We start from the raw sequence: 72,089 nt of genomic DNA on the forward strand, positions 1-72,089 counted from the left end.
GTTAATTGCCACCTAGATATTTTTTCTACGCAAGGTTTATGCGGTCCTTAAGAGACAGTGATTCAAGAAGTCGGTACGTATAATAAATAATGTCTACATTGACATTGGTTAACAAAGGCAGACAACTGCTCGTTTCGATTTCTTAAAATAGTTTGTCTGTTTTCATGCGAAGTCGGCTACTAAACCTAGAAATTGTCTCGTAAGGTACAATATCTATCCTTGCTTTAAATATAAATATATAACATCACAAAAAGTATGTCGGAGTAATGGCGCTGGTTTCGGCTGCCATTATTATTATATGTCATAGGGCTTCCGGAATTTTTTATTTAGATTTAATATTTTTATTGATACATCATTGCTCCGACAATTATAATAATGACTATGTAATTACTATAAACTATCAAAATGTCGTTAATTAGCTTTGACTTTGACGGTTCCACCAGGCTAGTGACATATTGTGACAGTAGCAAACGAAACCAGCGCCATTACTCCGACGTGTATTTGTTTTACTTATATTAGGTATTAGTTATGTATTAAATACATAAATAAATAAAATCGGACGAAATTTATCCGCAATCCGTTATTGCAATCAAAATATTTTAACATAATTAGTTTTATATTATTAAATATATACAACCTAGTATTAGATAGGTACAGTAAAGCATGACATTTTCGCTTAATTAGCTACAATATCCATTTGATCTCTATTAATTAGGAACACATTATCTGACATAATTACAAGGCCAATTAGTATGGACCCATTTAATCTAGAAATAGTTATGCTGTTCTCTATATACAATAGTTGTCTACTTAAATTGTCAAAAAAATTGAGCCCAGACAAACCTCTCAACACACTGTGGTACTAGACGTTCTGTTTGGAACTAGACACTAGACAACTAGTTTAATATATAGTGTTCAAAGTAAGAGCAAGTGAATTGCAAATTTGGTGAAAAAATCGAGGTGCAAAGCCAGGGTTAGAACGCACGGCTCCAATAAGCAACTTGCTCTTTTCTCGCATATTGTGACTGTGGAAATTTTGGCCAGCCCTGGCGTGGTGGCACTACAAAAAGCCAAGGATCACTTAATACCATGTAAACGTTTGTCACAGTCCATAAGCCGAGTTTAGGTGTGGCATTGTTCAGCCAGGTGTCATAAATTTCAGGCTAATCCTAGACGCCGGCGGTTAGGTCATAAAGATTAGGTGGACATGAATTATAGGACTGTGGGTAACTTTTTAACGCATTTTGATGAATTTATAATAAATTGTTGGATTAGCGTGATTTATTACCTATGTATATTGAATGCGGCTGTTATTTTAAATTTTCTTTACATTTTTTTATACGAGGAAATGCGCTGGCTTATAAAACCACTGGTACTGATGCGTTGCCCGAGATTAAAATATTGGGAGCATATTTATCATTAAAGTATGTCCACTAAAGTATTTCTGAACCAATTCAACTTAGGGTCCTTCAAGAAAAGAGCATACTAATTCTTGCCGGCAGTGCACTTGCGAACCGTCTGGTAGTGCGAGTGCCTCCTGCCCGTTTGCATACTGTAACATAAAAAAGGATGCTACTTTGGATTGATATTTATAAGAAATAATAATGATAATAAAGCCCATTTATTTCGTTATTTTTCTCTTATAACTATTCATCTAAAACTATGTTATTAGAACCGTATGTAGTGTAAAGGCCTCCTCTAGTAGAACTTCTATGTTTCTCTTTTTTTTGGGTTCGTTTGTTAGAGTAAAATCCACCACATTTTTTTTGTTTAAACATCTTGTGATAGCCAGGTCCATGTACGGTTTTAAGTTTTTTCTTGATGAGAAAGCCTACCGCGTACAAGCCAGGCGTTTCTCCTTTATAACATTTATAAGAAATACAAACATAAATAATGAAATACCCTCCAAATTTTGTATTAAAATTAAACAGAAAATATGTATATGACACGACAGTCATATTGAAAGAAACAACAACACATAAAGAAATATCATTCTAAATATGTTTTATTTCTCATTTCTTGAGCTTTTGTAAAAGGAAATTGCAATGCACGGATATACTGTGGTTTCAAAGTTCATAAATAATATTTCTACCCTTATCATCAAATAATTCAATTCTTTATTAAATAATAACTATATTGCGAAACTTAAAATGCAGCCAGCATTAAAGTTACACTGCTTTTCTTTCTTTCTGCACATCATCCATGTTTAAGTATTATAGTATGTAGTTTCAGAATATTGTAAATGTCTATATTTGTTATAATACACACACAATAAATAAATAAGTTAATACTTAATGAACATTGTTGTGCCAAATTACCTCATTTATATAATATGATATGATCATATTCATAATGATATCACACAGGAGATACATCCTAATTTTAAACAAATTTGAGTCCTTCCAAATAGTAAAATGTTTCACTTAAAGTTAAAACATTATCAACAGATAAAATATTAGACAATAATCAATCGGGATATGAATTGACGGGAAGATCTTAAAACAATACAATTTCTTCAGATAATAATTACGAGAAATATCTTCTAGTCTTACCCCTAACTCATAAAGCAAGATAGAAACATTAAAAAAAGGGAGTAAACATTAATAATGAAAACCTTTTCGCTTTTCCAGTATTTGTAAAGCAAAAATAATATTCAAAATGTCGGCTTGGTAACGTAAGTCCCGCACTCCGACCTATATAATCTCTTCGAAAGTTACCTAACAGTAAGATCGAAATGCAAATTTTATGTAAAGAGAGTGTTGGGGCAAACGGGCCCGATTGGAGTCGTGAATCTTAATAATGTGTATAGAATGTCTTATTTTAAAGAAAATTATTGTTACCGTACTGAGTTTCTAGTTACCTGTCCTGTTCCTAACATGCTCAAAATAAAATAAGGATCTTTTGCTAAATATGCAAATATTGTTATATCCAACATAATATACAGTATTTACAATATTCTTAACCTATATACATAGAATAAGAATAAAAAATTGGATCAGAAGATAATGAAAAATAAAAGGTTTGATCTCTGTGGCAGTGTACCTGTAAAACTTGGCAGCATTTCCTCGCTTTATTGCGACACTTATTCGTTAAGCGAGGAAAGCACCAGCTCTGGGATCACAAGTACTATCTACCAGGCTTTAATTAGTGCGTGTGCACTCGAACCACATGTATATGACGGCGGTGGTAGGTAGTTGGTACAAAAAAGACAGCGATATCGAGCGCTAGCGGCATGTGCACCTGACGTCATCGCCACCCTACGTTCGAATGGCCGCTGTATCGGGACGCATTTCTCTGGTTGCGTCGAGGTGCACGGACCGCAGTCTTAACCGACTGTCACCTCTCTCCGTCACTGCTATTATTTTTATTGATTAAATTATTAATTAAATTATATTTCGTGCTTTACTTCTGATGTCTGAGCCAATTCCGTCACATATATTATGTAAATGTTTAATAAGTATTGAACTCATAACGTAAACACAATCAATAACACTAAACAGTTAACTTTGATTATCACAGACTATCACACAGCGTGCTGATCCTTGCTGTAAACCTCGTAAAACTTCAGTACACAACTCACAATTAACTGTTATAATTAAATCAAATTACCAGTAAGAGTGTATTTTCTGTGAGCTATATAGCCCATACTACTAATATAACAAAAACATTCTACAAAATCGGTCTACACTCATAAAAAGTATTTTCAAAAGAACCAAACCCTTGCTTAGCAAACTAGCATTCTATGTGCGATTCCAAAACCCAATCCTATCAAATAAAATAATTAATCAAAATGAATTATCGAAATGTCCGTTGTTAACGCACTGTTCATTCGAAAGTAAATGATACAATTGGCTATGGATTGGCTATACGTTATACTGACAGGCCGTTTGGAGCATGGATGAAACGCCAAATGGACGGTGTTATGCGGAGAGCGCCAAGAGCTTTATTTATGAGGATGCATTGAAAATCGAACATTATGGAAGCTTAGCTTTAGCCAACTGAAGATAGGCGAAATAAAATGTTGAGATGGAAAACAAAAGATTATGTAACTAACAATTAAATATATTTGGAGAAACAACTGTTTGTTTGTTTCATCTGTATGAAATGTATGTTTCTAAAACATTAGAAGTTACAAGATATTTAAAAGCTTTCAAATTATTTGTTTGTTATGCGTTAAATAAATTTAATCTAGTAGTGACCAAAAAACAAAAATATTCTGCGTTCCGGTACGGAAAACGAGTAATGGGAAAAAACTACATCATGACATAATAATGAAATGTTTGCTTAATATCATAATTATACGAGTACTCGTTGTGTTGTTACTTACTGTAAAATGACGTTTAAAGAAATTTCCTCTCACTAAAAACAAAAACATACTTTTCAGTTGTCACTTACATGAAAAAAATATAATATTCTTTTCTTCGAACATATACATATTTGTGTGTCTCATGTTATAATAGTTATGGTATAAGCAGTGCTCTGTTGGTTTAGTGGCTTCAGCGTGTGACTCTCATCCGTGAGGTCGTAGGTTCGATCCCCGGGTGTGCACCAATGGATTTTCTTTATATGTGCGCATTAAACATTAGCTCGAACGGTGAAAGAAAACATTGCGAGGAAACCGGTTTGTCTTAGACCCAAAAGTGCGTCAGGCACAGAAGGCTGATCACCTACTTGCCTATTCGATTAACAAATGATCATGAAACAGATACAGAAATCTGAGGCCCAGACCTAAAAAGGTTGTAGCGCTGAAAACCGTTTAACTTTTTTAAAACATCTTATGAGTTTGACCTCATGACTACTTAAAACACAACTGTAATTCTTGCTATTTAGAAAATTTACACGAATGTCGCTTTAATTAAGTATGTATTTCTAACTCACAAACAACAAAGGCCCGACATTATGTTCCGAAGATTATAATTCAACTTCACAAACATTTAATATTTGCATAAAATATCAAAAGCTTTGTTATACTTGGCATAAAATGATGTAAATAACATTTTCTTTACTAACATCGTAGAGCGTGCTGAGTAAATATGAATATAGTTTCATATTCCATGATAAAATAATAGGTAAAAGTTATTCATGTAACACACGAGCCTGCTTCAGCTTATTCGTGTAATTCGAGTTGTGTTTATGATCTAGGTTAAGTTGTGGGTGATATATTATCCTTACTGGCATTCGTTAACGTTAAAATGTTTAAGCCTTATTCTTTTATTTTCGACTGTGAATTTAGGTTCTAAATTGTAAGTAAGCTTTTGACTACGTTTTAGCACATTTTCGACGTGAAAGTAATTAAATTGTTAAAAATAAACATACTTTGCGCATTAAAGTGTTCCCCTCAACCACTGTGCTATGAATGACAAAGTCAAAATTGAAAATTGTCGTCATTTTGACTAGCAGAACAGACTGAAATGGGAGTATGTTTTATTTTAGTTGTTACTAGAAGTGTGAAACTGATTAAAAATTAGGGTTTTTAAAACAGTCTCGTTAAAGATTGAGATGGTGAAGATCGACTATGGACGATTTGAGAATAATAAGTATTTCTTTATATAAACTTCGTGGAATTGACTTTTGAACTACGTCTTAGCGAATACTGTAACATCGTACCAATTAAGCGATGGAGTTATAACGTTCTTGGTTAGTTCCATTACTATAACTTTAAGAATCTGTATAAATTACGTAATTATAATGCTTGATAATCGATTGAACATATATATTACGTGAGCAACGTTGACTTAGTTAAGCGATTGACGGCTGACTTTTTGCGTACAAATCCAGGCTCAGTTCTACACAGATTGTTTAAAATGTGGGCAATTAACATCTATTCGTACTATGGTAGTAGATATCGTACGAAACCAGCAACCAGCCAGATTTAGATGCAAAAACCGACAAAAGACGACACCCGAAGCTGCTCACAATTGTGTATAAATAAATATTAAGGAACAGCTGCCCTCTGAGGTTTTACTAATATGAGATTGTCACGGAGCTTACTGGGATCTCTCAAATCATGCACTTTTTTCAAAACGTCCTCCATTTTTGTCTATCCTCTCGACAACACTGTTTCAAAATGGATCCAGGGATATTATACTATTAATTCAAATAATTAAAGTTAATCGAGATATAGTTAAATACAACCGCGTAACGCCGTCCACTTTAGCCGATAAAACTAAGCTTAGTCTGTTAGTCCTCTATAATTGAACCCTATTTGGTATTAAACAGAGGTTAAAATGGATTAACAATAATTCTAAATAGAAATGGATTTAGGGACAGGGTTAATTAACTCACGATCTAACAGTATAATTCGATCACTGTTTATCGTTAGGATTATTGCTAATTACAATATAGCAATAAAATACATTGTATATATTTTAATCTTTACTGTTTTATATAGCTTTTATTCTTATAGTTTGATAACACGATGTACACAACTACCTACCTTATATATAAATTTTGTAATTAATTAGGAAATAAAATTTGAACCGTAATAGACAACTGTCACGCGGTGTACATTATATAATAGGTTCAATGTATGATGATACTTCATTAATAAAAGTCAACGTTTACTACGGTAGATAGCGTCAAAGTTTTTGAAATCGACATTCTGCGGTATTGATTTTAATGAACCATCAACACTTTCATCGCTTCAATTCTACCTTACGTACGCGTTGATACACTAGTAAAGATACCAACAAACACGATGGGGTTGATTAAAATTTTGGTTGGAATCGGTGCAAGACAGTAGTCGCTGTTAAAGGACTTCCCTCACGCGGATGATCATTGAGATTGCTACGTCCACGCTTAAACTAGTTAAACCAATTGTAAATAGTGGCACGAGATGGGGCTTCATTAAGAAATGCTAATCGCAGCCTATCATCGTTGAGAAGGCTCACAATGAAAGTCTTAATAAATCACTGACCGAACGTTTTCTCGCGTTAGGTTCATTTTCACGTGTAACAAGAGTTTAGATTTTCCGCCAATTCACAAAAACAAATGACAAATGAATGCAATATACACACTGATATAAAATCTGGTTTTCTCTGAACAAATATCAATTAATTTAGTTTTATATTTACATAATTGATTGTTAAGTAAATACCCAATAAGCGAATAATCATTACTGCTAGCGAACTAAATTTGTATTTGCTTTTATTAATGAGATAGGGTTTGACGTGTCATTGCATATTCGACGACAAATATTGTATGAAAGTTTAGAGTATCATACAAGCGTGACTCTCAACGTGGAGGTTAAACGTTCGAACTCCGGCTAAGCAAGCTAAGCTTTCCATTCGTTTGGTTTCCTATAGCTTACTTGCTGTTACAGCGAAGGAAGGATCTCGGAAGATCCATATATTAAGTCGTCATTAAAAAACCTTTAAAAAACTGAGTAAGTAATTGCAAGCTTAGAATAAACATATGACTTAAAGTTTTATGACCCCAGGTGGTTCAAAGGGCATCCAGCGTAGAAAACCAGCTTGATCGGATCTGGGCAGCTCTCTTAATTTCACTCAATGTCATTCCAGCCTCCTTCGCTTTTGCAATGATGTTTCGTTACTAAGCCTGTTTTATGCGGCCACATTTCCTTTTGCCTTAAGGATTCCAGTCTAGAGCTTGCTTGAAGGGTGGGGCGTATGGCCCACCCATTTCCACTTTCGACATTTTAATGTCAATTAAGCTATGACACCTCATTGCATAGCTGCCATAGCTGATGATTAGAGATTATCTCAGACCAGAATATTCCAAGGATTTGACGAAGGAAGCGATTCACAAAGACCTGGAGTTGTTGTGTGGTGCTTTTTAGACCTTTTCACGTTTCGAATCCATACAGTCACACGGTTTAATACATATACAATAGAATAAACATATACATTTATTGAATAATACGTTGCATATCATAAACAAATGGTAAAATTAAAATGCTGGTATAATATCCTAGATTTAGCTGTTTGGAAAATTACTAAAACTCGCGAAATTAAAATTCCTAAAAGTTGACGGTGCAAAATAGATTTAAAAAACAGTTTTCATTTTAAATGCTCTTTTTAAATCTCAGAACAGCCTGCATCTAGCCAGCATCACATACAAGTTGTATAGATATGTCCTAACATAGTTAATTAAGCGTGACAAAGAAAGTGCGTGCGTACAAAGTGAAATGACAGAACTGAAACTTCTTTGGCAAACTAATTCTAAGCCTTGTTCATATTTATACAAATCTAAAAGGGAAGATATGTTATGAATTTAATGAATTTCTTTAAAATATTAAAACTGTCGAAAATTAATACAAATTATATATATATATATTTTTTTTTAATTTATATCTTTGATATTTACATTATTCGACGCGATTTCTATTGGTATTGTTGTGACTAAAGCATTATGATAAGTAAAATATGCAATTAAGTTCGTGTTTCAACATCGTCTAAATATGTTGTAAAAATAACATCTTTTGTCGTTCTACTCTCGCTCCATGGATGGCTATTTGCTTCATGCCACGACAAAACGATGCACATTTTCGCGACGCTAATATTATTATTATCGCGTTTCATCCGTAAAAATTTTACTCTCATGCGCCTAAAGAAGTTGACTTCAAAAAATAGGCTTTCTAAAATATATACGTAGTGTGAAATGTAATTGAAGTGAAATAAGAAATATTTTTAATTTCCTACCGTGTACGTGTGTGAAGAAGTGGTAAGTACGATTATAGTAAATCTTACTTACCACTTTTGTGACTTAGATGGCCATCTGACAAGCACGAGAACACACCGCATTATGCAACTCAGAGAGCTGGGTAAGCTATACTTATTAAACCATGTTCTAACAACTAATAACCAGAGAGAAATTAACGAAAGATGCAAGTCAAAACGTTGCGATTATTTGTAATTGGCTGTAATCATAATACATCAAGTCAATGCGCATTGGACTAAAGATTTTGTTTAAAAATCGGAAGTGAAAAGAGTGTACGATAATTTTGTCTTTTGTTTTACATTCATACATTTTGAGTCTTTGACATGTTACTTGTACAAGAGTTGTACACCCAGGCATATAAACTAAATTACGTTTTGCGGTGGGAATCACAATTTTTTAAGAAACTCAATAAAGAGAAGTGTAATATTAAAGTGTGTTATTATATTATTATTTTAAATCAGTTTTAAATAAACGCGACGTTGACGCGACGACGTACTTGAATTAAATTTCTTACTTTAAAACTTCCGTCACAACTTTTTAGGTATGTAAAGTACGTTATACTTTTTGGTTACCTAGCCTTAAACGTATGTGTAAGACCCCTTCTGCGCCTACAATGTAATCACTACCGCAGTTAAGTTATGCAAATTGGATCACTGACGTTACTCTGTCGCAAATGAGTGCTAAGTGATTACTCAGTTAAGTTAGTTCTGGGTACACCTTAGTGATTCCAGGTTGAAAAGAGCGCAATGTAACAACGTGGAATTAACATAAAACCTTTTATGTAACAGTAATTTTTTTTGATACTCTGTGACAAAGTTTCAGATAATCTGTGGCTTTTTCGAGAGGCCTATCGTCAAAAAATAATTTTATCAATTTGTTTTGTTAAATTAATGGACTGTACTAAGTAATAATTTTATAATTTCTACATTTAAGCGTTCGGCATGTAGAACTGGACCAAACGACCTATTTGAAAAAATTACCTAATTATACAAAGAAAATATTTTAAAAGATTTAAAAAATTCATTCCACACAGTATGTACTAGGTATACATAATATGGTAGCTAGTATGGCCTGACTATCATTTTCTATTTACGAATGCATTTATTATCAATAGCCATATATTATTTGACACAAACTTTTAGTGGTATAACGAGACTTCAAACACACGAACGAACCTAATTTATTTAAACAGCAAAGAGAAATTCAAAATATATTTACAACTAAAAAGCGGCGCGAATAGCCATTCCTATTCACAATTTGTTCTGTGGAAGGCAACACCCGCGGGTAAACTGTACTAAATTAAATAAACACAGATCTGACGTTTTAAGCTCATTATATACTGTAAGCGAATTTATATATTTCGAATTAAAAGTTGTTAAAATATGTTTAGTGTAACAATACCAATACTCATTTTTTTGGAATCAAAAAACAAACGAAATACTCTTCTGATTTTATGACTTAAAACTCCCGTGGACATTATTAATGCCTTATTGAAACTGTCTTATTGAAAGGAACGCAAGTCATATTGTTTTGGAATTACCTCAATTTGCAGAAGCGGAACGGAAGAAGGACGGCCATCGAAATGATTAGGATGGAATTCCGTTTGTATAACTCGAAGTCAAAAGTAGACTCGAAGTAGTGTCTATTTAAACTCAAAAGTATTCATACTTCATACAAATGCATGTTTTCTATTTATTTCCAACATACAAATGTACAATATTCTTAAACTACATAGTAATAATAATAATTAAAAATGGATAATTAACTGTTAAAACAAATTTTAAAAGTTTGGTCCCTGTGGCAGTGTATAAGACTGTTCGGCTCCAACAATATCAGAGTCTCTCCTGCTACTTTAATTTTGTTCCCTTTAGAGTATTCCCGTGAGGTTCAATTGCACAGGTGCTAAATAAAGATTTAAGTTGGCGCCTATTAATAGTACTGGAAACCCCAGAGCAGGTGCTTTCCTCGCTTAACGAATAAATATCGCAAGAAGCAGTGCTGCAAGTCTATTTATCCATTTTTGAACATTTAATTAAAAATCAAATTCACTAAATATATTATTATCGATAGTACCCGGTGAAAACACAAATAACGATCAAACAACAATTCCAATTAGACTATCCCGACCGTAACAAATTACTGATAATGATACTCTATCTACATTCTTTAATTCAGGAAAGATAAGTAAAACTACTAAATTAAGTTTCTTACATTAGAGCTTCAAACAATTACTAAGCAACGTTACAGTTGCAGCGGTTTAGCAAATTAATATAATAATTTAATTTAAGTTAATATAATATTTTTTTCTAATAAGTATCGAGATGATTACTGTCTACAATGATTTAATATTGTCTTGATAACAATAAACTGTAAAAGTAAATCAATAAAAAGTAAATTGCTACTGATGCGAACTAAAATACTATATTGATTCTTTTTCCACTCACAGTCTATGAGAGAGCGTGAACCATATATTATTAGTTAAGAATAGTGTCTCGACGTAAAAGGATAATAAAGCATCTTGTACAGGCGAAGTCAATAAGCCATACCTCCAGCATAAGATATAAAATTCCACGCAATAATTACTCTATACATACTCATATATTATGTTGCTATCATTTCGGTTGCAGAAAAACGACCACAGAATGACGACAGATTTTTCAATTAAACACACAAAATTCAAAAGTACAGAATACAATGACGATTTCAAGTTATTAATTTAATAATGGCCTAAGCATGTTTCATCTGTGGCAAAATTGACAGTTATAGGTACTTATAAATAATTTGTTTACTATGATCACTATCAGTCCTGCCTCCTTCTCTTTCTCCCATGATACGCTATGATTACGCACTTAACGGTTTGGCTTCAGTTAATTCCTATGAAATGTCTCATATCTTAAACGGGTTGTTAGAAATATTATACAATGTTTGTTATAGCTATTATGATATAAAGCTATTTTGTTCGGTGGGAGAAAATCTTAAGAATATCTCACGAGATCCTAATGAAGATAATATCCCTAACCTAGTTTCACCTTTTGTCAAACACATAATAGACTGATATGTAACCTACTTATAGGTTGGCATTGTTTAGCTTAATAGACGTCATATGTATCACTGTGTATTAAGATTTACAATTCTGACAAGATTTGGTAAAATATATTAATTAATGGGTTGTTAATAGTTTCTGCAAAATCTTTTCTAAAAAATGGTTAAACTATAGTTGACGGTGTCTTTGTAGTACACAAGTAATGCATCGTAATAAAAACATTAATTTATTACATATAAGTATTTACAAATGACATAAAAAGTTTACCAAATTGTCTTAAACATCATCATGTCAACGTGATCACTTTATTTCTTACTGGCCTCACAATTTTCGTGTAATTTGTTCTTACGCTTCTTATTATCGGCTTGTATTTCCCGGCGGAAGGTGACTTTGTCGTCAACAAAATCTTTTGTTTTTGCGTTGTAGGATCACTTTCCGCTCTTTGCTGTTGCTGTCCCATCTCTCCTATTCTCTTTCTTAAGATCATCTCAAAGTTCGATAGTTTCATATTCTGCTTTTTCAATGGAACGTTGTATTTCTTTGAACTCTTCTTTTTAAGTGACTTCTTCTTGTTGTTATGCTGTTTTTTTGGTGAATTAATGTCAACTTTGACTTTGTATATCACTGTCAGGTTGTCTCTTTTTGCTATGTCTTGAATAGTTGCTAAATACTTACTAAATTCAGCAACAGCGTTATCACCTTTCACTTCAAAACTTTTTGGTATTTTGTTTAGGGGAATCTGCGCTCTGTATTGATATTTATGCCGTTCTGAAATAGGGAAACGAGAATTGGAGCCATTTTTCTTATCTTAATTACCTTCACCTTATCTCATTCGTATTTCTTTTACGTTTTTCGTTCCTTGTGTAACCGTTAATCAAGGTTTATTATGTTTCTTTTTAATGTTACAATGGAGCCTATTATTGGACGAGTTTAGGTTTATGAGGAAGTGAAAGATTATTTTATATTCATAAATATTTTTACGAAAATAATGAGACTTGTAAAACATCGATTTAAACTGCAAAACATAAATTTTATAAACAAATATGGCAAATGAAAGAAGATTGTGCCGTTGAATCGATAATAAACTCTTCGAAATGACAAAGGAAGTTCATTTTGTTCGTGTACATTATATACTTTTATTTACTACGCTAAACGAACCGAACCTCAAGATTTAGAAGTTTTATCAAGATTAAACTTTTTTTATGAATGAAAAATACTCTTTATGAGATAGCAAAATATATTCTTAACAGTTCAACATTCTATTATCTACATAAGTTTTTGAACATAACAATAACAATATAAACATCATACCTTCATAAAAGTCCTGTCCAAAAGCGTATACAAAGAGAGATATAACAAGTATATTTCTAAACATGATTAGTGAGAGCGCAATCAATCTTGTGACATTGATTTATCGGACAGGTGGCTTATATTGGCTGAATAAAAAACCTATAAAACCTAAACAATGTCGTTTGTCCATTAAACTGATATTAACCCTCCAACGCAGAGTATTCTCGCTCGGAAATTGGAGTTTCATATTGGTTTATTCATATTTGTATGTGCGACAAAGGTTAGGCCTCGAAAGTCAGCATGTTTATTATGTTCGCGTCATTGTAGGTGAGTGTTACGTAATGTCGCAACGTAAATATTACAACGTCTTGTAAATTACGGAATTAAATTATATTTTTGTGTCTAGATTGTTTCCAAATCACACAATTTTTTAAAATAATAATGTAATAAATGTGAAGAACTGAACAAGCCATAATTAGCTAAAGTAATAAAACTTGTGAATATCTAGACCCTGTTCTTTACTAGGATAATATTATAAGCATGAGTTTCGAGTTACAAGAAATAATATTAAACAGAAAAACGCAACAGATATGCATATATATATGCAATGAGTTATAGTAAATATGTTTGTATTGGCATTAAGCTGTGGGCGTGTAATTCCATTATCCTGATAAAAACTCTAAAAGCCTCATTAAAACTGTAAATGTTGAAAGACGTTGAAATTGTAATCAAATATGTTAATAAAATTAACTGTACCGATTTACGATTCAACATTAATATGTAGCCACTAAATGAATGAAATAATCCTACGTGAAACAGAAATAATCATTGATTTCTGTTCTGCACGTAATTGCGTACGATACTAATGAACCAGCATTGTATGGTTCTGCGATAATGGTTCGATAGATCATCGCCAGGTGTAGGTAGATATTTTTTAGTCGAATTACCATTGTTAAGTATAACGCATGATTTGGAAACACCTGATAATCTTTTCGTTTAATAAGCAATAAGGCCGGTTGTACTCAAGATTTATGTTCGTGAATTGTGTTTATTGTCTACATGTGTGCAAAGATTTGTATTTAAACAAAGAACGTATAATAATTGGTTAAAAAATATTATTGTAAGTAACTATCTTGTTAAAAATTATTTTATTGAAAGGTCTTTTAAACTTTGCAAACCATATTAATTTAAAGAATAATCTGACAATATACCGAAAAGGACACATCTGTTATTAGGAATAGTAAATCAGATAGTGTCTGTTGAAAACATCTCATTTCTTGACAGCTTGAAAGTTGGTTACCATAAATATTAAAGCTTGTTGACTTTTCTCAACAAAATCAATTACAATGAAAATTAATTAATTAATACCACATATTAAATGTTCCCCAATAATTAGCTGTGACATCCGTTAATTAAAACGCGAATCGTAAGTCAATTAACGTGAGACTTTTGTTTATCTGCGTCATTTAATGACTTATTTAATCCAATAATTAGACTTATTTAATCTCGGACAGCCACATATCTGTGTTTTCGATCACTACTTGTTTAAGACGTGAAGATAAGGCTTGCCTTGATAATACATAAACAAATTTGAATAGAAACATTCTGTTTTCGACGAAATTCGACGACTGCCCTTTGATATATATATGATAAGTGCGTTATAAATAAACTTTTGTTTCAAAAAAAACTAGTTCTAAGAAAGATGAAACGATAAAATATTTTACAGTTCTAATAACGAGTGGTCGGTGTATAACAAACGACTGACAAACGCTAAAAAAATATATCGTTCCAAAGCTGAAACGTACTCTGTGACGCTTTTAAACTTTGAATATTTCGTCCCTTTCGTATATTTGATAACATTGTAACAAAATATCCCATACAGGCTTTAATATTTCTACCAGGAAAATGATTTTTTTTAGCTACATTAAAACGTTTAAGGTAGGCTCCGATTTCAAACACATACTACTCAATATGAAAAAGGTCAAGGTATTATAGATAAATGTAAAACATCATCAGTTATTAATATTCCTTATTAATTATTTATTTAAGTTTTGAGACTCAAAATTAAGAAACATCGACTCATAAAACTACCTAAAATTGCTGTTTGTATAGGTATATATACATCAAACTATGTTTCAGTATCATCAATGAGCGTATATGCTAGGTGCCGCGTTTAAACACACGACACGACTTCAGGGCTGAGAATCACTTCCCTAATCACTAAATCAACATATGTTTCCATACGTTTTCGCAATGTACATAATTCGAGTAGAAAAAAGTATATTTTGACAACTAAATTTACCGTTTTGGCTTTACAGGCTTTAGCTACTAGGCTTTACTTACACTAGTACACGCACACATTTGTATTATTTAGTTATACCATCGATCTTTTGAAATGTAACATAAGATCGATGGTATAACTAAATAATACAAATGTGTGCGTGTACTAGTGTACACACGTAAGAAGTGAAACTTCTTTATGACTTTATTTTTAGAAAAATGATCTGTGAGTGAATGAGTTAAACTAGATAAAGTTTAACAAAAGACTTTCATTATCATAGACATGAATGCAATTAATACAATTATTTAATTTTACCTTATTACTATTAAGATTATTACAGAATTTCCTTAATCGTAATATAATTATTACCATCATTGTTAAACGACATGCTATCCCTACTCCGCTGAAGAAAGTACTCTTCGAATCAACCGTGGTCAAACAAGAAAACGATGACGCGTAACCGAAAATTGTGACGGTAAATCTATTTCCAACGCCGATAAAGAAGTTTCACTTCAAAAAACCAAAGTAACCTGACTTTATAATCTTCTCGTAATATTTCATGCTACTATGCATTACCAATAAGCTTACAAACGAATATGGTTATTTGGACACAAAGTAATCAGTCAGAATAGTGCGGAGCTGAAAGTCAATTGAAAGGGTTAAAAGAGTCGCAAAAAACTGCAACACTGCGAAAAAGTTGAAAATTAACTCTTTTGGCAGCGGGCTCGCTTTTTCTCTTTTAACATTTCATTTAGGAAACGTTACCAATATAATCCATTTCTTCCGCTTAGATTTATTAGCTTTTGAAATATTCTGTCAATATTGTCAGCAGTGTTGTTCTACGATTTTAGATTATTGAGCGAGTAGCCGGATTAGGAGAATGATTCTCAACCTTTCGTTCGAATCCCGCCTATGCTTTGGACGTTTTTTTCTATAAGCGTAATCTCCCGTACGCTGGAAGAAACATTGTGTTATAGAACCAAACATTGATGCGATGTGTCACGTACAGATTCTAATCAACTACTTGCGTATAAATAAAAATGATTCAATGAAGTTAGTCAAAATATTCCAAGGAACTCATGAGATGAGTTCATTCTTACAACACGCTTGGAACTTTGTTTGCGCTAAAAAATAAATATTTATAAAGAATATACTTGTAGTTGCTATTACAGATATACATTCTTAATCTTTCGAACTACCAAAAGAAACCCAAAGTGGCAAAGAAAAGAAATTATGTAGATATTTGCTTAAAGCACTTTGGGGAACCATTCCTAGAAGTTTCGCACTCGATAATACTCGCAAATAAACAGTTGAATAACAAAAGTATGAAAGTTTAGAATCACAGTTTACGAACATAAGTTTATATATTATTTGATTCTCGTTAAATATCACAACACAAAAACTTCCGTAATCTTAAATATTGTGTTTATTATAGTAAAAAAAAAGAAAATAACTTATATAATACTTATAAAATGATTATCAAATGTTAATTATTAGATTATATAATTATTAGTTAATTTTAACACAGCACCAAAACCTTCGGTAAAACTATTTTACAATACATTATTTACTCGTTTTTTGCTGAGCCGTTTAACTACTTTAAAAGCGTTTCAATTATTTTTGTTTTGAAGATAGTTATATTATATGGGTGCAAATAATGTTTATATTAGTTCTAATTTCAATAATTTATATTGTAATAACGTTATAAAAAGGGTTTCACACATAATAAATAAAACAAAGGGGTGTTTTTTATCATATTATGTAATAAGTGTTAAATCTAACATTATGGACAAATAAAATAAAACTCAAAAGTAAATTTTAAAACCAAACTTATCAATTACTTAGGTAGTACATTGTTTATAGTAAGTGCGATCAATGCATAATGCAATAAGCTTGAAACGTATGTATTTTAGAAAAAGTAAAGTAAACGAAAGTATTTTAAAAACAACAGAAACAAAAAACTGGCCATCGCCAGGCTACTAAAATTATTTCAAACTCTTCTTTACTCTGCGATTTAATGCAAATTCGCAAATTCATATGCGACCCTAACTAACCTAACCCAGACTAAACAGTGATGCGAAAACAATACGAATTTCGCTCCAACGCGACAATCAACCGGCCATTCACGTAGCACCATTGTGTTTTAGAAAACAACGCAGATTTTGGGAGTCAATTTGTTTGTGTAATTGAGTTGTCGCCTCTTCATGATAATGAAGCAAGTGAATATTACCATTATACAAAAACCGCTAGCAAAACCACCGCTTCGAGTATAATTACAATGGTATGGTTAATTGATTAACGTGAAAGTCGTGCTTTATCAAAATAAATTTTATCTTTTGTAATTAGTTAGGCTTTCTCTCGAATAATAATGATCCAGAGATGTTTTCTTAAACTTGGAAATTTCGTCTTTTTTTTTTGTTTTGTGAGTGATCACACTTAGTCAATATTTGGAACTACGGATAACAATAGGGTGATCTCATGTTTTCATTCACAAGAATTAATTACGAACATAGAAAAAATCCACAGATGTCGTCCGGAGGCACATCCGGCTTATAGTATATAATAATAATAATATATACTTCGTGGGTCAGTCATTTATACTAAATCATTTTTCTCAAGTTCAGTATATTAAACTGTGTTTGGTTCATATCCAATGGCAGAATGGCAGAGTCAATCCGCATTGTATTGCTGAATACTCACAGTGCTCCAGTAACTGTTAATAGCATTTAGGAAAGGAATTGCAGCCAGCAATGGGATCGCATTGGACATATTGTATTCTGTCGCGTTGGATGTTCTGATCCATACCGTTCAACATTGCTACATACGAATGTTTCCCTCATGTGTGCGATAAAGGATAAACTGATATAGGTTTCGACACGCAAGCACATACTGGCGACGTTTAATACTTGTTCTAATCTCTGTTATACTTACTTCTTTCAGACATTTCTCTTGTTTTATTAGTATATAGTATTGTCTTTTGTTAACATAGCTTTTACACATTAAGAAAACGTGGTCATGGTGGTCGGAAAAATTTAAATTTAAAATTATGTAAATAATTATAACTTTATAATAATAATACATAGCTTCCACAAGTTTAAAAAATTGTTTTCTTAATTTATTACTATTATCATGATCGTAATATATTTATTAAACACCTTCTTATCTGTACGAAAATGACACCTGTAGTCGCATACCTAGAATAGCTGAAATAAGTATTAGTACTTAGGTAAAGTATTCGAAGCTAAAAGGATTTTTATTTCCCGCTTCTGCTTGCAAATTAAACTACCTCCCACGTGCACTGCAACGTACCTAAATCGGCGGGCATTTGTCCGCGTAATACTACTATTTATTTTAGAAAGACCAGTTGAGGCGTTAGAATGCTTGTTTGAATTGAAGAGTTTCCCTCCAATTGTTGAATTTAACCAAGTTCGACGATTCCCCTAATATCTGTCTTTAACCTAATGTTCCAGTTTACTAACGATCAGTTACGAAATTTAGCTATCTCTATTTTGCGTTGCGTTGCTAATTGGCGGCTCAAACTAATCGGTGTGTGAATTGCACTGATTTATATTTTATTGTTTTATATGAAACTTATCATATAAATATATTTATGATTCTGCCTTAATAAGCCAGATTGACGATGGGTTCATTCATTAAAATAAATATTATAGATTTGTGTGTTAACAACACGAATATCTAGTACTAAATTTAGTCATATTGCCGAGTACACTTATGAACGTTAATATTATCAAGTAACGAAGGCTAGGTAATATCACTATAACGAAATTAACAAAGATGAAACCGTGGGACTAGTTCCTAGTTCGTTGTAATTCACAACTGATTTTCCTTCGACATACGAACATGAATTGCGCAGTTTGACAGAATGCCTGCATTTTAGGGATGAGAGCCGCACGCTCAAGCCACTAAAGCACTGATCAAAGAAAGTGTAAAGTGTTATGGGATAAAATGTATCTGTATACTCACACTTGTCCATTAGATCTTTCTTATAACCAACTCTAATATTGGCATATGACAACTTATTAAATATATGCACTTATTAAATATATGTAATATGTATTTTTGTACTTCTTGCTTATCTTATGTAATTTAATACATTTTTTTTCTTTTACTCACAGTGGTTGCCTGGAAGAGATCGCTCGAAAGCGATAAGGCCGCCAGTTGCCCTCCTCCTGTAATGTAACGAAGTGTTAATAAATAAATAAATATTTGATTGCAATAGATTTCGCCATGGCTAGTATTATTTCAATGTTTTAACGCTGTAAGTCTTCAGTAAGGATACCTTTGTTTCTGCATGATCGACAAGGCGCATACATGTTTTCACCTAAAGTTGTATACACTGTACCCAAATAGTTAATTGTAAGAGTGGAATTGTGTAATTACTGTAACTATTGTTCGCTTTTGGGATCACTTAATTGGTTTGAAATTGCTTAGTGACAATTACAAGTTAAATCTTTAATAGAAAGCAAGACTAAATTACACACATGTTTCAATAAACATAAAAAAGGTCTTAAGCCCCAGTAAAACAGTAGGCGTTTATTAAACTTACGTTAATCAAACTTACAAGTAACCAAGAGCTGTCACACTATTTTTTTGACTCAAAACTCAATATAGACCCAAAATATAAGTTCGTAGCAATAGGGTAACGTAGGTACGTCTTTGACAAAGATACTAGCACAGATTATAAAAATATCGACGAAGGCGACTTTCGATTGGTTTTAATTTTATTATTTTTTCTTAATTAATTTTTCTAACGGAGCAGATTACTGCCATTCAAGGCCTGTCAAAATCCAACGAGAATTTCACCTTACAAGACCCCTTGGTATTTGTAGTCTACACGACCATATTACAGAACTGTACTCACATAAACAATTTAATTAAATTCTGCTCCTTCATAAAATTCGAAAAATAAAACGCAATTTGAAAGTAATTCAAACAAAATGGTATTTCTAGTGAACGCCACTGCAAAGGAAGAGTATATTAAATATTTAACTTAAAGGAATATTTCCACAGTAAAATAATTCAAATGTTTGTATTACTCGGGGTTTTCGTTTGCCATTGGCAAAAGCAAATTATATATGTATGACATAAACTAAAAGTTAATTAGTTTTAGAGGTTTTACGGCGTCGGGACGTGACGACCCCTTCGCCCACTGGTGAAATAACCTGTAACTGAGGTTATTTCATCAGCGGAATCAGTTTCTAGTGGGAGTGCCACTAGACGCACAACAGGCTCAACGCTCGCGAGTTGCCGACCTTTTAAGAATTAGTACGGTCTTTTCTTGAAGGACCCTAAGTCGAATTGGTTCGGAAATACTTCAGTGGGCAGTTGGTACCACATAGTGATGGAGCGCGCCAAAGGCTATCTTAAAAACGCTGAGTTGTTGACGAGCGGTGGGCGTCGAGGGGATACGACTGGAATTTCGTATTCTGCCTCGACTTCCGATGATAAAACTCAGCTGCAGGTATTAATCCGAACTACTCGTCCGTACAATTAAAGAACTTTTTGTTTATATCTATAAGCGAAACAACTTTAGATTCCGGATAAAGGTGGCGTATATTGAGGATTAACTACAAACATATAGATGGACCCAAATCATCCATTAAACCATAATTGTTATACGACAAATTATTCAAATAGATGAATAAATAGGTGCCTAAAATTATGATCCTTGAGGTCGCAGGTTCGAGCCCCGGCTGTGCACCAATAGATTTTCTTTCTATGTGCGCATTTAACATCAGTTCGAACGGTGAAGGAAAACATCGTGAGGAAACCGACTTGCCTTAGACCCAAAAAGTCGACGGCGTGCGTCAGGCATAGAAGGCTATAACTAACTTGCATATTCAATTTATAAATGATCATGAAACAGATACAGAAATCTGAGGCCTAGACCTAAAAAGGTTGTAGCGCCATTAATTTATTTTTATACCCCGTATAAATTAATAAATTATCGTTTAATATAATATAATTATCTTACTATTTAATGTAACACTTTTTAAAGCATTAGAGGCGGTTCAGTTTTTTTAAATGCAATTAATTTGTAAAGACTTTTGCCCGTAAAACAACTGAAAAACCTTGTTTAAAACTAAGGCACTGTCTTTTAAAATTTATAAAAAGTCTGTGCAAAATGCTAAAAGCTAAGAATCTTCCAAAGGCTTAACAGGTGCATAGAACTTTGTTAAACAAAGCGAGTAAGACCTAGACGGGGTGTCTGTGCCCGTCGACATCCACTCTAAAATATCTTGAAGACGCGTAACCCGCCTTTGAACTTTGTGTCTCTTTGGAAGCCTCAATATACGTTGTAACATGATCTATAGATTTTTCATACCACTATTTCAGTAAATAGTATATAGTACTTTAAATTGGATTGGCCGAGTCTGCGGAGAATTTGTCCGCGGTGCAGTCAGCAGTCGTTTTTATTTTGTTAAGTTTGTGTGATTGTTGATTGTGTGAAGTTGTTATATAGAAGTTCTATCTTTACCCTAATAGAGTGAGGGTAGAAAGTTGATGTCCTGCTGCTGTGATGCCCTAATGGGCACAGTCAGCATCCATTAGGATGCTCACAACAATTTATTTCTAAGTTTCACTTCTTTATGACCTTATTTTTCGAAAAATTATTTACTATATGCAACTTGACAGATATTCGTTAAATAAATTTAAATTAGATAAAGTTTAACAAAAGGCTTTTATTATCATAGACATGAATACAAATAATACAATTATGTCATTTTACCCTATTACTACTAATATTATTACATAATTTCATTAATTGTAATAGATTTATTACTATCATTGTTATCGTTATTATATAGTTATGTTATTTATGACTTCAAATCTCTTCGATTCAACCGTGGATAAGAAAAAGATGGCGTATAACGGAAAAATGTGACGGATTTTTTTTTCCAACGCCGATAAATATGGAAAAATCCATCTTCTTAAAGAATACAATTTTAAAATGTAATGAATAAAAAAGTTAAAAAAATGTATATACATGTTTACGTTTTTACCTATCCTATTCGTAGGACATTTGCGCATAGAATACATCGCCTGATGCCATTTTGACAGGACCGGATATTGCGTGGTGACTATCTCACCTGCTTTCCTTTTCATTCTGATGCTTAGACACGACGGACATGTGATGTGACATCTTCAATTGATTTAAATACCCTTTTAATCGGGATATATCCCTATATATTCATTGAAATGTATTAAATTGGTGAACTGAGAACGCTCTCACTATATATAACTATTTATCATAACGACTTATTGACTCAAAGACAGAAAGCATAAACAAATGAATAAATTATTTATAACTTAAACAAACTAAGTAAGGAAAGATTTTTGGAAATTCCATCCCTAAGTCATAAATGTATGGGATCATGAAAACTTCAGAAGCATGAACTTAACAGGCAATCAATAGTAGTAATCTATTCCAAAATAAAATAAAAAATGTTGTGAATTTTCTTAAAAAATGCGAATAAACTTTTTCCCCGACACTTGTATGGTTCAACGCTTTTAAGATACATTGGTCTTAAAGTTTAAAGGTTGTTGATCTGGCTGAATCAAATTCTACAATCGCTTAAATCGTGTTTAGAAACAAGGGGTTATCTAGAATATGTTATAATAATATTAAGTCATAACAATAACCCTGACGATTTAAAAGTGACGGACAGTTTATTTTACCAGTTTCTCTCATTCTACGCCCTACACAAGAGAATTATGTTCTTTCAGGCAGTAAATGTTCTTTCTGGCATTCACAAGTGTATATTAAGTTATCCTTATCCGTATCCTTTGGAAGGTTGGCGATCATCATGGCTGCTTTGAATTTGGATGCCGCGATTTTGAACAATATACTACAGCTAATTCTTCAAGCAAGACTTGTGTATACGGCCACGTCTTCTTCTAGATGCCACGTTGCCTTTATTTATTAATTTAAGGAGATCTATGAAAGCATTATATAAATAGATAGAATGCGTTGACTATTTATTTATATTACTGCAAAGTAATTAATACAGCAACCTTCAATTATTTTACATGACGCCTGCTGTGACTGTAAGGTAAAGTACAAAATGTTTTAGACATATGTATATTTTAAATGATTTTCGCATGTTTTCATATATGTCGATCAGTTTGTAATGAAGTGTTAAGTTGATATGTATTATTTGTTAAAACAATAAATGAAAAACAAACGATTTTTCAATATTCGGAGTTATAGCTGATAATAACGTATAAAACTCAAGTATTAGTATGATCATACCCGATATTTTATACCATGTGCTACAGAAAACAAAGAGGTTAAATAAGGTTTTATTGTTACAGACTGATTCGGTTAACCCTCGAGGTCAAACGTATAATTAAATGTAAGAAATATTTGATCATTAATTACATTTATTTCGATTGTTTGGTAATCCATAAAGGAACAATAAACAGTATAATTTGAGAGCTTAGAAAAAAAAGAACCTTCGCCTCTGGTGTCTTTAGGCCAGTGAGTTAAACTGGTCAAGGACCTACCTTCAGGTCAGAGGAAGAGAACTACCATACTTCCTCTAACGAGAGGCCTGAGATTTCTGTATCTGTATTTAATGGATAATTAGGTGATGAGTATCCTGTGCCAGACACATGTCATTGGTTCTAAGGCATACTGGTTTTCTTTCTATGTGTGTTAAATACACACATAAATTCCTTTGGTGCACAGCTGGGAATCGAACCTATGACCTCAGGAATAAAAGGTTACTCATAAATGTCGTAAATTGAAAATCGATATGCTCGTTTCAATTTGAAATTAAGATCAAAGAAAACCTGAATGCCTTATTTAACATGATTTTAATTAAAACAATTTCATTTTCAATCGACTATAATTAGACATTTCTTTGAAATTTAAAGAAAGAAAACCTGAATGTCTTATTAAACATGATATTAATTAAAACAATTTAATTTTCAATCGACTATAATTAGACATTTCTTTGAAATTTAAAGAAAGAAATCCTGTAAAACTTTATTATTCATAACAAAAAAGAGAGGGTACTCGATCCCACACTAATATATCCTGTGTCGTGGGCAGCTAGTCTCCATTTGATATATTAACGGTACTTAAACGTAAATTAAGAATGAAATCCAAACCACAACTGTTTATGCGTAAAAACATGTTCACCCAACCATGCTTTAATAAATAATAACAAAAGCAACAAGAAATAACTCTTATAATATTAACCTATCCCTTAATATTGTTCGCGGAAAATGAAAGTTTTCCCGGCGCGCTTCCGCAAATGTTTATTTTCCGTGTTAGTGATACTTTTCTATTAATAACTTAAACGAGATGAGGATTATATAGAGGTTTACGTGATGCTGACGAAGACTGTTCATTAATATTTTTGGCACAAAATTACACAAGATCAAGGTATCAGGGAAACAATTAAACACAAAGTTTTCATTTTTATAAATATAGAATAAATATCTGGGTGCGTAAAAGTGATATTTTTAAGGCATTTAAAAAAAATACAACTGACTTAGCAGTATCCATTTAAATTTTATAAAGTTAGATGTTCGTCATTGATGCCTATGGGGTCATGACCTCCGCCGAGTTCACCGATTGAAAAGTCCGTAAATATTTTTATTACTTCCGCCTTTCCAATATTTTAGCAATATTTTGATGAATTGATTTAAATTATTACGTTTTTAGTAAATATAATTTCTTTGGATTCGTGGTTTTGAACAGATAACTGTGATATTGCATTTTTTATAGGCTCAGAAAATAAACATATACCAACCTACGCATGGCGGCTGCAGGTAAAATTAAAAAGAACCGAAATATACATACCTTTATTTAAAATCGCTAAAACTTTTCATGTCCCGTTAAAATTAGAGCATACAAAGGTAACCGCTGAAATTCAAGGCGAAACAATTCACAAACAAAACCTTAGCAAGGGAAAATGTGTCACACACGTAGGATAAACTGATATACGGATTTACACAAATAATGTTAACTTTATAACGAATTTGCATTTCATAGGCTTTACTCAAACATAAAAGTTTACAGAGATTTAAAGAACTTTGATATATACAAATCGATATAATAAACTCATAATAACAATTTACCGAAGGGTTTTCTTTCGAAGAAATTTAAAAAGTTCCACAGGACACGTATACTATAAGATGACGAATGCTAATCATAACCAATATTTATATGTAATAATAATGCCTTATATACTGTATTTACAATTTTCTTAACCTACATAGTAATAATGAAAATAATAAAAAGGAAATTAAACAAATTAAAAAAAATTGGTCCCTGTGGTTTACGAATTACGAAAATTACGAATAATCGTACTATATTTTATGAGTTTATTAGGTATTCCTTAGAATGTAGCTATTATTGATACATGCTGGTAGATTGTTGTTTGATTTGCCGTAAATTAAAAATTTCAGGCTATACTTGGATTAAGAGTCAGCTTGTAAAATTTCTGGTCGTATTAAATCAAAATAAACTGAATAATTTATTACTGAGCAGATAAAATATTGTTTTAATCTTTACAATTGGGAAGATTTGTAACGAAATGGGGAGCTTGTAAAACTCTTTCCTTAAGAGGTTTCCTGAAGACTGAGCCTCATTTTAAAAATATTTATTAGTTTAAAGAAAACATTTTAAAGTGATATTAACGCGAATTACATTTGAACTTTCGAATGCTTTTGAGAAATGTTTAATAGTTAGAAAAAAATAATTTCAAAGTGATAAACTGTTACTTATATGTTTACATTTACTCTTATGTTACTATGGACGTAAATCTGCACAGATTAATCTCAGAAGTAAAATTATTTTGTGTCATATCCGAATACTTGGAAATTCCTCAACCACAAAACGACGTAGGCGGCAATGTTCATTTTCCATATTTATCAAAGCTACATTTTCATTTGATTAGCTAGAATCTTAATTATAAATACAAGACATAAATTGGAGTATAAATCTTGTTACAGTTGTCACTTAGGAGAGATATCGGGTGTCTAGTGGTGTACAATTTGTCGTAATAATATACGTATTATATTAATCGCACTTTGAGTAAGTTCATGATGAAGTTTACTGATACTTGTTAGATTAATTACTGAATTCTATTAGCGAGGCGGAATGTAAATTAGGTTTAGCTTACATCTCGACTCGTTAAACTGTTAAAATATTCTTCATGTGTTTTTAATAATATAAATCGTTAAAAAAGGTTGGAAGGTATCAGTTAGAATAGAAAGTTTATGTATCAAGTCAATCACTATCAAATTCAATCTGCAACGTTATTGTTATATAGCCCGATAATATAGTGGCGCTAGAACTGCCAGGGCCAAACCTTACTTTACAATAAAAACCAAATAAAATGATTATTCAATTGGTAACTGATTACGTCTGTAAAAAAATCTTCTAAAATTTAATTTACTTCCAGATCTCAAATCAATCGGAGTAGAACGGACAAGAACTGGCAATAAACTCTCCGTCACTTTAAATTGCCATAAATATTGTTCCAAAGTTTGTTAACTCTTGCGACGCATCACAAGCAGTTACATATTGTCATTAAATCAAAATAATGAATAAATAAATAGGTAAGCGCGTCACCTCTTTCAACAAGGCACGGTTATACAGGAGCATGAACTTACTTACATAACTATAAACACATATCAAGGTGAATCAAGGCATGTAGCAAAAGTCTAGTCTGCCTTTTACATGTAACCAATATGTCTTCTTTATCGTACATCTATTATTTGCACGTAGAAACACCCATTGGTGCACAGCCGAGTTACAAATTCGAACGTGTCGAAATTCGCACGTTTTACCTGCACTATGCATAATATATTTTACAGAAGTGATAAGTGTCAGTTTAATCGTATATTAGTTATTCTATAAAATAAAAGTAAAATCTCGTTGTTGCGTAGACAAAATGGCGGACGGACTTGCATTAAAAATCAAAGCTGCCGAAAGGGTGAACAAATTTTACATAAAGTGTTCCCAATGAAAATACCGATTTGTTAAACAAAACTTTAAGCAAGAAATATACGAAATAGCGATATTTGGGTGAGAATGTTTCACCGGAGTGTGGTTATTCACGATGCCTGTATCCGGTTGCGCAGTTTCCGAGATACGACGTGCCACAACATACATATACTCTATGCTTTTTGGAGCAAAAGATTTTATATTTTGATATAAAATACGAATTCATCAAATTAAAATGAGAAATTATTTTATATTTAAATGCGTGCGGTTTGTATTTTCGATACAGTAAACAATATATTGAATAGATGTTTGTTGTTATTTCACGTAATGTGGATATTTTGATTAAAGTTCTATTTAATCATAATTCAATTAGTTGACTATAACTGTTTTGCTCATTTTACAAATATGTTATTGTTTTAAATGTATGTAATTTAAATACATGCGACATTTATATATTATAGTTAATCAAATTTCAGTTTACAGTAATCAGTGTAAGAAACTTTATTTATATATGCATAATAAAAAAGGCCGGCAACGCACTCGCGAGCCCTCTGGCATTAAGTGTCCATGTGCGGCGGAGTCGCTTAACATCAGATGTGCCTCCTGCCTGTTTTCCCCCTGTTCTATAAAAAAAATTGTAGTATTTCGCGAATAATATAAATTAATTAATTTGTAAGTGAATAATTAATTTGTAAGTTATATATCATTTTCCTGACAGTTGATAGCGTCTAAGCAGGTTGTATATTACGCGTAGTATCGGGGCTAATAGGGCGCAATATTAAGATTATTTTCGGCGAAGACTTGCAACCTGAATATATTTTTTTTAAATTAAATTGAATATATCTATAAACCAGCACTGAAGATCTGAAACTGAAATCACAGCATTTCAGTGGCATCTTCAGTGCAAAGGTTTAATAATGTAGTTTAGTTTGTAGGAACATCCGTACCTGTCATGTAAAAATAAAAAATATAATGTTTAAATTATCATAGAGTTGTAAAAATTAAACACAGTTAGAAATATTTTATTAATGGAAGCTAATATATAGTAGAATTAAGAGACTTTAATAAAAAAAATATTTAGACACTGTAACAACTGTGTTTAATTATTTTAACAAATAATACAGCTCCAACATTAACATTTCTAGTTTCTAGACCTCGTACACTTGAATATGTCACATGGCATTATAATTTCACCTAGCGAGATCCTAAGGTTGTCTCTTAAATTCTGATCCCGTCAGGATGATAAGCAGTGTAATTTGCTAACAAAATTTACTATCCTAAATTTGTATAAGACACCGCTCGCTCGTTGGATTCTTGTGAGAGTCTTCGTTAAGGCTTGGCACAGAATAACGCAAATATTATTTTTAAGTTAACTAGCCTTTTCAGAGCTCGTTTCTTTATTTGACATTATAAGAAGAGAAGTAATTTAATTCAATTCCCATATATATATTATGATGTGCTCTTCCCTACCTGAAAATATTTTTTTTATAAAGACCGCTCCTCCTTTTTTTAGTTACCTAGAGGTTTTTGTTTCGTCATATAAGTATTTTATGAGAATTCTCTTTGCTACTTTTAAAGTAACAGTGTAAAGACGTGAACATAATGTAACTCGGCACTATTACTAAAAGATTAACTTTTTATTTTGTATACATGACTCTTTGAAACGTCCACTCTTCAGCTTTGTGACGTACCTACTAGTTATACAATTAGCAATTTTCGGTAATTTTATAAGAAAATTGTTTTTATATCAAAAATTAATAAAGTTATTATAACTAGAATCGTACGTTCTTGTATGCACATGACTTAACTTATTTGTGAAAAACTTTCCGGATGCGCATCAACTAGAAAAAACTTAAAGAAACTCTACGGATATGCGATTCCTACATGCTTAAAGTGATTGTTATGTCCAGCTTCTCTGGTAATGCAAGTCGGACTGCCTCTTCGTATTATGAGATTTCGAAGAAGAGTGTGCACTGATACACAATAACTTCTGCGTACATGGCAAGTCTCAACATAGACTAACCTTCCGTAGGCGAGTCAGTCTAAGAATGTATCTTATTCCGGCACCCCGTATATAACTGGGTAGTAGAAAAAGAATGCTTAGCGAGATTTCAGTGTAGTCTGAGTCTTATAGCACGAACAATAGTGTGTTAGTGGCAGCATATTCAGTACAGAGTTTAATTATTTGAAGTCGTGAGTGTTCTGGAACTATGTGATATACTCTTGCGTTACCATACGGGAACACGGACAAAGGAAACTTCGTGTTATTAGCACCGGTTATTAGTATTAATTGGATGAAGATATTCCAGAAGTTACATGACGAGTTTTGTACTTTACTAAACTTTGTATGCATTGTTTTCGATCGATCATTATTATCTTAACACTGATTGCGTTACCTGTACGACCAATGATTTACATATATAATCTGTGTATGTAGCCATACGCGAGGGATACTCGAATGTTCAAAATGTATTAAAACATCGGCAATCGAACGAAGATTAATATTATTTTCCAAAGCCCATTTAGAAATTTAATTGAAATCAATTAAATTAAAAGGATCCCACGTAAACAGGGCAATTCTAACCCTTTAATACGGCTGCCCGTTTCTATTACGTTTCGGTCTCCCGGGGCGTTGCGGCCAACCACTATTTTTGCAGGGCCTTTATTAGGTCCCTTCTAATATAGAGAATTCCTTGATTCAAATAGGGGGTTGAGGTTCTCTATCAATCATTTTTATACATAGGTACAATTCTGTCGCTTTAAATAAAATAACTCTCGGATTTAAAAGTCCCGAAACATTGTACTATAAGTTTCGTAAATTATTTTCAGTGTCTTGCATATAATATGTTATTAGCAACCTTTATTTTGAGCATATAGCTGTTTTTTTATATCACATAATATGAAATTTATATCGCTTGTAGAAATCGATCACGTATTGAACGTGAACAATACTTAAGTGACATAAAAAATAAATTTCCCGACACCTATAAGTACTAGGAAAATTCTGCGCATATTTTCGAACATATCACACCTCATTCACTAAAGCACCTTAAATATAGCTCGGCATATATTGTCGTTCAGTATTCACGGCAGTCGACGCCAATAAAAATTCTGTTCATTCACAATACTCCCTTAGTTCGCATAAAGTGAAGGTTTATGGATCAACCCGACACCAAATACAAAGTGCCAAAACTTCGAATATGGAAAAAATATGGAGCGGTGCAGAATTTACAACGTGCTCGTGTTGCGGGTTAAGCTGCGTATTAGGAAATTTATTGTTGTGTGCTTTGTAAGTAGAACGTGTGCTGTATGCGTATTAATCTAAAGATATAATATGGTGGAAATTTCTTATTTTTTTTTAATTAATTAGTTCTAATAATCCCGCCCTTTAGTTTACATCTGAAGGTTTCTCGAATATATTTCTCTTAAATCTCTGAAAAATTTAACATTATTATCGAGGTTTTGAGTACTTTAAAATATTAATCAGGGAGAGACTAGATGAGTCAATTGTTTTATATGTCAAACAAAAAATGTATCTCGCTTAGTATTGACTGAATTGGTGACTAATTCGCTGAAAAAACTAACATCACGACATTTGCGACCGTACACAATATGTATGTAGCGAAAACTCATTATTTCTATTATTATAGTAGTTACATGAAAAAATGGCTGCCAATAGTATATATATTACTTACGCAGTTTTGAGAGCACAATCTACCTGTATTGATAAAAAAGCTTTAAATAACAAGCGTAATTGTCTAAAATATTTTTCTTTACACAATATCCAACTCGATCACAATAATATAAACATAGGGAGCCTTTCCGCTCGAGTGCGTTTACATAATACATACAGATTGCTTGTTTTTCTTAACACAAAATCTGGAAACACACACTTACTGTTCATAATTCATTGAATTTTTTTAGAAGGTAGGTTGGGTAAATATTTAAATGACTCGAGATGTCGTGGCAAATTAAACACTTGAATGACGTTCACATCGTAGAAGTCGATGTCTTATGGTTGATATTTAGTTAGACACGTCTAGTGCGTAACTGACCTCGACAATAGATATTTACGCATTGGCGATTGCGGTTGCCACATCATGTTCCTAAATTGTTGCAAACTACTGAATCATAGGTATTAGTAGTTTTGTAAGCACTGTTTTTTATTAATATTATAACACAGTTTCCCTTAATAGAGACTGTAAGTAGTGTTATGGGACACTGTCTTATGTTCATTATAATTTTAATAATTAAGTTAGGCTAGATTGTAATATGTAAAGTCTTTGTGCAGAGAAAATTTATTGAAAAAAAAACTGTTATAACACGTAGGTATTTAAAACTCTATTTATCCTTTCCATCTGATTAATCGTAACTTTTTTTGTAATTGTTTAAAATAATTTATTATATATGATTGTATATGTTAATGCGACAAAGTGTTCATTAAGTAATTAACTAATTCTAGTTCTACAACAACATATTCTGATGAATTGGAAATTTTAGTTTAGGTTAATTTAACTTCGAAAGAAGTTTGGTTGTTTGTTCCCGCTTAGAACTTTATGTTTACCAATTCTATAGTAATCTAACGCTCAAAAGATACGTGTTATCACAGTGAAGTGTTATCATACCTTTTTGAATTAATGACAAATAAACAGCACTTAACAGTGGCTCGTTAAAGGAAGCTCGGTGAACGTAAACATGGATGACTTACTTGCCTATTTGAAAAAACAAATGATCACGAAAGAGATACAGAAATCTAAGGCTAAATATTAAAAGGTTGTAGCGCCATTAGCTTTTTAAGGTTTTTTTTTTCTTTTTTCTAATGTTTTGGTGCACAAACGGAGGTCGAACATACCTCAGCCTACAACCACAGTAAATTTTATTTATCGACATATGTAACACAAAAACAAACAAACATAAAAAACATATCTATACGTTCATAAAATGTATCTCTAGCGCTACCTACTCGAGGTCCGTTGCAATTAATAACAGCCATTGTGTGAACAGAAGCTAAGGCAATCGTATATCAGGGATTATCAGCATCTTGACCATGCGTCAGCAAACTGTACAGTGTTCATCCATCTGTCTCATTATTAATAACTTAAATACAGTAGGTTTATAAGTATGAAATATGGCTAGTTAGGTGTCGCACCGAGAGGTGAAAGTTTTCAATTTAGAATCTGCTTTTAAATTTAAAATTAGAACGCAATTTTTTATTAACACAATCCGTTAAAATAATAATTGTGTAGTCATGTAATCTGATACATGAGGCTAAGTAAAATCTAATTATAATTAATATATTTTTTATGACTTTATAGTACGGTCAACAATAACTCAAATAGAAATACTCTCTATAAAGTTTCACATAAGACATGTCATAAATGTTCCCATCGAAAAACTAATTGCAACTAGGTGCACTGTCGGGATTCGGACGTCCGACCGTAGGGTTGAGTCTCGTGCCTAGTCAGTACTAACACTGTTACACATAGAAATTGTCTCTATCGTAAATAATAGATGTAGTTCAGAAGTAATTTTCAGTCCAAATATTTTGCAACTTTGTCACGTCGCTGCCCGTTGTAACCTGACCTCCGTTAGTTAAAAACACCACAACGTTGTTGTTCAGAGCAGTGGTCAACTTTAATTTGCTTTTAACAAACAAATCACATTCCAAATTAACAAATTATATTAATATACCGTTATAATAAGATTTCCAATAGATATTGTGGTAAATAAATGGTGTACGACTGACGCAGTGCGTATTTAACAGTCGAAGTGAAGAAAAACATCACGAAGAAAAAAGACATGCCTTAAACCCAAATATAGCTTAAAAGGCTAGAAGAAATCTGAGGCCAAGACTAATTTTTTTTTACGAAAGATAACAAATATATTTTAATAGAAACTTGATAGCTTATAATTTAGTTTTTGTTTTGGCTTTGTGCTGTAACTTAAAAATCACTACCATATGACTGACATGAAACACTGAGAAATAATTGTTGTTTTTGGTGATTTCAACACACTGTTATCATATTAAATATTGATTTATTAAATAATGGGTGCTTAGCGGTTATACACAATGCTAATAAATTGCAAATACATTTACGACCTCATACTAAAGTTTGTAGCAGGTGTACGCAAAACTATTTAGCTTATGGTCACGAGACAACTACGAAAACATATTGTAACAGGGGGTTGCAGGGGTCTTCTCTGATTTCACGGAAAAAGTTATAATCCTAAATCTATTATATGCAAATATATGATCTAATTTAATGAAATGTTTTCGTCAATATCTGTAGATACAAAGTGACATCTATACAGTTCGATCATAACTTTAAGGGCAATAAACCGACTTCGAGAATAACAGTAATAAAATTTATTGCTATTGTATCGTAAAAGACAATTTTTATGTAATTTTAAGCGCAAGAAGTTCTTTATTTTACGACTTGACTCGTCGCGATTTCAGTTCGATCGATTACAGAAATTTGACTTGTACATTGTAAGTCATTATTTCACTTAAACCTGTATTAAATTGTAGGAATGCAGTTATCCCCGGAATTTACCTTCCATACGATTTCACTCATATACATCACAGAATTGGTTCGATTTTCCTTTGACTGAACCTGAATGTTTCTCATATATGGAAAATCTGAGATTTACTGTTCAGGCAAGATGTCTGACCGGCTTTCACCATGTAATTCTGATTAGCAGGCGACTTGGATTGAATTTAAAGCACGTATAATCTTTAGGGACAAAATCTGGAAAATCTGGAATAGTGCAAACGTTTTCGTTCTCTTTTGCCATATTACTGAGATCAGTTGTGCGCTAATCGATTTTTATACTTATGTGATCAATATTTATTCAATATCAATATTTATTTACTCTTATAGTTAAATAAATGATAAGAAACAAATACCTAAGTGACAAATACGGCGTGTGGCAGACACAGAAATCTATTCACTTACGTGTCTTACGCAGATATAGAGAAACACAATTACAAGTACGAATGCCAAATATAATTCTATTTTTAACCTACATAGTAATGAAATAAATAATTAAAAATTAATACAAAGAAAACTAAAACAAAGTTAAAAAGCTTGGTCTCTGTGGTAGTGAGTGAGACCTTTAACGCCTGCAGCATTTCCTCGCTGTAGAAGATTGTAAATAATGTATGATTGTTATGTTTAGGTTTTAAAAAACGATATTTATATATTTTTACTTTTGTTTCGTTTTATACAAAGAATCTAGTAAACATGCTTATCATTCATAACGCATTCCCGATACTAAAGCAACAAATTACCAGCTTAACCCGTCAGCTAACTCAATAAAATTGTTCACGTAAACTGAACGTGTGCTGCAATAACTATAGGCTTGTGCTATAGGCACGCTAAGATCCGCTGAGGAATGGTTTTCATTTAACCGTTTAGCCATTCAATCGGTCTCGTATTGAACGAATGATTTTATATGGATAGAATTCGTTAGCCGTTTTCGCAAAAATCACTCGGTTCCTCGCTTCGAGATGCCAAACAAACGGAAATGGGGAGTTTTATGAATACTTGCATGTACATTTTTGTATATAAGGCATTTAGACTTCCATAGTGATGTTATAATATAGTTCAAGCTTTAACAGCTGAACTAGTTAGGATAGGAATAACATAGCGTCTATTTAAAATATCACACCAGGTTCCTCCACTATTCATATAATATGAAATTTGAAAAATGACGTTCATTTTATTTCAAAAGCCTGCTTTTTTGCTGTTGGTTACGTATAATCTAAGTATACAGTACAGTACGTATTAGAAAGATTACAGGAAACAAATATATCGTGTTGATTATTTATCTACGTTAGTCATACTTATTAGCATTTAATGTGTGTAAAGCATATGTAAAATTAGACTTTCACTATCCAATTCGGAAGATCCTAGGATAAATAACACTAAACAAGTTCGTACGCAGGTAAAAGAGCGGCTCAGGCAGTAAGTAAAATGTGCAATGACAAAACAGATAACTAAAATTTCGATACTGTGTACAATGAAATCATGAGTCCAATTCCAGATCTCAAAGGCCTGCCTAAACGGAGAGTAGCCATAAAGCATTCGCTTTACGATGCAAACGCTGTACGCTGTTGGCCAAATGATAGACGACCGCGACTACTAGAGAAGACTGGACAACCTTTATAAAAGTTAACTTATAACCAACACTAAAAAATTAAATATATAAATTAACGGAAAAAACTTAATTTAACAAAAAAAAAATTAGCATTAGAAGATATATAAGGTGGATCTTATTGTAAGATAAGTTCCTTTCAAAGTATACATTTAAAGGAAGATATTTATACAACTCTGGAAATTTATACAACTTGGCATTATTGCGTTGCTTAACCAAGATCGAACAAGAAATCAAGATGTTTCATACATCGAAATATACTTTAACAATTGAATAATTTTATTAAATTCCTAGAACCATACATACCGTGTTGCCATAACAAGGCGCAGTTTTTATCGCTGGCTTTTGTACCGCTGTATAAGTTAAGCTTGCAGTCGCTACACACATTGCAATTGACCGCTACAATTTACATCGATATTGCGAGTGAATATCGTTGGGTTTCCAACTACTTGTAATGAAATACATTCACAGATATCACGGTTTCACTGCAAAATTCTTGAAACCACGAGCTAAACATTTCTCCGTAATATTAATCTTCGTACCATTCATATTTTATTATATAATGTAAACGTGGAATTTGAAAGGATTTGTCGAATGTTGAAACATTAACGATTTTAATCATGCCACTGTAAGTAATATAAAATTTCATAAGGTATTTTTGTGATGATCAAAACAAACAAACACAGTTTTAATAAGATCGTAAAACTCTGTTATTATAATCGGAGGTACGACCATATTATTTTTAATAAGGAATACTGGCTATGCAATCAACAAAGCTGGCAATAAGCATTCCTTTAATTTTGCTCAAAAGAAAATTTCTCCATCTTAAGGTTTATACGAGATACTTATATCCAATAAATAAATGAAAAATAATAAATTAGGTAAGCCATGAGTTATGTTCAGGCAGACCGAAAAGACATTAAAAAAAGAATTTATTTATTTATATGTCTTTACAATTTGAAATCTACTACAAGACTGATCTAAATCTAAATAATACGAATACAATAATAACTTTCAAATAAACTATAGTCGGCGAAATCGCTGAGTGCAACGTCAGCGATTACCAAGGGTTATGCCTTGGTAACTCCTCCGTCCTTCAGAGAGAAGCTGATTTTACAGCTTCCACCAGTGTCCTCACTGGTAGGCGTGATCTTCCGTGCGTTCTTGGTGCATCTGCTTGATAACTTTTTATACACTTTCCATGATACTGCACATATCAGTAATAGATAGAGGATGATAGTTGTCCAGCTTGGAGTTGCCATCATCTTAGGCCAATCGTTAATGTCACCCTGCTTCTCCAGATCTTCAGCCTTGTCCAGTAATTGCCGAACGTTATCTAATTCCAGATCTTGCAATTTTACTTGATACCGCACGACATCCACAGGTGAGTCTTGTTTTTGGGGCAATGGTATTATTTCATCTAAGTCCAATTTCGTGACATGTGACTGCAGCGTCATGTTCGCAACTTCTGCGCGACAATCTTCTGTTACGGTTATAAGATGGATTCCCGATGCACGATGGTAAGATGTGTTGGTCCCACATTGTGCTCTTACGATCTCTTCTCGCTTAAGTATGACCAGCCACGTGTTGTCCCGCGTTTTTTGGATTTTGCTGTCACCTAGTACCATCTTAACACGGCTGCAGTTGGCATTCTTGTGTTTTATGAGGTTGACGATGCAATCTTCTGATTTTGTGAAGGATTTCATTTGCAGAGACTCGCAGAGATGAACGCTCTCGGTGATCGACTTGCAGCTGTTGTCGAGGTATGCGTACTCATCGCTTCCAAGTGCAAGGAATTTGGATTTGGGTATAATGGTGAGGTACTCGGTATCAGGGATAGAATATAAATGAATAAGATCATATATACTTTTATCAATAGAAGGTATTTGTAAAATAAATGTTAATGAGTGCTTAGTACTATACGCTTTTACTGTTATTGACCTTTCTAGTTCTCTTATATTTCCTATATTTAAATCTGTAATTGGTTCTAAATTGTATATATTTCCAAGCTGTAATAATTCATATATTAAATTCTGCGGACTTATAATACTAGGGTGCATAACACCTAATTGCGAAAATGTTATAGCATCTTCTAATATCATTAACTTATCTAATATAATTTGCAAACTAAAATCTATTTGAACATAAATGTCTAAGTTACGAACGTGATTAGCTAGCACATCATTCGTCTTTGTTGTATTCTCCAAATACATAACTAACTTTCGCTGATTTTCATTGATTTTATCTAATTGGAGACCAAATTCTTTTATCGTGTTTTCGGCTATTACTAATGTCTTCTTTTGAACCTTTTGCATAGAAGTAACCTTGTTTTTAATAGCCAAAATATCAGCTTCAAATTTAAGAGCGTCTTGTTGATCTAGATTACCTGTTATGGACTTTATAACTGAGCCTAAACCGTTAATAAGACCTCGTTTGCGCCTAACATTCTGGGGAATAATATAATCAATTTTTCTATTCACTAAAGATAGATTATGTTCTATTTGAGCTCTAAAAGAATTTTGCACTTGATCTGTATGCATTGTATACAATTCTGTGGTATTTATGCTTGCGAATAATGTCGCTAACTCATTAATGGTTGACTGCAAATAAGTCATGTTATACACACATGCTAAATTAAAAATATCTATTTGTTTCATTATCCGCCCTTGTTTAAGCAAAAGGATTCCCGGATTGTTGTTAACAGGATTAAGGATTACGTCACCTCTTGAACAGAGCATGATTGCTCCTGCGATGAGGATCCTGGAACAAGGTGGGGCCTTCTAAGGAGTTTATAATGAACTCTAATCGATTTAGAATTTGGATGACTACCTATTATCTCGGCTACATTATTAGGGTGGAGGTGAATAATTTTATACGGACCTTTAAATACGGGTTTAGTTTTGTCGTTCCTTGCTGTTTTCGCCACCTGTTTATATACGGTTTCACCTACCTTGAATACGATGTCTACAGCTTGCTTATTACGCCTGGCTATTACCTGTTCTTTATTTGTTGACATTAGGGCAGTAACAGATTGCTGTATAGCTTCTGCGTTTGCCTTATGCTTTAGGACGTAATCTTGATAAAATTCCTTCGGAAAGTGCAGCTCCAATGGGTTACGTGAAGTTGTGTGACCAAATAATAACTCGTGTGGTGAATAACCGGTTGCCGAGTGAATAGCGTTGTTGTAAGCTATTATGGCATATTTCATAATTAACTGAATTGGGTCGTCTTTATTAATCATACGCTGAATTCTAACTATTTCAGCTATAGTTGAATGAAAACGTTCTATTGGTGAGTTCGAGTTAGGGTTATACGGGGTTGTAAAATGAATGTTAATATCATGTAGAGAGCAAATTTCCTTAATTACGTCATTATCGAACTTATTATCTGAGTCTGTTGTAATATTATGCGGGAGTCCCAAAACAGAGAAAACTTGTAATAATGCTTCGGCTACATGTATACTACTGCATGCATTTAACGGAACTGCCTGTGCGAATTTTGAAAAATTATCTATTATAGTGAGAAAGGTACCTCCTCCTGCTGAATATAAATCCATAAATAAATGTTCCCAGGGCTTACGAGGTGTTTCAGTAACTGCTAAAGGGGGTCTTAAAGGGTTTCTTTCATACTTCGCTTTCAAACAAATGTCACATTGGTTAATATACCTTTGAATAGTAAGTAACATGTTAGGCCAATGGTAATTTCTGTGCAATTGCTTAAGTGTTTCCTGTATACCGCGGTGTACTGTCTTACCTTCATGATACTTCCTAATCAACGCTTCCTGTTCGTTCTTATTCTCAACTAGCGTAACGCGCGTGGTACATCTAATAAGTTTTGGACCTCGATTATTAAATGTGGTACAATAAACTTTACAAAATTTTGGGTACAATTCATCGTTATAAAAATAACAGTGGAATATGCGATCTGCAATGGTGTGCTCTTTAAGAAACCGAATTATTTCCTGTTCTGTGTTATTTACGGGAATAAAAACGTCTTTAATAACAGTGCGTCGGTTGGTTGACCTATCTTCTACTCTGTAAGTGGTACCTGGGGTTGACCTAATATGAAATTGTTTTAGTTGCCTATCGATTGCGTCAGATAAAATAGGGATACCGTTATTTTCATTATCTGGTTGGGTATTATTAGTACTAACTAATTCTACCTCACTTAGTTGATTTTTATCAATAGCTGATTCTGCAATTGAGGGGCTCTGTGGGTCTAGTTGTACGTCTGGGTCTAAGTTATCATCTTGTCTACTCGGGCCTGCCATCGGTTCGTCATCAGTCTGTCTGTCATTTTGTTGAGTTATACGGACATTTTCAAATATTCGACCAATTAATTCATCGTCTTCATTATCGTCAAGGTTTACTGCAAGTGAATCAATGCTGTGATGAAATATCTTGACTCGAGATAGTGCGTCTGCGTTAGTGTTTTGCAGTCCCTTCTTATAAACAACATTAAAGTTATACTCCGCCAATTTCAGTCGCCAGCGCGTCAACTTTGAATTAGGATCTTTTAGCGACATCAACCATGTAAGGGGTCTGTGATCAGTATAAATTGTGAACTTACGTCCAAAGATATAGGGTCTAAAATATTTTATTGCCCACACTATCGCTAAAAGCTCTTTTTCGATAGTGGAATAACGCGACTCTGAGTCTGATAAAGTACGCGACGCATAAGCTACGGGTTTATCAGATCCTACTCTACCCTGAGATAACACAGCGCCTAGAGCAAAGTCAGATGCGTCAGTTGTCAATATGAACGGTTGGTCAAAGTCGGGGTACTGCAATATCGGATCGTTGGTAAGTATTTGTTTACACTTGTTAAATGACTCTAAGAATTCTGCCGTATGCACAATTTTTCTGCCTTTTTTTAAGCAAACTGTCATAGGCTTTGTTAACTTTGCGAAGTCTTTAATAAACTTGCGGTAGTAACCTACTAGTCCTAAAAATGATTTGATTTCTTTTTGGTTTTTAGGCAACGGGAAGTCAAGTACAGCTTTGATCTTGTCCTTATTTGGTTTCAGTCCTTCGTCTGTAAGTTCATGGCCTAAAAAATTTACTTGTTTTTGGAGGAATTCCGACTTATCTAACTGAACCTTAAGGTTATGAGTTTTAAATCTTTCAAAAACTTCACGCAGCCTTTCTATGTGTTCTTGTAATGACGTACTTATTATGATAACGTCATCCAGGTATGTATAAACGTTCGGTAAACCTCTAAGAATATGGTCCATTAACCGTTGGAATGTGCTAGGTGCATTCTTAAGTCCAAATGGCATGCGCAAAAATTCATAATGACCTCGTTCAGTAGTGAACGCTGTCTTCTCTATATCTTCTGGGTGCATTTCCACTTGATGATAACCACTAGCAAGATCAAGAGTAGTAAAGTATTGAGCACGTCCTAATCTGTCAAGTATGTCGTGTATGTTAGGTAAGGGATATTTGTCTTCAATTGTCCGGTCGTTAAGTCGTCTGTAGTCTATTACTAGTCTCCATTTAACTTTACCAGATGCGTCCGGTTTCTTAGGTACGATATGCACTGGGCACGACCATGGTGAAATACTTTCTCTAATAATACCTTGCTTTAGTAAATTATCAACTTGGTTACGTATTTCTGCACGTTGTTGTGGGGCTTGTCTGTAACTACGAACGTAAATTGGTGTATCATTTGACAATCTTAACTGATGTTTAACTGCATGTGTAAAAGTTAATGGTACATTTTCTGAATGAAAAATGTCGCGGTAACGATAACAAAGCCTAGTAATTTCTCGCTTTTCTTCCTCATTCATGTGACCAGTTCGAATTTTATTCAAATTGTCACAGAGCTCCTTATCTACGTCTATGTTAGCATTTAATGTATTTAATTCTACAAACTCGTTCTTAGTTTCAGAATAAGCCTCCAACTCTATAGGGGATTTATCGTAAATAAACATGTTTTCGTCAGTACTATTAACAACAGTAGTTTTAAAAGAACCGGCTTTAACTGTAACTAACGCTGTGGGGGATTCCAAACCTTCAGACCAATAGTGTTTGTTATGAATATACTGTCCATCTATATAATTAGTCTTTATTCTTACTACCTTCTCACATTTGGGCTCAATTTTAATTTTACGCAAAGGATGATTAAAATAAATTGGTATATTCGCTGTTTCTGTACGTAATATTCCTCGATTTAAGTCAATATTACTTTTTAAATGTTTCAGTAAGTCACATCCTATTAGTCCCTTATATTTTGGGTCAAAGTCGAAAATTAAAAATTTATGAATTGTATCTGTGTTAAAAATTGGTGGTAAAGGGAGGTGTACTATGTACTTATGACGTGATCTACTATGTGCGGTGGATATTTCGAAAGGCTCGAACTCAACCAATTGTTCCCAAATATTGCCAAAAATAACATCAGATGAAACAACACTCCGACTGGCACCGGTATCTACTAAGAACTTACCTTGAAACTCCGGCAGCTCTATGTACGGTAGATGGTCGGTATTTTGGACGTTGATTTTCACTACCTCCGATCTTCCTCTCCCTGAGCTTCGTGAAAATCCGGGTTGTATTCGGCTTCCTCCTGACAAGAATTTGGCTCGACATCGCTTTCGTCCTGTAGACTATTGTAACAATTATAACATGTACCTTGGAACTCCGGGTCCGAATTATAAGGGTTATTCTCAGTATAAAATACCTCTTCAATTAAATATGGGGGTTTTTGGGGTTTTGACACTGACCGCATGGTGACATCCGAATTTTTATGTGCATGATGACCCTGTTGAGGAATATTGAGTGGTTTACGGAAGTTTCCAGAGCTTCTACCTCCTTGTTGGTTTTTTTTTTTTTTTTTTTTTTTTTTTTTATAAAATAGGGGGCAAACGGGCAGGAGGCTCACCTGATGTTAAGTGATACCGCCGCCCATGGACACTCTCAATGCCAGAGGGCTCGCGAGTGCGTTGCCGGCCTTTTAAGAATTTGTACGCTCTTTTCTTGAAGGACCCTAAGTCGAATTGGTTCGGAAATACTTCAGCTGGCAGCTGGTTCCACATAGCGGTGGTGCGCGGCAAAAATTGCCTTGAGAAACGCTCAGTCGTGGAACGTCGGACGTCGAGGTGATACGGGTGGAATTTTGTATTTTGCCTCGACGTCCGATGCTGAAACTCAGCTGCAGGTATTAATCCGAACAACTCCTCTGAACACTCTCCATGGTAAATGCGGTAGAAGATGCAGAGTGACCCCACATCTCTACGCAACGCCAAAGGATCGAGCCGCTCGGAGAGGGATTGGTCATCGACGATTCGAACCGCTCTTCGTTGGATACGGTCAAGTGGAAGGAGCTGGTACTGGGGAGCCCCCGCCCAGAGGTGAGAACAGTATTCCATGTGGGGCCGTATTTGCGCTTTATAGAGTTGCAAGCGGTGGCCCGGAGTGAAGTACCGTCTCGCCTTGCTGAGCACACCAAGCTTTTTGGAGGCTAATTTAGCCTTTCCCTCCAAATGACCGCGAAACTGAACGTCGTTCGATATGTCAACGCCAAGTATTCCGATGCTGGCTGTGGCTTCAAGAAGAGTGTTTTCGAAAAGAGGAGTAGCGACAAAGGGTATTTTTTTCGCGGAAAACGCGCAAACTTGTGTCTTCTTGGGGTTAAATTGGACTAGGTTTAGTCTACCCCAGTCCGAGACTCCACGTAAAAGAGTTTCGACTTCAGACACAAGTTTGTTCCGGTACTCATCGACAACTGCCCGAGAAATACCTGCCCGGCCAGTGTAAAGAGTATCCCCAGTGCTGTCGTCCGCATAGCAATGAATGTTGCTAAGTTGCAACATGTCATTGATATGCAGAAGAAACAGGGTCGGGGACAGAACACAGCCTTGTGGGACCCCAGCATTCACGGGTTTAAGGTCGGAACATGCTCCGTCGACGACGACCTTGATGCTCCGATCGGCTAGAAAGCTGGAGATCCAGTCGCATAATTTCTCAGGAAGCCCGTAGGCTGGTAGCTTCGAGAGCAGTGCTTTGTGCCACACCCGATCGAAGGCTTTCGCTATGTCCAAACTAACCGCTAGTGCCTCCCCCTTGGACTCAATTGCCTCTGCCCATCTATGAGTAAGGTATACTAGAAGGTCACCAGCTGAACGACCACGACGAAAGCCGTACTGATAATCGCTAATCAGCTGGTGGCCCTCTAGATAACTCAAGAGCTGGCCATTAATAATGGATTCCATTAGTTTGGAGAACAAGGAGGTTATTGCAATTGGGCGATAGTTGGATGGATCAGTGCGATCGCCTTTTTTAGGGATCGGATGTATCGAAGCGGTCTTCCAGCACTTCGGGACAGTGCCGAGCGAGTACAGGTACCGGAAAAGGCGCGTCAGGACCGGAGCCAACTCAGGAGCACATGTACGCAGCACATTTGGAGGGATACCATCCGGCCCGCTCGACTTATGAATGTCCAAGGAAGATAGTGCTCTGCGAACAGCACGTTGCTGGAATGTGATTTCCGGCATTGAGTTATCACACCGCGAAATCGCCGGTGGTGATCTCCCCCGGTCATCCAAAGTCGAGTTGGACGCGAAGAGACAGCCCAAGAGGTCGGCCTTCTCCTTCGCAGTGTGGGCGAGCGAGTCATCCTCTCTGTGCAGCGGTGGTATCGATGGCTGACAAAAATTCCCTTGTACAGCTTTGGCGAGAGACCAGAAGGCTCGGGTCCCAGAAGGGAGTTGGGCCAATCTCTCGCCAAATCTGGCGATATGCTCTGACTTTGCCTTAGCGATTTCCCGTTTGAAGGACCTGGAGGCTGAGTTATATGCTTTTTTATGTTCGCTGGTATTGGCATCACGAGATATCGCCGCTTCCGCCCATGCATTAAAGCATTCTCGCTTTCGACGCGATGCCGCCTTGCAAGAACGCTTAAACCAGGGCTGTGACTTGCCACCAATCGGCACCGCAGAGAATGGAATAAAAAGTTCCATGCCCTGCAGAACCACTTCGGCGACAGAGGCAGCGACGGAATCTGGAGCTTCCGACGAAAAGCACATAGGCCCCCAAGGGTAGGACGCAAAGAAAGACCGCATCCCATCCCAATCTGCTGACCGATAGTGCCAAATACGACGACAACCCGAAAAACGGGGCCGAGGAGGGCGCGTAGTAGGCACAGTACTCCGGACCACACAATGATCCGATGAACCCAATGGCGGGTCAACAGAGACTTGATAGGTCTCCGGATGTGAGGTCAGCAGAAGGTCCAACAAAGAGGGTTTATGACCATCCACATCTGGTATTCGCGTAATCGCAGGGACCATTTGTGACAGGTCGTAAGCTAAAGCAAAGTCGTGAAAGGATCTTCCCGCGTGATCGGTGGTTTCCGAACCGAGCCAATCGGCATGGTGAGCGTTAAAATCGCCTTCGATCTTCGAGCAGGGAATCTGTAGCCATTTGGATGTGCTCAATGAGTCGCTCAGTTTCGGTATTTCCGCTATGGGACCTATACAGGCATGCGTAGAATCGCGGATGGTCATCGCAGTCTACGCGCAGCCAGAGGCTAGATAGGTCCCTTCCTTCAAGCGACCCGAGGCGACGAGAACAGATATCCTCTCTGACGTACACGCAAACTCCCGCCCGCGGCACAAATGAATGTTCCAATTTGTACCCCGGGTAGGAGAGGTAGGAAGTATCAGCCGGGAAGGATATCTGAGTCTCAGTAAGGAAGAATAAGGCCGGCTTCGCAGTTTCGAGGTGAAAGTGAACCGAGTTAAGATTAGAGTTGAGCCCCCTAACATTGGTAAAGTCCACTGAGAGCGTGGAAGGGGATGCCTTCGGTAAATTCTTCCGTTTGCCCCGAGATCGAAACTTACAGTTTTTTGAGCAGTTTTTGCCCACCCCAGAATACGAAGGGCAGCCTGTGCATCCACCACCGAATACTGATTGTTCCGATGATGGACGCTCAGAGGGGGATTCTCCACAGCGGAAACGTGTGGTACCCCCCTGGGGTAATCTCTGTTTAAACTGCATCTTCATATTCTGGGGGGGGAATTGATGGGCTCCGGGAGTCTCACTCACCGCACGAAACGCGAGTACAATAAGATGAACCTATTGCATCACTTCACGCCGGTTTTCTGTGAGACAGTGGTACTGCCCCGGTCGTGCCTGCCCGATTGGCTGAAGCCCGAAAGCAACAGCATGGCACTCCCACTAGTAAACGGTACGTAGAAAGTACGGTTCTTCCATGGGAGTAACGACTTAACTAGTTGTTGTCGTTGTTCTGGGGTCATATTGTTCTCTTGAGGTACATAGTTATCAGGTCTAAATTGAGGATGTGTGGGTGGAAGATGTAGTCGAGATGGGAAGGGTAACCTGTTGTTATGTGAATGTTGAGGAAAGTTCGGTTCCTTTTGCCTAAACGTACCGTTATAGAATGTCGAAGGGCCCGGCTTGTTAAGAGCAAGTCGCGCTTCTTCCTGTCTAGCTGCCACTATCGCCATTTCTAGTGTATCTGGTTTCGCTATTCTAACGCCTAATGAAACATGGAAATCTAGATTATTAACATACTGTTCAATTACCATTTCCTCGTAATAACCTTTATTAGCATGGTTTCCTATAGATAACAGGGTGTCCAGTAACTCACGAAGTCGTTTGCCAAAGGACTCGGCGTTCTCATTTTTAAATTTACGCGACCTCGTAAGCTCCTGCATTACTTGAATTTCGTTGCGAGGTTCGCCCAAGCGACGAATAAGAGCTGTCTTTATATTGTTCCACGTATCTAAGTTAGTCTCATAGGCGATTGCCTCTACAGCCGCACCGCTCAACTTACTTTTTATTACGCTAAGCAATGTGGGATGGTTCCTCCCCGCGACTTCTATTTGTTCGAGAACATTTTCTACCTCTCTAATATAAAAATTAAGTAATTTCTTAGTTCCGTCATATTTGGGAATAAGATCTACCAAAATTTTAAAATGCGGTGAATCTAATAGCGACATATTTTGAATTTAATTATATGAATTAATAAAGTTATAAAATATAACAATTTCTATGTAGATCCGCTTACACTTAACAATACGCGTAACGTGACGCTAAGGAATGCCCGTCCGATGTGAGAACAAGACAATAGCCTATTGTTATAATGTTAAAGTTTTAAACCGATTTTAGGTTTAAACACTCATTAATTATATATATAAAAAAAAACTATATCTAGGACAGGAAATAGAGCAGGAAACTTGGCTTAGCGAGAGTACTCACCAGACCAGCAACTGCATTTCTTGTCGAGTCTCGTAGCAGCACGAGGGAACGCCCAATGCTCCAGGTGTACCCGCGTGGATCTCGGTGACCGCCCTTGATGAGGTTCCTTTGGATTGCAGTAACGCGACTAGGGAGTCGCCGTTTACCAGGGGACTTTGAAGAGTTTGATTCGCGGTTTTCCTAGTTAAACGTGCAATCCTACCGACTGCGCCAGTTATGTTCAGGCAGACCGAAAAGACATTAAAAAAAGAATTTATTTATTTATATGTCTTTACAATTTGAAATCTACTACAAGACTGATCTAAATCTAAATAATACGAATACAATAATAACTTTCAAATAAACTATAGTCGGCGAAATCGCTGAGTGCAACGTCAGCGATTACCAAGGGTTATGCCTTGGTAACTCATGTCTTACAATAATTTAATTGATGCTTATGAGTCGTATTTCCATACAATGTTTTATTTTGTTCATGCTCTCAAATATCCCACATTAAAATGAGAACAATCAAACACCATACCATAAAGTTAAAGTATTAGTGGAGGGGTTCCGGGAAGGCAAAACAATTAAGTAACCACCAACCTTCGATAGTAATCGTATAAATTTGTAACTTACTACATATGCCTCTTATAAGGCGGCGTACAAATTTAGGCAGAAGAACCCGAAATGCAACGAATCAAATATTTTAAATGTTTTATAATTTTTAATTTTAAAATCAAAATAATGTAATTTTATGACTAGCCTATGAGGCGGGACGAAGTTCGCCGGGTCAGCTATATTATAATAGCAAGCTTGGGACCACAGATCATTGAAACAATAGAGATTATAATTCTTCTAGCAAAAACATTTTATTAAAACTTCTATATCCCCTAATCAACCTAATGAGCCCTTATAATATTGTGTTCAGCATTTGGATTTTTACTTTATCTGTGACAGCGTTTTTTTTTATAATGTCATTAATATGACGCGTTGCTGAACTGAATTCTGTTTTAAGAAAGATTGAAAGATATTATATTTAAAAAAATTAGGAAAAGGAAACATGCTAAAAACAAATTCAATTATTTTTTGGATCCATTATATTTTTATAATATTCTTACTAACGGTTTATTTTTCAGCTTCAAGTAAAAGGTTGGAAAACTATACGCGAGAAAAAATAAACAAAGACATCAAGGAATACAGAAAGGAGGTTCATGGTTGTATCAGATTAAAAGTTCTGAATTTGTCACTTCTATCATTTCCAGAATGCGTTTAGGACATGTATATACACCTCACCATTTAGCAAGGCTTCGTATTGTTGATAGTAATATTTGTGAGTGTAAGAATATTGGTAAACTCGACCATATTTTCTTTTCTTGTATGACCATGGTTTACTTAACTAACGGTTTCTACTACTTACTATTACGCTATTACCAATAGTCTGTAGATTTAAGCACTGGTAAGAACTAACCTTTGTTGATAATTGACATATTGTGACTGTCAACTGTCATGTCTACATTTAACTGTAATAATAATTTCATGACGCAAAACAAAAATAATATTTTGATTTATTTGCAATATTTAAGTTTAATTATCTTCGTTAAAATACGCACTTAAAAATAAAGAAGAACCTGTTCTGTGGTATAGCTAGCGATTGTGTGAACTAAGAGTTAAGACTCCGTGTTTTAAACTTGTGAAGTCTAAGGGGTCTAATTTCTATTAATAATTGTGTAAATAGATTAAATTTGCTCTTTCTCCACGATATGGATTGCGTTACAACATTAAAGATTCTTGTAATAGGTGAAAGTGGAGTAGGAAAATCCAGGTATGGATAAAATCTCTTCATTGAGTATAGAATGTTACCTACATGAATAAAACATGACTCAGTTCTTCAATGATTTTAATAGCTGTTGTAATATGACTATTTTTAGTATTGATAGTGTTTACACGAAATTTTACTTAAATTCTTATTTGTTATCAAGTAAGATAGATAAGAAATTTAGCCTAGGTATACTTACTTTTATTAACTTTATTTTAATATACTAGAACAAAGCAACAAAGATGTATAATATATGTATTTATGTTTGACCATTACAGAACATGTATGGATAATGACTTTATTAAAATTTATAGTGCAATTAAGTCTTGTTTTCCCATCATACTTTACTGTATCTATTTGAATTTTATGTAATTCTTATATACAATACAATAATTTACATTATCTACACCATTTGTTAAGTTGTTAATTTTTTCCATTGTGAATAATTTCTCAAATTTGGCTCCAGAATTTGGTGAAGTAGTGAGCAGGATAGAAGTTTTTGTGTTCAAGAGAAGTCTTTCTTATATTTATTCGTAGTTTATCTCTAATTTACTTATATGCATTTACTTTTAACCTGGAAATAATAAATAAGTTAAGGATAGAAGCAAAGTACATGGTTTTAAATATTACGATTTCTTTTAGTATCATTTTGGCATTTACAACAGGCAGCTATAATGCATCATTCCCAGCAACAATTGGTGTTGATTACAAATGTAAAGTTATGGAAGTGAATGGTCTAAAAGTTAAGCTTGGTATTTGGGACACCGCTGGTCAGGAGAGATATAGGACATTGACAAACAGTTTTTACAGGTAAATTATTCATCCATAAGGTCAATTTATTTGCCTGATAAAAATTAGGAGTTATGTACATAAAAGTTAATGTATTAGACTGATAAATATGAGTTTTTAAACAGTGTTTTAAAGTTAAGTGTGTGTCTATATATTTTATTTTATGTTTTATGGTGTAGTTGTTGTCAAGTTGAACTGTGATAAAAAAGAAAATTACCAACTTAGTCAAAGCAATATAATATAAAAGGTAAAGATTTCACCATTTCCATACCAAACCGCAGTGATGCTTTAATATTTTTTCAACCACGTGATTGTAGTTGTGATTGGTTAAAATAATACACATTGCTTATAATCTACTCCTTGCTCACTTATAATAGTTTAAAGAGGTAAGTATTGTATTTATCTTTTAATTTATCTGGACGAATTTCAAGAAATTCTTTTCCTATAAGAATACTACATTGTATTTCATAGACTATATTTATTTTATAAACCCAGCTGTTTTTAGTTTTGACAGGCCATTAGTAAATAACATTCTTCATATCATGCATGTTTTATGTAGTTGTTGATTTTATTGTAGAATAATTTTGTTTGTCATTTCTTACAGATAATCTTGTCTGTGAAGTGATAAGAATTTAAATGACTGAATGAAGATTAGTTGTCTGCTTGTTTGTGATTGAGTTTTCTTTCAATGTTTTTATTATTATCTTTTAGAGATGCACATGGAGCAATATTAGTATATGATGTATCAGAACCAAAATCATTAGCAAAATTAAATGAGTGGGTTGAAGAACTGCAAGTGTATTCAACAAAGAAAAATATTGTCTGTCTTGTTGTCGGGAACAAAATTGATAAGGTTGGTTTTCATGCTCATTGAATCAAAGATACTTTAATTATATGCAATTCTGTACTGAAACCATTAGGTTAGTAGGTATTACATTGTAAATTGTTATGTAGGTTAAATTTTTATAGATACTGAATCATGAATTGGGACAATGGTCTTTACATTAATATTTATAAGGTTCAGTGTGTTTAACCTTGAAGGTTGAAACCTTGAATCAGTTGGATTGTTGGTTAAATACATATGTATCAAATTTAGTAAGGTGCTTACTGCTAGCTTAGCATTTAGTGACAAAACTTTAAATGTGTCTGTCCTAGCAACCTCAATGGAGATACAAATATAACATGTTGTTGTTGGTTATGTTGACTGTACCAGTTTTGTATTCAAATAGCAATTGGATATTTAGTCTTTTTGATTAGACTCATGATAAACCTTTTATGCTAGTCCAATTTTTTTTTTAAAGTTTTTTTTTAAATTCAATATGAGAAAAAAAATAATGTTTAAAGTCCATTTTTAAATTTGTAATTATCTAGGATCGAGTAGTGACTCGTGAAGCAGGCCAGGCATTTGCGCAGAAACACCGAATGTTATTCATTGAAAGCAGCGCGAAGACACAAGAAGGCATCAACTTGGCGTTCGAAGAACTTGTACAAAAAGTAAGCTCCTAATACTGCACCAGATGGTTTTATTAAGGTATCAAATATAGACAGATACAGATACCGACAAACATCTTGAACAATTGTCCTTGCATGCGCAGATGCTATTTTTAGGTGTCACTGGGAAGGGCGGCGGCGGGGCAGGGACGCGTCGATCGCGTGATTGGTAAATCAGTTGACGTTTGTATCCGGCTCGGTGTACGTTGCGCAAACTTTCCCCTACTACGTTGTTTAATGCTCAAGAAGTTTGCCGGTATCTGTACATGACTAAGTAAAAATATTAATAGCGCAAAAATGTATACTTTATATTTTGACTTAATATTTTATATTTTACAGTAGTGCTGTGTACAACATATTCTTAACCGAGTTCTAAAACCCGTAGGGTTAAAATTGGATCTTTTACAGCGCTCTCGGTCAGCAATGTAAAAGTATATACATATATATTCGTTTTGTAGATTATCGAAACACCTGGTCTTTGGGAGTCGTCAGGGTCATCTTCGAATATTCGTATCTCGAACGAAGAGCGGAGACAGCAGGAGTCTTCCTGCTATGACTATACATGTTCTATATAATATTATTTTAATGTTCGCTTGGTTGGCTAATATCGGCGAATTCCATTATACTAAATATATGTCACGGTACGGTTTTATTCACTTCGCTTTCACCTCAAATCATAAAATAGTTTAATTTTACTCTTATTGTTAAGAGAATTAATTGGATTTCGGTAATCCTATGTAAAAAATGGAAATAAATGTAAATCAATGAAGGCATTTTGATGAACTTTTAGTGTTTAAACTCAGCCCTTGGGGATTCCTTTATTTGGTAACATACAATAGGTGTTAATGCAAATATATTGTACATACATTGGTTTATACAGGATTAAAAAGCATGTACTTTGCACCAAAAACATATAATCTTCATTTGAATATCCTATATAGCCAACCCAAAGTGATGTTTTTCTGTAAATAATTGTGATATTTATGACATTTGTATAATAACAATAGCTAATATAGAACTGGATTTAATAAAGTTAATGCTTTTTAAATATTTTTTTTTTAATTTGACCTATAAAATCCTTCCTTCCTTCTTATATATCTAGTCAGGGTACGGTGTGTCATATTCATTACGTTTTTGTCATACGGAACTTGTTAGCACTGTGTACCTTGTATATTTTTAATACTGTAGTAGACTTGCGAGTGTATTAATCGATGTTTTGGAATACTAATTAACCTTTAAATGACGTCATTAACATATTATGAAGACAGTTATACATATTAATTTCTCTAACGCAAATCAATACTCGTACAGGTAACATTATGAAGCTAATACAATTTATTTAATCAAACTTGTAAGTTGAAAATTCTCACGTGCCGCCGTTGCACGTCAAACAAAGCCATTTCTTTTAAAATTGCTTTGAGATTGAATTTTATCAGCTTTTTGCAACATATTGTTTGACCGTAGTAATAAATCGTAAAAAAATTATAGATTTTTTCTATATACCAAGATGCTATATAATGTGCGTTTAGATTTGTCAACGCTAAACCCACTTCCCTGAGTGATGGTCACTCATTAGAGGCCTCGAGGTCGTTCAGAGCTATTTGTACTGGACAAGTGATAAATTTTAACTACTGAACTTATCTTATATGGCGCCGTTTGTGGTAATAAAGTATTTATTTTCGCATAAAAATGTCCTATAACCTTCCGTCAGACTGACAAGTAAGTATCAGAGTTAACACTTAGCGCTAAGTGCGACTCCTGTATGACAAACTTTTTTTAATCTGCGGGAGTTTTAAATGTTTGCAGTATTATTTTAAAAATATTGCAAAACATAGCTGTTATTCCCTGTTAATTACTATTATTTACTTTTTTGTATCAGATGTGAAAATGAAATTCATGGATCCCAGAGCAAGATCCACTAAAACTAACCTTGGTTACTAGCAGCACAGTTGCAAGAAACCTCGACGTTATTGTCGCAGTCTGTAAAACTTATCATTTGGTTCGCCCGAGTAGGTACTAAACAACCGAACCGATATCATCTCGAATGTATTACGTTATATACTCTACGCTTTGAGAACTTTTAACAACCCTAGCCAGCGAGTGATGTTTATTCATACATTTAATACCTAGTGATACAAGGAAATTTGATTATAAACACAATGCTTTAGTAACTTCGCGTAACACTGAAGAAATCAGAAGGTTAAATCTACATTGGTTACATGATGTATTAATAAAAGAAGAGAGAATCAACATGTATTACGCTTTGCTCCAAATAACATGAGTTTTTCAGTAATTCCATTTAAAATATCAACCATCTTCGCCGTTGATTGCTAATTCGGGAGATAAATTCTTCCGTATCAGTTTAATTAAATAAATATCACTCGCCTGACGGACGGTACATCGGAAATCGGAAGCTGGCTTATCTTATCCATACGTCCTGATTCTGCAAGTACGAGTCACTCGTGTCGTTTAATTTTGTCAAAATTCGAGGAAATATGTCGAATTTTATCATTTTTGGCAGTTGAGTTTTCGGTCTTAGATTTTGATCTGATTAAGCTAAAGAAAAACTCCAATTAGCGCAGTAATTAAAAACATACTGATAAATTATTATTGTATTACGTTACATATTACTTGTAATTCAAGTGATAGATTTATAGCAAAAAAATTGTTACAGAACTGGAGGCCTACCGAGAGCTTTTTAAAAAAACAGCTGACATGCTGATTCTGTAGGTTCCTCAATTCAATAATAATAATAATCAATGGCGCTACAACCTGTTTAGGTCTGGGCCTCAGATTTCTGTATCTGTTTCTTGATCAGGGATGGCCGTCCAACGCTGAAGCCACTAGGCCAACACTGCTCCTCAATTCAATAGCATTGTTTATACCATGACTTTCTATGAACTGAAACGTATTGGAATCGGAAGACCGAAAGTTTTGCTGAAAAAAAATGTATTATGTATATAATGTATGTTTGTATTTTAAAATTTAACTGTAAAACTTGCTTCGATTCTATAACAATACATAACATCTAAAAATTATATTGAATAATTCATCAATCTATATAAGCTATTATGTTTAAGTGTATAACTTGTTTTGATGTACATATTTTTCTGGTGCCATGATCTATCTATTGAAAGGAGCTATCAATTCAATAATATCTAGGGTGTTCACAGAAATTATAAAACTAAAATATAAAAAAAGTATTTTCTTGATATAAAAACCCCCTTTGCAAAACATATAGCAAAACAACACAACTCGTAAAGCATAAGTAACTTTAATTAAAAAATAAATTCGTTTATACATTAACTAACTTATTTAATATAAATAATAATATTTTCTTATAGATTAAATTTGACTTGACAAATTCCCATAATTTTTATACCCCATTAAACATTGCCTGTAGACATCTTTTTCTATCCTGATGGCGCCGACCTCACTAAATGAATTCTGTGTGTAGAATATTTTCAAACGGCTTATTATTTAATAATTATAAAATTCAAAAATACCTACGTTTATTTAAAGAAACAAAAGAGAAGAGGAGTATAATACAATACACGAACATAATAAGGAAATTTTTAATTATAATAAATACTATTGATATAGGATTCCTGAAGATGAAATTCGGGGAGGGTCGGTACTTTTGTAGTTTTTACCAATACTATTCTGATTCCTTAAGAAGGTTAGGTTTAGTTGTGTGATTCATTATGCTATTTCTTAATACACAAAATTATCGTTTAAGGGATCTGATTTGATTTGTAAAATACACGAAATCAACGCTGGCGGAAGCTGGTTTATAATTTTTGTTCTTTACTCCTACACTATACGTAAATCATTAAGGGATAATTGTTAAACATAGTTTGTGCAATAATTGTGTGTATACAACAAATATTGTAGGTTCACTGAAATCTTCAAGGAATCAATTATAAACTTGACATCTTTGAAGTCAGTAGAAAGGGATTGTCGTCTTGTTTTATATCTTCGTCGATTTTTTAATGATTTCTTTATAATATACATACTTCCTTAACTCAAATATATAGATATATAAAAATTATAAAGTTTTTACTATATTAAACAAAGTATCTTATTAATCTTACTTTATGAACGAGTTATAATTAAAGTATTGAATTTTATGTTTTAAACTATTATTTGGACATTTCGATACAAAAAAGTTAAACAACAAATTACGTTTTTCGAATGGCTTATTCTGTCATAGTTTGAAGACGATACGGTAATGTTCAGTCGCAAGATCATAGTACGAATTTTCATACAAATTGAATGCACGTAATCTGATTTCACGTGGAAATATAAACTGGCTGGTTTATTCGACGTCATGGTATGAATAAGCGATGCATCTCAGTTGTATATACAATAGACACCCAATAAGAGCTTATGATAGGTCCCCAGATTTAATCTAGAATAACCTTTTATTTAAATAAAATGTCAATAAACACACATTTCATTCACGCGTCATCAATAAACAATATATAAGCAACATACGTTAATTACTGCTTTAAAAAAATCCAAACAGGCAAAAGCTAAACGCAAGTCATATTTCTTAAGTTTCCTGTAAACATTAGAATGCATTTTCGCTAGGAAGTAGTTAGCATGACGTCATTTGCAATGCAAATTGCAAAGATAACTTAGATAGCAGACGTTGTAAAACTGAAACTGTCGGGGCGTGAACTTTTTCTTATCATTGGACTTGGTTCTGTCCAGTTTACCGAGATCAGCTCGTTATCCTTAAATACTGCTTTCAACGTCTAAAGCTTTTAAAGGATCTTTATTCGCAGCTATTCAACAGTATAATAGCAATCTCAGTCCGAACGTCGCTGAATTACGATAAGAGAGACAAGAGATTGAGGAGAAAGCAAATAAAACATACTTTTCTGTTTTAAAGTTCTTAATAAAATTTTGTAGCTAAGGCACTACAACAAATGTGTGTGGATTGTTGACATAATCGCTTTACGACAAGCGTCACTCACTACTGCCAAAGGAATTTGTATGAGAATGACATTAGTTCACGCTTTGACACGTGACTTGTACATACAAATTCGTTTGGCTTTACTGGGTTGCCGTAAATTGATTTTGTCTCAAGCCCCATGTATGCTTAATGCATATGTGATTTTAAATTATACTCGTTTTATAATAAAGAGGTAGAGTAAAACATTTCGTCAATTGGGCAACAAAAATATGAGACATTCGATTTGATTGATATCGCTTGTCTAAACATGGCTCAATGTTAGCCTGTTTTTCATTTCCAATTTGTCCTCGTAAATCAAAGGATATATTTGACAGTATACAGAGATCTGATTGAAATCACATCAATATCTAATCTCAGAATAAATATCAGGATGTTTCTGGATCAATGATGACATGATAGCAAGTTTTTGCAGTTCCTAATCATGTATGAAATTTACTAAACTCCATTTTGTTTTGGTATGAATGGTTACTACAATGTTTAAAAATGGAAAAATTTCGCGTTTAGTAGTATTTTTAAATACATACCTACTTTCATAATAGTAAATTCACGCTAGTAGTAGTAGTAATACATTTCAATCGTTTATTTTATAATTTAAGGAACTTCATTACTAGTATTTTGTGTTAAAACATCGAAATTAGAATCTCGTTCTCACTCTATATTTAGAAATGCCTAAAGCGTAGGATTGAAAGCTGAATCGTGCTCTCGGCACTTCACGGCTTTCCGCCTATAAATTTTCAATTGAAATATTCCGTTCAATATTCAAATGCTCATAATAATTTCCCTATGCTAACAGTCAAATAATGTGAAATAGGCGTGGGTTGGTGCTTATTCTAATTTAATACTTTTAAACTAAAACGATTAAGGGTACTCTTTACATAGTTTTTTAAATAATGTAAAATAAAATCTAAATTTAAAAGTGTTAGTTAAGATAGCAGATAACGAATTACGGATAAAATTATTATAACCAAGGATCGAGTCATATGAAGAGGCTCTTTCGTTATAACGTTTCATTTGTTGTAGTGCCTTAGCCGCAACCTACAACTATGATACATAGTACATACTAGGCAGTCCGCAGCTGATGCATAGAAGTTGGTTATCAATTGGTCTAGCTCCTCTTGGTGAGGCGTTCGATGGACTCAAATTTATGAGAATTTTTAGCTGTTTTGTTTTTGCTATAATTTGCCTAATGCCTCGCCAATTACTTTTATTATAAAATTAACTATTTGGAGGAAGGAAGGTTATGTTCCTCCTCCAAATGCATCCTTCCTAGACCAGTTTAATCGCTAACTGACTGTGGTTAAGGTCGAGAATATCCTAAGCGTCGGAATAACTTTGTTAGAGCGTTTCAGTGTAAAACGTCATCGAAATTATTGTAGCCGTAGAATCTAGGTGTCGCTACAACTAGGTAAACAATTCTATAACAATAGCTGCCCCCGCGAACTTCGTTTCTCCTTAACGTGGTTTTAGTTAGCCTTAATACCGTGACACGAAATAATAATTTCACTGTATTATCGTCACTATAATTTGAATTTGATTTACACTTCGGTCTAAGTAACACGTCGTTGGCTATACTAACACCAAAAATTAAAAAGTAGAAATAATTGAATTTCGCGGTATTTCGTTTACTACCAAATAAATTTAATTTACACTTTAGCCTCAATAACTCGTGGTAATCATGATATTGAATTGTAGCTTATATGACACGTTTGTCGGTTTACCATAGCAGTGCCATCTATTGATTACTTACTCATCCAGTCGAAAAGTATCGACATCTGTTAGAATCTTTTGGAGTTAACAGATAATTGTGACTGTCAATTAATTACAGACAAATAATTTGCAATAAAATAAAATTGCGACTATAATTAAAAATCTAAGCTATCCTATCTCTTAAGTTGGACCAGACAGCTCACGGTGTGCCAATTTAATTTAAAATCGTTTAAGTAGTTTAGGAATCCATCGCGGACAAACATCGTGACAGGAGATTTATATATTATATAGCAATATAACATCTTATCTTAAGATCTCATCTCTCTGTAGTTAAAATGCACTGCACTGTACTGTGCACTGTAGAAACAATTCCGTCGATAACTTCATATGGGCGAACATTTTTCGTTTATAAAATAAAATATAGGTAATATTCTTGTAATGTTTTAAAACATTATTTGGGGGTATTTTTCTAATTATTAAAACTAACATTTTTATGTCAATTAAAGATATTTCGAAATAAGTCTAAATTGACTTAAAATCATATCTATTAATGAGCAAAACTAGTCAATTTAATATATTTTAATGCAACTGTCCTTTTTTAGCGTTATCCTTAATTATTTTCTAGATGAGCAAATTAAAATAAGTCAAAACATCCGTATTTACACAAAATTAAAACTTATTTTAGTGCAAAATTGCGACTGAAAAGCAAAAACCGCTAGTCTTAGTGAATTTAGGCTTCTGATATCTATGCGTTTTGCGAAAATGCTATGCTATTTATGTTTTAAAACGGAATTTTATGATGGAAAGAGTTGTTAGTTTGTAGTATATGGACATTAATTCTTTAGGTGTTTTACCATTTTGGTTTTGTGTTTACCATGTTAATGAAGAATGAAACACAAATCATATGTGAAGGAACTGACTCGCCCCAGTGGCTAAGCTCGAGAAGTTGAATCTAATATGTTTTATTCTCAGCAGCCGGAATTATTAAGACATCATACACTTACATTATCAGCAAAATAATGTAAGTGTATGATGTCATCGCAAAGATTGGAGCCGTCGAGGAAACTATTCATTTTAAATTGTTATAAGTATAAATATTTATATCTGTTAAATTAATTCACCAATTTGTTAGTATTTAGTTAACATGAGTACGGTTTTTTAAATAAATATCTTTTAATGCGAGTTTTTGACATTATTTATGTACCTTGACGTTTCGAGTGCTATACAACAATTTCTAAAAATCCGATTAGTTCGATTTCTTTTTTATAAACAACTTATTGGTTTTAATAAGATAATTCGAAAAATAAAATTACACTGGAATCAATTATGCTATCATATTACAATTATTGGGTATTTGGCGTCAATAAATCAAATTTGAAGAATAAGCGGACAATCCGCCCGTATAGTTCCAGCCTTATGAACTGTAAGAGCTGGCTCAGATGTTGCTAATTAATCTGCAGCGTCCCGCTTAATCATTTTTAAATTTTCCGACTGCATTTCATTTGATAAAATATTAAAAAAGCCTTATTCACTTGTTCTGAGCCGGGGAAAATTTTAGCCATGTTAATTCCCTAAATGCTGTTTCTATTTTAATTTTTGACGTGGAAAACATTTTGGTGCTATGCAGCTACGCGGAAAGCTACCTAAGCACAAAAATGGCACCTATACAATTCAAACTTTCTCACTGGTTAAAAATACCAGGGTTTGCGAGTATCAATACTGTCTCGAAAGATTCAAATTGCGAATGGATCAGAAAATAAATACTCCACGCACATTTGGCACATCGAAGATAACAAAAATTATTGATGCACTATACCATTGAAAAAAAGCTTAAGTGGAAACGGGCGGGCCACATCACAAGAAATTATTGACATCACAGGGCCGAACGGAAGATCGATAACTTTGTTTGTGGTTTCCATGTGAGTTCTGAAATTTAACTGTCGCTCTGTCTGTGCTTCGACAGATTATTGTATAATAATAAATAATCGCTAAAATTATTTTTAAAAATTAATTAATCACAATAAGCACATATAATTATTTAATAACAAACTATTCTTCTGATATATGTATTTTAAACGTAAGGTTTTTGGTGATACTTGACACTTAACACTTGACATTTTTAAACGTTTCCGACACATTTTGATAGACGCTATCATATTCATTGAAGTATACAAAATTTCAGTTAAATAATTACAGTTTTAAATATTGTTTTACTTATAAATGTCATGGGGTAAGCATTGTTCACAAATTTGTTTTCCAAAAACAAATACCTATATCGAAGTGAATTCTTGATATAAAACTCTATGCAACAGATATTACAAAACAACTTATAACTCAGAAATCAAAAGTAACTTAAATGTAAAAATAAATTCCTTTTAATTGTACAATATTAGTTTTACATAAACATTGGTTAATGAATTATCATATAATATAAATAATTCTATTTTCTTTACAACATAAACTTGACTTGACAAACTCGCTCAATTGAAAGACATGTTGCCGAAGAAGAGCTCCAATGAAATATGTTTACACCCAATTGAACATTGCCTGAAGATATAATAATTAATAGAAAAATATAAAATGTACGTTTAACGAATTTCAATACAATACACAAAATTATACGTATCTAATTTTTTTATACTTACACGCAACTCCGGCAGTCAAAATTACTTGGAGGCGTTCCAATCAAGGTCCCCCGGGACAGCTACATAATCAGTATCATCTATTTCAGGCGTTTTTGTTATATATACTAAATAATTAATTGAATATATAATAAATATTATTAAATATAGTTTGTGCAATTATGTGTAGGCACTAAAATTTTCAACGAATCAAAGTCGTTAAGCTATAAACTTCGACGTCGCGTTGTTAGAAGGCGATTGTCTTGTTCCTTATCTCCGTCAATTTTATAATGACTTATTCATAATCAAATAAAATAAAACTCTTCGATATCCGTAAAAATGATATAGTTCTTACTATATTAGACATAGTATATCTTATTAATTTTACTTTATGAACTAGTTTTAAATTAAACTATTATTTGGACACGTTCGATATAAAAAAGTTGAAGAAGAAGTGACTTAGAATCGCTTATTCTGCCATACTCTGAAAGTGCAACGGTCATATTATGGTTCAGCCGAGCGGTTATAGTACGAATTTTCATACAAAATGAATGAACGAAATCTGATTACCACTTAGGTCACGTGGGAACAACCTGTCTCTTTTATTCTTGTTCTTGTTCTCATTCATGGTATGAAAAAGCGATGCAACTCAGTTTTAGGTTGTCAATAGGCTTGGAATAAGAGCTCATGGTAGGCTCCCTGTGCCTGACATACATTGTCGACCGTTTGGGTATAAGGTAAGCCGGTTTCGTCACGATGATTTTCTTCACCGTTCGAGCGAATGCTAAATATAGATAGAAAGTCCATAAGTGCACAGCTGGGGACCTACTACCTACGACCTCAGGGATGTGAGCATGCTAAAGCCACTACGCCATCACTAATAAGTCGTAAAAGTATAAGGAGTCAAAAGTCGTCTAATTATAATGAATAAATGTAATTTTACAGTGTTTATTTAATCACTAACTGTAAAATTTTCAAGAAAACCAAAACTCTCAGAAATATAATCATTATGAGAAGTGAAATAATCCTCCATTCGTCCAGCTTATCCGGTTTCTTAGTGTTGTTTCGACTGTTTCCGGGTGTAACAGGAAAACGGACAAAAATGGTCCCGGTGCTAACTTCCGGACCTCTAATTCAGCAAATAGAAAAATATATGAAAAGACAATAGACAATGGTTGACAAATAAGTAACAAACAACTTATAACTTGAATATCTAGCATAGAAAATTACCTATGAACAATTGTAAAATATCTTGTCAACTAATACCACATGGCGTGATTTGTTTACGAATAAAATACAAATCAGTGAAATTACACCGTCTTATTCAAGTACACATCTGGCACTTTTCATCTCAGCGTAAGTACAATTTGGCAGAAAGGGACGAAACAGTACTGCACTTTACAAACACTAGTTGTTGGTAGAATGCATGTATAATCTTTAATTCATTAGCCATTTCAAATAATAAATCAGAATACTTTAACATTTGTCATTAAATTATAATTCTCACGCGGCATATAAAATTATATTCTACTTATGGTTCGTTCAAAGGCGTATGAATAAACTTTCTCCTGTAACAAAGTCAACTTTATCAAGGTCGAGGCTATCAATCAGCTTATCACACAAAGTTGCAACGCCAGGCCTAAGCCTATAAGCCTTATCGGTTAGCACCCTATCAATTGGACAACCTCTATAAATTCTTCGATAACGTTACTTTCAATCACGGTAAGTCTATGGGAAAGTAAGGCCTTGGACAAAACTTACAAACGTTAATGGCATATATTTACTGAGTTCGATAGCTAATGAAACTCTGTTACATTGATTGATTGATTTTTACATGCTTTTAAGATTCACAAAATAAAACTATATATTAATAAATACTAAGATATTTAACAGATATTATTGATGAAAAAGGTTACTGTGGTGACTGGACCGAAGGCCTCAGTGGCTGAGGACGAGAATTCTTCATAAGCGCGATTCAGGCCATAATGTCGTCGTACTATTTGTGGCTGCAGAAGCTAAGTGTCGCTACATTATTTGTTTACTTAGAAGAAACATGTTTTATTAACGTCCTTATTCGGAATTAGTAACCAAGCAGGCTAACTTTAATGGGCATGCTGTTATAAAATATTTTAAAATCCGTAATAATAATACATATACATACGCATTTAAGTGTTAAGCGTCAGTGCAGTTTGAGACCAAAAATTACAGTAACCAAACCGCGCCATCGTGTCAATTTTGAACTAGGTATATTTCGCACATTATTGAATTATTGAAACGAAAGAAAAATCATCAATAAACTTACTAATTAAATTTTAGCATATTCCATACACAGCCGCAAAGGAAGAAAATAAAGAGTTAATTAAAATCTTTCGTCTTTACGCGCAAGTTTTCGCGCGCATAATAATTGTGTCCCGCGAAATTAAACGCGGAATAATAAATATTACAATCAATCAATGACAGTTGTAATAACATTTAGGCCGAAAAGTGCTTCAGGTCACATCGGTATCAAATTGTTGGCCTTACTCATTCTCCGGTGTTAAGGACAAGCTTTGTTAGTCGGTCAGTTTGTAATTTTTGTTCATCTAAATAACACACGCACACGTAGACATTATCTCTATTGTAATATGTTCTCAAAATTAAAAATGTTCAGATAAAGTTTGAGCGATATATTGACTTGATTCATATTTTTTTTTGTACCGCAGCTGCAAAAAGAGGATATTGATAAGTAAGGCGTATGGTTCCAGCAACATGGAGCCACAGCCAACACAGCTAGGGTCTCCATGGACACACTAAAAGCGTTGTTTCCGGGAAAACTCATAAGCCGCTTTTGAGATATACTGTGGCCACCCAGACCTCCCGGAGTTATCTTAAAGCCAGAGTTTATGATGATACCCCTCTTACGAATTTTGACCAGTTGAAGACTAAAATAACGGCAAAAGTGAGAGTCATATCAGTCTCTGCAAATTCGCTTGTCCGCTATGCACTCTGCATTCACCGTGATGGAAGACATCTTGACGGTGTAATATTCCGTACATAAAATTCACACTAATAATGTATAATTTGTTTTTTTTTAATAAAGTTAGTTTAAAATTGGTGCTAAGGCACCCTATATAATTTTCGTTCGTTTACAATCGTGTGAACCAAAACGAAACGGTTTAAAGCGTCGCCTTAAAAAGCAATCAATCTGAATCTGAAAATAACTGGTATTTTTAACATTCTGCAATATGTTAAGGCAAATTGCGGATTTATATCGTTGGTAATTACCATAATTATATTTTTTATTTGGGCTTTAATATCATGTATTTATTTAGGGGTTTCACATAAAAACGCTCTTTGATTGTAGGGATATTGCAATATTTTTTGCTATTTCAAGTGAAAAAAATTTGAATTCAATATCGTTCCCGTAATCCAATTTGCTATGGTGTGGTCTTAAATTGAAATGTGTAACCAATAAAAATCTCTTAAAAGGCCACGAACCGGTGGGTCACCCACCTCTTAGTTCTATAAAATACCTACTACCTACGTACATGCATAATCATGGACGGATTGTGAATTTGTGGTGCTCTCCCGTGATAAACACACACGCGAAACAATAGACCGACCGAAAACAAGCGACAGGGAATTCACCGTTCCATTCGACAGACGCGCAACGCACATGAGTTGATTGATCTCAGGGATACCAACCTTATAATTGCATTTTTAAAAATTAAAAACATGGCCTTTTGTTTTCAGTAGGGACTTGGGGCTCTTTGTATCCACGGGCTGCAGCCCAAAAAGCCCTTAAGTAGATCCGCCGATGTCTATAACAGTGATTTTAAATAAAATTGTATTCCATGGACTAATACACCTCGTACTCGTGCTTTTCTATTTCACTATTCGATTTTTTCTAATCATTTGAACATAGATTTATATTTAATCTACGAGGGCATGCCTGATATTGCCTTGCATATCAGCTTAATTGTTCCATTTTTATCTTATATAGGATATCCAATGATGATAATAACTCAGTGGCGCTACAACCTTTTATAATTTTCCTCTGTATGTTTCAGCCTGTTGTCGTTCACTACTGGACATAGGCTTTCCACGGTCTGCATCTAGAGAAAGGCCATCTAATGCTTCGCCGACTGGTGCTCGGCCTCCATTCCAGAACTATTTTACCCCATCGGCCATCCGTTCTTCGGACAGCGTGCCACTTCCATTTAAGCTTATACTATGCCTTTTGCTATGTCAGTGAATTTTGTGCTTCTACCAATCTATTCATTTCTAATTCGATCGCATCGAGAAACCCCGAGTATAGCCCTCTCAATAGCTCACGCAGCGAAGTGAGTTTTATAAGTCTAACATATTGATTTTCAAATGTAAGACCCACAATGTTTGTATACACCGTACAAGTAAGTGTTTATGGCGCATATAAAACGAAAAATTCACTGGACGGATATCATTATTTGTATATCGTAATTATATCATCTTAAGGCGGATAAAAATAAATAAATATGTTATGTAGGGTTAATGATCCATAGAGTGTATACGTTACTCTATTTCAATATTCAGAAGCAGATTTTAATTTTAACTAGGTATCTCATATCGCATGGTTGTTACCATCATTTTGTATTCCAGTCACTGAGGTCGGGAAATATAATAAAACTGTAGTAGCGTAAGCATTGTAGCATTTCATTTCAATGTCCTAATATTATTTTCTTGTAGTGAATCTGAAGCGCTTGATGGAAGTATTTTAAACTAAACAGAAGCCCGAATAGATATAGATGAAACAGCTTTCATGTAATACATAATTCTACTAAAAATGCATGCTATTGAGTATCTGAATAAAAGTTTTTAACGTATATACACGCAAAATAATTACATTATTTACATAACTAGACATTAATATGACAACATTTAAGCTCTAATTTTGACATCTGTCACCTTTATGTAATACAATGTGAGACATTCGTTCATCATTGCAAACAATAGATACATCGAATTACTTAAATAAAGTAATGTATTCGATTTTTTTTATGTAATAGGAGGAAAACGGGCAGGAGGCTCACCTGATGTTAAGTGATATCGCGCCCATGACACTCACTTTGCCAGAAGGATCGCAAGTGCGTTGCTGGCCTTTCAGTATTTGAACTTAATATTTGAATTATATTTGCTCTCTTAGGAGATCTGTTATAAAAGAACTTTTAGTAAATATAACTCTAAATTCTGTCATGAATAAAGTTTTATTATTGTTATGTGTTGGTTTTAAGCTGATTATTATAATCATTGTGCTTTAATATTGGTGTCGAAATTCTAAAGGGCAAATGTACTCTGTAACAAAAGACTATGTTCAATATTTAATTAGAGAACCCTTTGATGTTGGGTCGCGAATATTAAATCTGCCTAAAGGTTGCGCTCTTCTTAACTTTTGAGTGTAAAAATTGTTCAGATTTTATGGCCAGTACTCGAAAAGAATACTAATTATGTCTTACTCCAGTTTTTCGACAAAAAATTATGGTTTTTATGTTTTATGCCGGGTATTGTATTATATTTAATATTATTGTATAGTCAAACACAACCTGGAGTATAATTAGATTTATAGTTATTTTATATAGGTATATAGTTCTTTTGTATTTTTTTATTCTGTAGTTCTTAGCATTAATTTTTTGAATATGTACGGTGGTGTGGCTTTTATTGCACCTATGTTAAACTGTTTTCTTGAACCAATATCTAAAACTGTCTATCTTTGTTTCAAATACATTAAGACGTAGTAGTTACTGAAATGTGGAAGAAATTATAAAATAATAATAAAAAAATATTTTTAATTACCTCGATTTGAATGAAAATATCCATTCCACCAATTCAAGTCGTATCACCATAAAATTTCGCGAAATTGCACGCGAGAATAAAATACGAATCTTGCCTTAAAACGTCTTAAATTTCACCTCAAGATGTAATAAAAACGTATAACCTATAAACAGACTGTAAAAAATGCCATGTTAGTAAACTATTACCATAGGACTTTCGACTTTAATTAGTTTTGATAGATATCAAAATTCTTTGTGTTTCTATCATACGCAGATCGAAACGGAAACGGGAATTGCGAAATGTTGAAAAAGGATTTTATAGAGGAATTTAAAAGGAACCAGTCCAAAGTGACTATTCTGATATGTAGCTTTTGCTAGTAGCTTTATTGATGGGCAAAAGAGGAAGAATTGATCTTTCCATTCTGAATGTTCGTAATTGGTTGATAGATTTTGTTTGTTGACTTTAAATTCCTCGAAACAATTCCTATTTTAATATTTTCTATCGTATTCTGCAATTAAACTTATTTTTGAGTAAGATTCGGAGTCGACAAACAGCGTTAAGCATGACTCCCGTTTGTCAAATTCAATTTGTTTTTTGATATAGTTATCTTATTAGAGGTAGATTCAACTTAGATTCATAGTGTTACATCCTGTCAACTTCAATAACAATCAAACGTCAGCACAAATTTCTTTTGTTGAGAACTCTATTCATACTGATGCATTAGCAAGAACGTTACGTTGGTCACAAGTAAGTCGGCTTTCTGTGATACGTGCTTAACTTTGAGTTCTAATTGCTACCTATCTTCATTGTATGATCAAGTGTTAATCGTACACAGGGAAAGCAATATTCATTAATGCATAGCCGGGATTCGTGGAACGGTCCTAGGTTTGAGAGTTGTATGCTAAGCATAATTAAACTTGTATGTATTTGTAATTAATATCGTAATTTGATTGAAAATATATCATGTTAGTAATGAATTTATCTCAGAAATATTTAAACACGAAAAACACACATCAACTTCAATCACTCCTTCGTATAATTTTGTAAATAACAAATTTTCCTGAAAACAGTCTTCGTGACGCTCTAAGTATTTAAACTTTTCTCATTACAGGACCGTTAAGGTGAGGTAAGGTGAGAAAAAAACAACGCTACAAAGAATCTAATTAAAAGAAGTTCTGCGTTTGTATTTTTCGTCGACAATCGGATTTCTTATTGTATTTCGTTATTCCTTGTTATTTTTTTTAAGTTAATAATAAGTTTAAAGAACTACATTGAAAATTAGGGGTCTCGTTAGGGAGTTCAAGAGAAGCCCTGCTGTCCGCTAAACCCCATGTACAACATGGAGACGGAAATGCGTAAGCTGGTTCTGGAATGGATGAAATGGCTGTACAAAAGCGGAGGTATTTTTGTTGTATTTCATCAATATAAATATTTTGGTAAATAAATACAAAACGTTTTTAATAATTATACGATATTTACTATTTACACTTATTCAACATTACAAAAGGTCTGACCTGAGAAATATTTATTTACTGAGCAATTTATTGAAATCGATATTAATTCATAGAAGCTGGCCAGGCTGTACACGGCAGTACAAATCGTTCTTACTTACGGTACTTAATTTGGGTCGATTTTATCGTATTATTTTGCAAATCATTTTAATATATTATTACATGAATCACTGAGATATATATTTATAAATGAAAGCGTTAAGTATAGATTGCGTACATAAAGTAGATTACTACAATAATTTTTTGACAAAATGTATTAAAAGTTAGGCTTAGAGTCTGTCATTTGTCTATTTATGAAAGTTATAGCGCCGGCTTCGATAATACTTCTGTGAATCAGGTTATTATTGTCATAGATACACTAGGTATAACACGATTTAAGGTAGACAGTTGCAGTGGAAAGTGTTAATCAATCCAATTTCTTGGAGATCATGTATTAAACTTTGGAAAAACGAACAGAGAGAGGCATACACATACAAGTTTACGAAGGTTTCCTTTCAATGCAGATAGTACCTTTTTAAACTTAATACAAAACAATTTTCCTGGTGCCGAAAACTGTTATGACGGCCCAAAAAGGCCGAAGGTAACGGCCTTTTTGGGCATACAAGTGATCGCAGCTGGTGCAACTGCCTTTGATACATCGAACACACAGTTTAAGTGCTTGATTTCTAAAACATAACATACCTTCTTTTTATTGTATGCATTAAAAAAATGTTTCAAGAACTTTATTTCTCATTACAAATTTTTTATTTTATTTACATGAGAAACTGCATATTATGTATATATGAGCGACATACACGTCCTAATTTTAGACTAGTAAGTAGATTCACTTTGACATGTATTTTTAATGCCCTTTTAAATTTGTTATACGCGAATATTGCGAGTTTTAGATGGTAATTGATTAAATAGTTGCACACTATTTAATCAATTACCATCTATTTAATCAATTACTATGGAGAGAGTTATTTTTTTTTAAATTAAGCTACAGGTGCTATAAACACCTTCTTTACAAACGTTTCTTGGTAGATTTTATTAGTCTGTGTTAAAAAATTGAATCTAAAAAGTGCTTATATTAATTTATTTTATCAACTTAACTAAACAATAATAAATTATATGACGTACGGATTGCGGAATACATTGTGATATTGACCAAGATCTGCCGATAAGTGATTTTAGTTTGGTAATTATGTGTGATATATGAAAGCTCCACTTTAAATATATACCTATCTATTCTAAGACCCAGATATTTCTACCATTTTTTTTAACAAAAGAAAAACATTTCTAATTAATACAGAAAATACAGTCTAGACTATATTTAAATGTATCCTTAATTATGCATTTTTAATGAGATCGCTAAAATATTGCCAAAAGCCACGCGGGCGAAGCTGCAAGCGGAAGCTAGTAACAAAATTTCGTGTTAAGTAACTTTTTTATTATGTAACTTACACCAGACATCAGCAACTCCTAAACTAGAAAAGCTCTTTCAAAACACTAATTGTAATTTAAGATAATTATTCAGATCTGAATAATTGTAGCACTTGATATGAGATAAACGTGATCATGAAAATCACTGATTTTGATAAGTCTTAGAGAATAAATTACAACTACTCTAATATAAATTAATGCGTAGTATAATATATTTGTTTTGCCTATTATAAAGTAATAACTAACATTTTGAGTTGTTTATTTTATTTATAATTTTATTATTTTAGGCTTTAATTACTTTAAAAATAATTTCGACATTTTCTTCATAAATAAATGTTAGAAGCTGAGACAGTCTCAGAACCAATAGTGGAGAAAAAGTGGATTTGTTGTTAATGTGTCACTGATTAAATGTAAAAGAAAATATTATAATTTTATTTTACTTATTTGTATGGAGAAATATATGATGATGTGAATACTATATTCAACATAATGGTATTAAAATATAGATCATAACTAATCAACCACTGAATTTTTTTTTAATCCGTCAATAATAGACTTATTGAAATTTATATATTTTAAAATGCTTTCTGATTTTTCCCGTGACGTTTGATCTTTAACTTATTCGATATCACCGCACCACGAATCATTCAAGTATGAGTTTCAGAGTCGAGCTAGGAATCTTACTTTATTCGTGTTTTTTACATAGAGTCGCTTGTTTCTTTTTTATTTATGAGTTTTTATTATAATAGAAGAACGCTTCGTCAAAGGACAAAGTGATAAGTTGCCTAATATTAATATAAACACAGAGATTGACTTTTTATTTAAATCCGTCGTATTTAAATTAGTGCTGAAGTCAAAGTGGTGCAAAAGTGCTTTGAACTTTTTAAGTAATATAAATTTCTAAGTAAAAAAACGTTTCATCAACAGATTGTAGTTTAGTGATGTTCGTTGGGATCGTCATGTTTAAAATACATACGTGTATTGCCTGTCGTGTTACATCTATGGACGCAATATCAAATACGCATCGATATTTTTTCAGGTTTATGTTCAAGTGAAACGTGAGGCTTTAAATGTATAATGAAATGCAGGCTTGCGCCTGAACATAAAGCGAAGGGTGAACCTTATCGCCGAATTTTGGTTTGTGATGGAAACGAATAAGACAATATCAAATTCAGTTTGAAGAGGAACTATTGCCAAAACTTTATTTATTTGTTTAGCTATTAATACGTCGCATTCAATAGAAAGGTTCAACAAAATACAAGACCCTTACTTTGTAACTGTCCTTTGACGGCAGTTAGTACTTTATTCTAAGTGACCAGCCACCATCTACCACAAAGTAGAATAATGACTTATTTCGAAAATTATTATATGTTAAGAAATCTTGTCCCAAGCATGGTGTGGAGGTTTTTGATGTTATTGGTACGAAAACAAATTCAGCCTCAATTATTTCAGAGAAACGCGTGAAGAGGGGAGGTTTCCTTAAAAAAATATCCGCGGAAGTTTTCACAGTTTATTTACAGCCGAGAAAATATAGAGGGAAAGAAACGTGCGCCATAAACCGGCTAATAATTTTGGCTTTTGATAAAATTGCAAAAAATTCCTCTCTTGACCTCGAGCGATGTTATGAAGTGTTCTTGAATAATTTGTTTGTGTTGGTATGATTTTATATAGCAGCAAGGATTTTTACAGTTAACTTGGCAGCTAAGTGAACATTTGACACAATATTTTAGAAATAACACGGGACTTACAGTTGGCATTCTGAAAGTTTTGCAACACAAGTGTTCTTCAAGAAGTTTTTCGGTTTCTTTGCACCTACTTATATATCCCATGTGTGACGGCGAAGGCCAAGGTCGTTTGCAATAGCAAGGGCCATAACCATCCTGTACTATGAAGCCTGTAATTAGTTTATTCGTAAGCCAATTGTCGTGTAAACCAAATAATAATATTTTAACTTCACGTATTCAAAGTCACCCATTAAATGGTCTCTCTAACAACATCTGATACCTAGGTAACACTGAAAATGTTTAGAAAATGAAAAACGGCTTAATGTAGAAAGTTACCAATACTTTTATTGTTTTTCGAAGTAATTTCCGTTTCTCTTTACACATCGTCGCATTCGATGGAACCACTGAAAAAAGCAGTGGGTCCATTCTTCCTTAGGGTCTCTTCTATGGAATTTTCGTACGCTTTCACCGCATCTTTAGGGCTCGTAAAGCGAATACCTCGAATTTTATCTTTAGTTCTTGGGAATAAATGAAAGTCGCAGGGCGCCAGGTCAGGACTGTGTGGCGGCGGAAATACCCACTGAGCTAATTGTCTTTTGATTTCGGGTTCGTAGCAATTTATTCAGTCCATGCGAAGGTGTTTCTGGTCGTCGACGCCTAAATGCTCGTGTTATATTTTTGTAACTTGACTCATACCAATGGCTAGCTTTGCCCGTATCTGCGGATAGGATATTCTTTTATTTTCCTCTATCATGCATCGCACATAACTGATGTTATCTTCAGTAGTCGCTGTTAAAGGACGTCCCTCACGTGGATCATCATTGAGATTGCTACGTCCAACCGCTTAAACTCGTTAAACCAATTGTAAATAGTGGCACGAGATGGGGCTTCGTTAAGAAATGCTAATCGTAGCCTATCATAGCTTTGTTATTGAGTAAACCCACAACAAAAGTCATAATAAGTCATTGAGCGATTTTTACGTGTAACAAGAGTTTTAAATTTGCCGCCAATTCACAAAAACAAATGACAAATGAATGCAATGCAATGCTACAGTACGTTACCAAAGCGTTCTAAAATTGAAATTAAAAAAAAGTTTTCATTAGCAATGTTTCTAACTGGCCAGTTCTAAACATTTTTAGTGTTACCCACGTACCAAAGTAATAGGATGACGTCCAGAGTCAAAGTCAAACATAATTTATTCATATAGGTAACACAATGTACACTTATGAACGTTAAAAAAAGATATATAGATTAAATGCTTGTAATTTTACATTTACTGCCAGTTCTCAAATCAAGGGCGAATGGAAGAGAAGAACTGGCAATAAACTCTCCGCCACTCTTTTTGATGGCACTTAGTTAATATATAAGTTCCATCAACCATTAGGACTGGTTGGAGGTAAAGTATACCCTTTCTTCCTTCACATGTCTAATCGTAGATTTATATATCTAAAGAATGGTGAAACTAACTGCTTTTTCCACAACTGGGCGTTTTTAAGGCACTTCCTGCCACATACTATGGAACCAAAATCGACTTAAGATCCTACAAGAACTGAACGTACCAATTTGTAAAACGCCTCACAAGTCTCAGGCGTCGGTATCACTGAAC

General features: G+C 33.7%; 2 protein-coding genes and 2 long non-coding RNA genes across 4 annotated transcripts; 2 read left to right on the plus strand and 2 right to left on the minus strand.

Moving 5' to 3' along the window:
* Positions 1 to 36,417: 36,417 nt before the first annotated feature.
* Positions 36,418 to 46,955, minus strand: LOC123712141. Its single transcript, XM_045665115.1, has 2 exons — positions 46,317 to 46,955; positions 36,418 to 37,389 (listed from the first exon to the last, which is right to left on the minus strand). The coding sequence occupies exons 1-2, from the start codon at positions 46,394 to 46,396 to the stop codon at positions 36,507 to 36,509; spliced, it is 963 nt and encodes a 320-aa protein (XP_045521071.1). The 5' UTR covers positions 46,397 to 46,955; the 3' UTR covers positions 36,418 to 36,506.
* A 1,199-nt stretch (positions 46,956 to 48,154) lies between these two features.
* On the plus strand, positions 48,155 to 51,780 carry LOC123712305 (ras-related protein Rab-18). Its single transcript, XM_045665327.1, has 5 exons — positions 48,155 to 48,456; positions 49,093 to 49,260; positions 49,951 to 50,092; positions 50,611 to 50,733; positions 51,189 to 51,780. The coding sequence occupies exons 1-5, from the start codon at positions 48,395 to 48,397 to the stop codon at positions 51,303 to 51,305; spliced, it is 612 nt and encodes a 203-aa protein (XP_045521283.1). The 5' UTR covers positions 48,155 to 48,394; the 3' UTR covers positions 51,306 to 51,780.
* On the minus strand, positions 51,504 to 52,152 carry LOC123712308. Its single transcript, XR_006754068.1, has 2 exons — positions 51,896 to 52,152; positions 51,504 to 51,692 (listed from the first exon to the last, which is right to left on the minus strand). It is a non-coding gene; the product is annotated as an uncharacterized LOC123712308 (long non-coding RNA).
* Positions 52,132 to 53,964, plus strand: LOC123712306. Its single transcript, XR_006754067.1, has 3 exons — positions 52,132 to 52,449; positions 53,021 to 53,179; positions 53,405 to 53,964. It is a non-coding gene; the product is annotated as an uncharacterized LOC123712306 (long non-coding RNA).
* Positions 53,965 to 72,089: the final 18,125 nt, after the last annotated feature.

This window comes from Pieris brassicae, chromosome 7, assembly GCF_905147105.1.
Source record: "Pieris brassicae chromosome 7, ilPieBrab1.1, whole genome shotgun sequence".
NCBI classification, from domain to species: Eukaryota; Metazoa; Arthropoda; class Insecta; order Lepidoptera; family Pieridae; genus Pieris; species Pieris brassicae.

Coding starts and splice junctions, on each gene's coding strand:
- LOC123712141 (XM_045665115.1), bottom strand. CDS start 46,396: ATGTCGCTATTAGATTCACCGCATTTTAAAATTTTGGTAGATCTTATT. Junction 37,390..46,316: donor GGAACTAAGAAATTACTTAA/TTTTTATATTAG, acceptor AGGAAATATAAG/AGAACTAGAAAGGTCAATAA.
- LOC123712305 (XM_045665327.1), top strand. CDS start 48,395: ATGGATTGCGTTACAACATTAAAGATTCTTGTAATAGGTGAAAGTGGA. Junction 48,457..49,092: donor AGTGGAGTAGGAAAATCCAG/GTATGGATAAAA, acceptor GATTTCTTTTAG/TATCATTTTGGCATTTACAA. Junction 50,093..50,610: donor TCGGGAACAAAATTGATAAG/GTTGGTTTTCAT, acceptor GTAATTATCTAG/GATCGAGTAGTGACTCGTGA.